This window comes from Borostomias antarcticus (assembly GCF_949987555.1).
Source record: "Borostomias antarcticus genome assembly, chromosome: 3".
NCBI classification, from domain to species: domain Eukaryota; kingdom Metazoa; phylum Chordata; class Actinopteri; order Stomiiformes; family Stomiidae; genus Borostomias; species Borostomias antarcticus.
Genome location: NC_140236.1, coordinates 35,580,061 through 35,651,909, shown reverse-complemented (window position 1 = coordinate 35,651,909; position 71,849 = coordinate 35,580,061). Strand labels below are relative to the sequence as shown.

At 43.7% G+C, this 71,849-nt stretch overlaps 5 protein-coding genes across 5 annotated transcripts in view; 4 read left to right on the top strand and 1 right to left on the bottom strand.

The window, feature by feature from the left end:
- LOC311329844 (angiopoietin-related protein 4-like) overlaps positions 1–37 on the bottom strand; it is a 3,659-nt gene extending 3,622 nt beyond the window's left edge. The window contains exon 1 of the mRNA XM_084461780.1: positions 1–37. This exon is cut by the window's left edge and continues 508 nt beyond it. The gene's annotated coding sequence lies outside the window, so the exon portion shown is untranslated.
- A 13,023-nt stretch (positions 38–13,060) lies between these two features.
- Positions 13,061–33,093, top strand: kank3 (KN motif and ankyrin repeat domains 3). The gene is made up of 12 exons (XM_084436473.1): positions 13,061–13,173; positions 24,480–24,574; positions 25,157–25,241; positions 25,543–27,411; positions 27,884–27,986; positions 28,085–28,315; positions 28,911–29,001; positions 29,576–29,801; positions 29,979–30,121; positions 30,459–30,659; positions 32,216–32,314; positions 32,613–33,093. Exons 3-12 carry the CDS (start codon positions 25,205–25,207, stop codon positions 32,673–32,675), a joined length of 3,063 nt encoding a protein of 1,020 aa, XP_084292599.1. The 5' UTR covers positions 13,061–13,173; positions 24,480–24,574; positions 25,157–25,204; the 3' UTR covers positions 32,676–33,093.
- A 1,083-nt stretch (positions 33,094–34,176) lies between these two features.
- On the top strand, positions 34,177–35,860 carry ndufa7 (NADH:ubiquinone oxidoreductase subunit A7). Its single transcript, XM_084462028.1, has 4 exons — positions 34,177–34,240; positions 34,636–34,685; positions 35,023–35,160; positions 35,616–35,860. The coding sequence occupies exons 1-4, from the start codon at positions 34,190–34,192 to the stop codon at positions 35,704–35,706; spliced, it is 330 nt and encodes a 109-aa protein (XP_084318154.1). The 5' UTR covers positions 34,177–34,189; the 3' UTR covers positions 35,707–35,860.
- A 1,074-nt stretch (positions 35,861–36,934) lies between these two features.
- LOC311307372 (low-density lipoprotein receptor-like) lies at positions 36,935–53,178 on the top strand (the record flags this gene model as incomplete). Its single annotated transcript, XM_084436167.1, has 14 exons — positions 36,935–36,995; positions 37,276–37,407; positions 40,532–40,900; positions 41,536–41,655; positions 42,957–43,082; positions 46,129–46,303; positions 47,653–47,868; positions 48,510–48,628; positions 48,882–49,021; positions 50,022–50,163; positions 50,241–50,354; positions 50,482–50,556; positions 50,751–50,908; positions 53,050–53,178. 14 exons carry the CDS (start codon positions 36,935–36,937, stop codon positions 53,176–53,178), a joined length of 2,076 nt encoding a protein of 691 aa, XP_084292293.1.
- A 5,169-nt stretch (positions 53,179–58,347) lies between these two features.
- LOC311330047 (N-acetyllactosaminide beta-1,3-N-acetylglucosaminyltransferase 3-like) lies at positions 58,348–65,928 on the top strand. Its single transcript, XM_084462004.1, has 2 exons — positions 58,348–58,434; positions 63,534–65,928. Exon 2 carries the CDS (start codon positions 63,544–63,546, stop codon positions 64,678–64,680), a length of 1,137 nt encoding a protein of 378 aa, XP_084318130.1. The 5' UTR covers positions 58,348–58,434; positions 63,534–63,543; the 3' UTR covers positions 64,681–65,928.
- The last annotated feature ends 5,921 nt before the right edge of the window (positions 65,929–71,849 follow it).

Sequence of the window (71,849 nt, the reverse complement as noted above, 5' to 3'; positions counted from 1 at the left end):
GGTTCTCCAGATGTGTGTGCACAAGTGCTGTCTTGGTTCAGGTTTGCTGGATCTGCTGCTGGACACAGGCAGAGGCTTATATACTACTGGCTCACTGCTGCTTGTGGGCTGCTGCTCCTATTGGCTCTAGGGCTGTGGTGGGAGTGGTCTTCTCAATTGGACTCTACTCTTCTATGAGAAACTGTTCATATAGCTGAAAATCTGTTCATATAGCTGAGAATCTGTTCATATAGCTGATAAACTGTTCATATAGCTGAGAATCTGTTCATATAGCTGAGAATCTGTTCAGGAGTTGGATGTTACTGTAAAAACACAGAAATCGGTGAACGGGAAACGTTCACCTGTACAATATATAGTTGATAGTTTGTGGTCGAGCGTATGCCTTTTTTTTCTTCTTTAAATTTTTTAGGGTCTCACAATGAAACGTACTTTATAAATAAAAATGAATTGTTATTATTATGATGATGACTACTTTTCAGTAGTCATGAAAGACTACTTTACAAATACTTTTCAGCTCTGTGAGTGATTAATAAAATATTATTGGATAGTAACAAGCCAAGGCATTTTGTATAATTTCATCAAACACTGAGGTTAGTTACTATAGTCCTATGTTTCAGCTTCATTGATAAATATTATACATCTCATTTGGGTTTAATACACAAAGACATGTTTTGTTCTTCCATAATAGGGTGGACAAGCGTGTGTCTGGCATGATGATTCAAAATAAACAGCATCATATAGTCTGGAATGCTGTAAAATGGCGTTTGAGGCAGAGGCACAGTGATAAGTAGGGGAAAGTTCAACCTCAAAATGTAACCATTGCATTCATTCTCCAAAACATGTGCAGGCAGACCTGACCTCACCTCAGGCATGCAGGATGTTGTTCTCAACCTACATCAAACATTGAACGACCTGCTTGAGTTAGATTGTATAGTGTTTATTAAAGAGGAGTTTATAGCCAACATTGCGTAGCAGTATATGACAGCATTTATGTTCATGTAAATAGACATCATTTTATGTAGGTGAATTACCAGTAAACAACATTGAAATACTTATTTCTGTTTTGTTATGTAGTCAGGGTTACACTGATCATTTTTCAAGCACCTTTTGTACAGAACAAAAAGACTATCTGATTCTGGGAGACAGGTAGGGCAGGTTATATTGTAAGAGCACACCGAGCAGAGCTCACATCACATCAGTTTTCTATGTCTCCCTCCTCATCTGTCCCGCGGGGACCTTATTTGCACCAACGGCTATCACAGACTGCTACCAGTCCCTTGGATCAGCTGGCGGGATGTATTCTTAATGTGTAGTAAGAGGTGTTCTGTGGCGCTGCCCTCTGTCTCTGTGTGTGAGTCTGGCTGGAGGCTCCGGGTTGGTTCTTCACTCGCTCCTGCTCTGGCTAGGGCTACACACCTGGGGTTCATAGCCCCGTCACCATGCAGTATATCTACCCTGGCTTTCCAAACACTCATCGCCAGGCTGTTTGTACACTCCCTTGTCCTCCGGCTCCTGCCTGCCAGCCTGCCTGGTCCCCTGCTGGTGCTGGCTCTCCCCGCCTGACTGCCCTGCCTGGCCCCCTGCCTGACCCCCTGCTGGTGCTGGCTCTCCCCGCCTGACTGCCTCCTGCGTCTACGCGTTTCACAACCCAGTTTAGCGATAACACCATTGAGTTCAGGGTTAACGAAGACCCTAACCCTAACCTTAACCCTAACCCTAACCTTAACCTTAACCCTAACCCTAACCCTAACCCTAACCCTAACCCTAACCCTAACCCTACACCTGACCCTCCCCCTAGCCCTAACCTTAAACCTAAACTCTATGGTGTTCTTGTTAAACTGCGAAAAGTAATCTCGCGCCGTGCCTGGACCCCTGCTGGACCCCGCTCTCCCCGTCTGACTGGCCCAGCTTCCCCGTACCATTCCACCTAGCTTCCCCGTCCCATTCCACCTAGCTTCCCCGTCCCATTCCACCTAGCTTCCCCTTCCCATTCCACCTAGCTTCCCCTTCCTATTCCTCCTGCCTTGCCTGCCTGGTCCTTGATCACTGGTCGTCCAATGATCGTAGGGTTCGACGGTTCGATTCCCGGCTCCTCCTGTCCACATGTCAAAGTGTCCATGGGAAAGACACTGAACCCCAAATTGCTCGCCACCTTGCATGGCAGCTGCCGCCATTGGTGTGTGAATGTGTGTGAATGGGTGAATGAGAGGCCATTGTAAAGCGCTTTGGATAAAAGCGCTAGGCTATATAAGTGCAGTCCCTGGCATTTACCATATCCCCCACCCTCAGCCCTGATTAAACCCCATTCGTTGTCATTCATGTCCTGTTTCCCGTGTTCTGCATTTGGGTTCTATAGTTTGACCGTAACACATTCAGCTTGGTAATACAGTTGGACAGGATAGGCCAGTGTATCTCCTGGCCCAGTTATAACAACAGCTGCTTCCTGTAAGTTTGAATAATGTATGATGATAATTCAAAACATTATATACTGTAACTCCAAAATTCTGTAACTGCTGATACAGACTTGGCATAGTTAGAAGTTGCTTCTGCCCTAAATTAGGTCTGATACAGAGATTAAGTTGGGTCTGATAGGGAGATATCCATACTGAAGGTGCATTGTGAAGCAAACATGATGCATTGTGTTAGGCTGTAATCAATCTGAACCAGAAATAGGAAAGGCTATCTTCAGGGTTAGCAACCTCATTCTGCAAAAACAGGCTGCTAGCGAAACGCAAGTCTCCTCCTGTGTATTTTCACAACACATATGCGTGGGATTCCACAACACACCAATCATCCTAACCCTGAAACGTAGCCTACGTCCCTAAACATGTACTCTTATGCACTGTGCGTCAGGGCACTGTTAATCATGGTGCATTGCATCATGGGACTGTGCGTTGTACGGTCAGAATCAAACTTTAGCAAGCGCAGATTGTATATACGGGCTATAAGGCAAGGCAAGGCATGTTTATTTATATAGCACATTTCAGCCACAGGGTAATTCAAGGTGCTTTACATGAGACATTAAAAGCATTAAAACAAAAAGCAAGACATTATAGACATTTACAACAAAAAGCAGGACAAATTAAAATAAGGGCCTTGTTTTTGACTGCTGATCTAGGGTCAGCTTTTACGGCCCCGTTGTTTTGGCCCATTCTCTTTAGGTAGTGGGTTAGTGTGTGAAAGGTGAGGATGACATCACGTGCCAGGTATCTTGCATCAGCCTCTCGGAGTCAGAAATACTCCATACATTTCTGGTTCTGATTAGACATGCACAGCTTGTCAACAGCTTGTCGGCTTCAATGTAAAATCCCACAATAACAGACCTTGATGTATAATGACTGTAATTGCTGACTTTGACCCACATGACAGCAAAAAATGGAAAATACAAGAATTTGTGACCATTTCTATACATACACTAGTAGCTTTCCTATTGACATTGTGAATCAGATGGACCTACTATTTCCACCCTCTGTGCTAGTGTACTGTATAGTCATCGATATTTGGCATAACAGGCCCAGGATTGGTTCTGGTACATGTTGAGTCTGTGAATGGTTGGAATTTGATCCATGAGCAGCTGCTATTTACAATGCAAAGGCTGCAATTCCATTGGGTTCCATCACGTTGACCCTTTACCCAGATTCCCAAAGCACGGCGTCTGTCTCTGCATGTATGCTTTTGGGATGACTGCTACCTTATATGAACCGTCTTCCTGTTGAGCTGCACTTTCACCTAAATACATTCATCACATTTAGACTTATTTCCTGATGTATGTAGCCAGATGTTATTGAGAGAGTAAGGGTTAGGTGCATGATCATGATCATGATCATGATCATTATTGCACTGTACTTTAGATTGCTATTCTTGCACTTTGCCTTCAGCACTAGATTATGCTCTTAGTCACTTGTTTTAGAAAGGAGATGCACTTGTGAGTTCAGGTAAGTAGTAGTACATTGGCTTTTCCTACATTAAATGCAATTATTGTTAGTCACTTTGGATAAAAGCGTCTGCTAAATGACTGTAATGTAATGTAATGATGCAGTTGCACTATTACCTTACATACTCTATGTGAACCTAAGTAGCTGTCCTACATGCTTAGTAGGGTATACTTGTCATAGGGTACTGGTACAATGCAATGAAATACGTACATTAGAGCTTCTCACATAGACAGTGTTTAGGCATCAATAGAGATATACTGCCAAGGCTCGGCTGTGGCTCAGGAGTTAGAGCGGGTTGTCAGTGATCGTAGGGTTGGAGGTTCGAATCCGGTTCCTCCTGTCCACATGTCGAAGAGTCCTTGGGCAAGACACTGAACCCCAAACTGCTGCCGCCATTGGTGTGTGAATGTGTGTGTGAATAGGTGAATGAGAGGCCTTGTAAAGCGCTTTGGATAAAAGCTCTATATGAGTCCATTTAGCATTTACGAAGCCCTCTGACTCATTCAGGATATTACACCATTTAGGTCTGACACCTAATCCCACCCCCACACACATGCATGCAGGCACACACACGCAACACACACACACACACACACACACACACACACACACACACACACACACACACACACACGCGCACACGCGCACACACACACACACACACACCCACGCACACACACAGGTTCTAGTAGAGCTGTTCCACTATATTACAACCACAATGCGGGAGTTTGCTTTTGGTACTTTATAATGATGGGATGGTATCAACACGCTAGAGCAGGGCTCAGCAACCTTTTCTATCAAAAGAGACATTTTTGGGCAAAAAATAAATACAAAATCTGTCTGGAGCCACAAAACATATTTGAGCCTTGTAATGAAGGCTATGTTCCCCTAGATTTGTTTCCAGGCTTGGTGGTACGTACCCGGGGATGGGGACACATTAAGGGTGGGGTCCTCCCCCAGGAAACCTTGAGTGTCAAACACGTTATTTTCGGCATTCTTGTGAATTTGTATGCACCAATCTGTGCTGGATTTCCCTGTCTGCTGCTATCTAGCTAGTTATCTTACTTGAATGCCAACATGACTATTTATTTTAGTAATAAATAAATGTTTAACCCTTTTAACCCTGAAAATACAGTGACAACATTTTGAATATTAATTGGATTTTCCCTATAATACTAGAAAGCGCAGTTTCTCAGCTTTCAGCAAGTGTTGGAGTGAGGAATTTTTTAGATTTGTTAGATATTTTTTTATTATTATTAAATATTTGTTAGATATTTTGTAAATGTTGCCGGTGACGTGGTCGTATCGAAAGGGTTAATAGTAAAACATTTATTTAGTCATTTCCATATAATTTTGTCAAAGCCAGGGAGCCACTAGAGAGGGGTAAAAGAGCCGCAGGTGTCACCTGCAGCAGAGCCCTGTACTAGAGCAGTAGGACACATTATTCTCTGAATTTGACACAATAGGATCTGTGCACCAGCTCCACTACTTCCTGAAAGTCACTTGGCTTCTTTATTTCTTGTCCTATATGATTGGATTAAGTGATTCATCAGGTGTGCGGCAGACCCAGCGCACACCTGATTAATCACTTAATCCAATCATATTGGACAGGAAATAAAGATGCCAAGTGACTTTCAGGAAGTAGTGGAGCTGGTGCACAGAGCCTATTGTAAGTAGATGTTACTGTAGGTTGATCACTTGTAATGCTCTCTTCCTCGCTTCACCTTGTGCATTGTGGTTGTACATTTTAGCAGTATGTTACCTTACCGCCATAGCCTGTTGTGCTTTTATTCTGAGATGAAGATGGTCAATCAGTTTATTGCTTCATTGATGTCATTACTCTGCTAGACCACGTCACGGTGCATTACACGGTCAGTGACCTTTTTACAGTTCACCTTTTACCTGAATAAAAGACATCTCCCTGAATAAAAGACATCTCCCTGAATAAAAGACATATCCCTGAATAAAAGACATCTCCCTGAATAAAAGACATCTCCCTGAATAAAAGACATATCCCTGAATAAAAGACATATCCCTGAATAAAAGACATGTCCCTGAATAAAAGACATCTCCCTGAATAAAAGACATATCCCTGAATAAAAGACATATCCCTGAATAAAAGACATATCCCTGAATAAAAGACATATCCCTGAATAAAAGACATCTCCCTGAATAAAAGACATCTCCCTGAATAAAAGACATGTCCCTGAATAAAAGACATGTCCCTGAATAAAAGACATGTCCCTGAATAAAAGACATCTCCCTGAATAAAAGACATCTCCCTGAATAAAAGACATGTCCCTGAATAAAAGACATGTCCCTGAATAAAAGACATCTCCTTGAATAAAAGACATCTCCTTGAATAAAAGACATCTCCTTGAATAAAAGACATCTCCCTGAATAAAAGACATCTCCCTGAATAAAAGACATCTCCTTGAATAAAAGACATCTCCTTGAATAAAAGACATCTCCCTGAATAAAAGACATCTCCCTGAATAAAAGACATGTCCCTGAATAAAAGCATATCCCTGAATAAAAGACATATCCCTGAATAAAAGACATCTCCCTGAATAAAAGACATGTCCCTGAATAAAAGACATCTCCCTGAATAAAAGACATGTCCCTGAATAGAAGACATCTCCCTGAATAGAAGACATGTCCCTGAATAAAAGACATATCCCTGAATATTTCCAGTTGTTTGAACTGTTAATCTGGTTAATTCTGACACGACTCTAAGACCTACAGCCAGTCAAACCCAAACAGCATCCATTAAAAATGTCACCCTGTGATAGTAAACATCCCTCAAGCCATGTAGTCTATGTTTACAGTGTTTCTTCGGACTTTGGCGTGCCCTGTGTAATGAGGGGTTATCTGGTCTGCTGCAGGAGGACTGACAAGCAAGTTCACCTCAGGCTTTTAACAGATTTATTGCTTATTGTTAGGACATGGAGTGAAGATTAACGGCAGGTAGTGACTTGTGAATCTTGTGTATATTGACCCAAATCATGTCAGCGTACTCGTTTTCATTGTGATGGCCTCACTGAATAATGTGTCCTATTTAAAAAGTTAGATTTGCGTTGTCCAGAGCAGTCTGTATACTGGCTCTGTGAATGCACGGGTCCAAGCTTGTTTGCTGTCTGGGCCAACAGAGTAGTGTTTGTATGGCGCGTGTCATGCTGAGGCCTACATGCAGTCGCTCATGATGGCTTCATTAATAGCGTCAGTATTTCGTGCTGAACAGCAACTAGCACACTTGTGGAAACTTTGAGTCACATTGTAAACAATTAAGTTCACTCCTCCCCCTGAACTCCGCTCTCTACTGGCTGATACAGTGGAATAATAGAACAGTAAGCAGTAAGTAGGACGGGGGTCCTATCAACATGTCCAAGCTGGAGAAATAGCAGACGAAGGACAAAATAATCCAAACAATGATGACCCGATTTACATTAAAAGGTGTTTTGGGTGATCTGATTACAGTCTGATGGTGCTTGACCAATCAATCAATCAATCAATCAATCAAAGCTTTATTTGTATAGCGCATTTCATACCCAGAGGCAACACAATGCGCTTTACAGAGAACAAGGGAGGTGGGCAGACGTCCCACTCTCTACATATTCCAGACCACACGAACGTACAGGTGTAAATGCACCCAAAACGTTTTCCCTGACCAAAGCAGAGAGAACAGTCCGATGCCTGGGTGGCCGGGGTCCTTCAGGATTCTGTAGTCCTTGGTCGTGCGTCTCCTGGTGTTCAGCTGACCGTACCGCTCTCTGTAGGGCCTTGCGATCCTGTAGCTGCTCTCCGGAAGATGCCGAGTAGCGAGGTAGGTTGCATCTGTTCTGGGGCCGTTCGCTTTGCTTTTTACATCCGGTCTAAGGTGAGGTTTCATCCGCCGATGCATGGATTTCCTCCTCGAGGAACAGGTACATGTGTGACACGTGACGTCACCACAATGCTTGTGGATTCTCGTGCGCGTCCTCATGCGCGTCCTCGTGCACGTGCTATAGGAACACGTAATATACAACAATACACAATTTTCATCTGACAGTTTTCTCCTGTGTCACATTCTAAACATTCAAAAACACTTTTACAAACACATTATCAGGTAGGAAATACATGTAGTTGCATGAATCATACACTGCTATAATATACATTAGGCCAAGGCTTGACTAGTTATAATGTGCTTACACTATGTTCTGCAAGCATACTATAGCATGACACGGCATCTATGAAACTATTCAGACATTATATGACTGTGAACAAAGGAGCCGAGGACAAAGGAGTCAATGGTATGTGGTAGTGTGTGTGTGTGTGTGTGTGTGTGTGTGTGTGTGTGTGTGTATGTGTGTGTGTGAGTATGTGTGTGTGTTAAAAAAGAAGATTCTAGACATCTCACAAATGAACAATTATAGGCCCATATTAAACCTCCCGTTTTTAAGTAAAATCATTGAAAAATAAGTTTTTCAACAGCTGAACAACTTCTTGGCACTAAATAATTGTTTTGATGTCTTCCAGTCAGGATTTCAACCACAGCACTGAGACTGCTCTTGTTAAGGTCTTCAATGACATCCATTTAAACACAGACAATGGCAGAATTTCAGTCTTAGTATTACTGGATCTCAGCGCTGCATTCGACATGGTTGACCACAACATATTACTAGGCCGACTGGAAAACTGGCTGGGAATTTCTGGCACAGTGCTAGACTGGTTTGAATCCTACTTGAAGGACAGGGACTACTTTGTGTCTATAGGCAATTACAAATATGAGCAGACAAAAATGACCTGTGGAGTTCCCCAAGGCTCCATTCTGGGGCCTCTTCTGTTCAACATTTGCATGCTCCCACTAGCTCAAACTATGGAAAACGACAAAATATGCTACCATAGCTATGCATACGACACACAAATGTATATCACCATATCACCAGGGGACTATAATCCCATACAAACACTGAGTAAGTGCATTGAACAAATCAACGATTGGATGTGCCAGAACTTTCTTCAACTGAACAAAAAGAAAACTGAAGTAATTGTCTTTGGAGCCAAAGAAGAATGATTAAAAGTCAGCACTCAGCTCCAATCAGTAATGCTAAAAACCACAAACTAAGCCAGAAATCTTGGTGTAGTCATGGACTCAGACCTGAATTTCAACAGTCACATTAAGACAATTACAAAATCAGCCTACTATCACCTGAAGAATATATCAAGGATTAAAGGATTTATGTCTCAGCAGGATCTGGAAAAACTTGTCCATGCGTTTATCTTCAGTAGACTTGTACCGGTGTGTTTACAGGTCTCTCTAAAAAATAGATCAGACAGCTGCAGCTGATTCAGAACGCTGCTGCTCGAGTCCTCACTAAGACCAAGAAAGTGGTCACATCACTCCAGTTCTGAGGTCCTTACACTGTCTTCCTGTCTGTCAAAGAATTGACTTTAAAATACTGCTGTTGGTTTATAAAGCACTGAATGGTCTAGGGCCCAAATATATTTCTGATCTGCTGCTACGTTATGAACCATCCAGACCTCTCAGCAGGGCCGGACTGGCCATGTGGCGTACCGGGCAAATGCCCGGTGGGCCGGACCTACTTGTGGGCCGATCTAAAAAAAAAAAGAGCTAACGAACGGCCCATAGAGCAGGGACAGCGGCCCATTGGTCCATTTTCTATACTGACACTGGGCTGGCCCAATCATATGTAGGCCCCACCCCTCCCTCTGTTAGTTTCAGGTGTCATTTGCACCCCCCCCCCCCCCCCCCCCGTCAACAAATCGCGAAGCACCCCCCCCCCCCCCCCCCCATTAATGTCTCATGTAAAGCACTTTGAATTGCCTTGTTGCGGAAATGTGCTATACATATAAACTTGCCTTGCCTTGCCTTGCCTTGCCTTGCCTTGCCTTGCCTTGCCTTGCCTTGCCTTGCCTTGCCTTGCCTTGCCTTGCCTTGCCTTGCCTTGCCTTGCCTTGTGTGTGTGTGTGTGTGTGTGTGTATGAAAATCCATCATGGCGGAATTTATGGGTCCTTGAGGCAAATTTATTCCCCATGAGGAAAGACACAAGTATACCCGGAGTACGGCTTAAAAATGTCCGACAGTAACCTCGATGGAGTCAGTCCTCTTTATTACCCTGCTGGGACCCTCTGCGCCAGAGGGTCAGAATGACCTGTGGAACGACGTTGACCTGGCCCCGCTCCCAGCATCCTCCTCTCCACAGCAGAGGTGAGAGGTTCCCCCTGAAGACTGCAAAGGATATAAAGCCGTGCAACACCAAATTATATACTCTCTAATTCCTGGCGTTTCTTGTTAATCTGTTCGTTAGCAGTCCTTTGTTTTTGTTTGTCTCTCTTTGTACCTGGGCTGCGCCCCGGGCTGATGTTACAGTTGGTTGGGGGGCGCATTATAAATAAAAATAACATAACATAACATATAGTGCTATAAAGCAGTTACTTAACTAGAGAGCCCTTATGAACAACAAAACATAATTTCCACTGCATAGGGAATTCTCGTTGCCCCATTGCTTGTGTGAAGCCAAATACTGATATTGCAAGTTGCTACTGTATGTCAGAGGTCAGAGGTCAGCACTATCACAAGACAGGAAATGACCCCCTGAAATTACTTGGATTGGACACTGTGGTTAGAGTTACCTTCTGACACCTGGGATTTATATTAACTGACCCAGATAACTTGTAACATTTAGCTGGGAGAAACGTCAGAAGGCAGGCTATGCAATGATTGTGTTCATCCCCTGGTCCCATAACTGATGTTATTGTTGTTGTTATTTTAGGGTTGTTGTGGTAATCTCATGATGTCTTCACAGAACTGTTCAAAGGCAGTTAGTGAAATCTAACAATGTCTACACGGGGTTAAGAAGCTCTGCTGAACAGTTGGGGATTTCTCCTCTACACATGTCGAGGGTCACGCTGACTGAAGAGACAGCAGTAATGTCCGCCCTTTTCCTGGGATTGTCAAGACGGCAGCGCAGAGATGCTGGCACTCTTAACAAGCCATCCACCCTTATCTCCGACTGAACAGTAGGGACCTCTGGCTCTGTAGCAGGAGTGACTTCTGACCAGGACAAACATCCCTCACACCTCTCTGCCAGTGACATGTGAGAATCCCCATGGTTACTGCCCAGACCCCATAGGGCCCAACCCAGGCACGGGATGTGCTTTCAGCCTATCTCCTCTAGGCTCTGTTTGTCTTAGAAGGAAGGTGCATACCCTGGTATAGCCTTCCTCACACTTTTAGCCCATGCCTCAGCCTTGCTAGTGACAAAACATATTTTGGGACATTTAGTCTATTTCCGAAGTAAGGGCCTTGGTTGAAAATAGAGTCTAGAGTCATGGATACACTCTGCTGAGTCATAGAAGTGTTACTATTTCCAATGGCCATGACATAGCAGGGATGCCAGCACAGAAAGTGGTCAGACAAGGGCAGGGCTGTCCAGATGTATCGTACTGCACGTATCTTTACCTCAACCAAAAGGGGGTTTACCTTAACTCTGGGGTAAAATGGCATTAATGGAACTATAGAGCAAAAGCGCCCCCATCTGTCAGTTCACAGAATTGCAGCGTAGTTGAGAATGTCCGCACAAGTCTTGTGTGAATTTACACCCTCTTATCATTTGACAATCTCAAGATAAAAACCTTGATCTGATCGATCAATCAACTCTGTCTGGGTAACAATCTGAAGCTGTTTCTGTTTATATATATATTTTTTAAGTGCTGGTCAGCACAGAGCATCGAGGAACAAGCTCTTAAAGAAGAGTGCTCATAAAAAACAAATTGTTGCATTTTACACATGTCCTGGACGTTACACACACACACGCACACACGCACGCACGCACGCACACACACGCACACACACACACACACACACACACACACACACACACACGCACACACACACAGACAAAACTGTTGCAAACCATAGGCCTACACATAGATACAGTGCATCAGGAAATGTAATGTAATCTCCTCCTGTAACAGCTCTGATCTAATATTCTTTGCATAGGCTACAACATTGGACACAGATCTTGATGTTGAGTTATGAATTAAAGCTTGGATCATTGGACAGGTGAGGTGTTATCTACTTTCGGCCTGACGTACCTCCTCTGGTGCCATTAAAGGATATTAGGGTAGGCTATTAAAGCAATACATAGGGAGGGAAAGTAATCTCATCGCCCCCTAGTGGTAGTGGAACATTGACAAGTGGACGGGTTTTAAGAACTTTAGACAGATTCGATAGAAGGATAGCGTTGATTGACGGGTGGATGTCGTGAGATTATTGGCCTAAAATCTAAGGTACCTGTTGTCCTCATTGCACGTGACCAGGAAGAAAGAAATTATATACTTTGATATAAGATAACAAACAAAAGTAGAATTTTGTAAATGTTTTTGGCATACATATATAGGCTAGTATAGAATAGGTGAACACTATGACCAATTATGTGAACCAAAATGGGACAGAATGCTTTTTTTCCTTTCAGTGCGACTTTAAAAGGTAATAAATGTCAATGTATTATCTTTCTGAGTAGACTGGATGATTCAGCTTACTTTTAGTAAATCTAATTGGAGAATTAGCACCAGACATGTTTGTAAATGTCCAAATATCGCGATGTATTGCTTTAAGATGATGATACCATGAAGTGATTATCTAAAGCTGGAGGTCCTTCCTTCAGTCACGGGGTTTAAGTCCATGGCTCTAGACTTAGGCTATGTACTTCTACCTGTAACTGTTTTAATTATTATTATTATTGTAGGCCTACATTGCATTTGTTTTGTTGATTTGTGTCTCTGTGTAAACTCGTCATCGTAAATGAGGGAAACCTCAGTGCTTCACGAGTTTTAAATGAAATGAAATGATTAATATGTAGCCTAATATGCAGCCTCGTGTCATACAATAGAACAAGATATCAAGGGAACATTCATAGTAGTAGACCTAGGCCTACATCAGATGACTTGAACTCTGCCAGCAGAGGTATTTACACTTTGGCGCCAATTGACAGACTCGAAACATAAGTCCCACCCACTCTTCTGTCTTCGTCATTGGCGTTAAACCTCCTCCTCTCATTGGACGGTTCTAACGTCTGTCACTGACGCCCAGAGCTCCGGAGAAGGAGCAGTGGAGTTGGAACTGCTCAAGCGCAGGGGTGGCATGTTTTACCTCCTCCACGTCAACTTTATTACCCTGTCCCAAGAATGTCCAGCGAAGTTGTGAAGATAACCTTTGAAGAGACAAACTGAGAGGTAAGACAACAAACTATTGCATTGATCAAAAACTGCATGTAGCCTAGTTTCATGTAGCCTTTTCACTGGACGATAAACTAGATCCCAGATGGTTCATTTCACGCGTAAATGACCGTAGCAGCAGCCAACAGGTAAATTGACCACATCAGGCGTAGCCTATAGAGTAGTTTCACAAATGTATTGTTTGTTTTCTGTTTTGTTTCGTAAAAAAATCACCCTGTGTTAGCCACTAGCCTACTTTGTGTGGGGCGAATATGGGTGTTTCCAGATCCTAAAAGTCTACGCAGCCTATGAAATAGGCTAATTTTGTTTTATTGGTAACAGTTAGCCTGTAACTTTTCTTTACCCATCTTGTGACTTGTGTGTTTATTATCCTATAAATTGGATACCATCTGTTTTTTTAACGACTTGTTTTATTCATTAATATTTAATTTCTCATTAATTAGTGTTATGTAAGCCTACACACTTACAGGCGCCTGTGATCTTGATCCAGGAGTGACTATAAATCACTTCCAGAACTGATGCAGCCTAACTGGCTTGTTTTTAAATGGTCTGTCTGGTACTTGCTGTATAGTGTGTTTGGTGTTCTACAGTGTAACAGAATTTAGGTGGTAAGAGATGGCAGACTTCAGTGAATTTCAAGATTGAAGATTCAAGATCTGTTTATTAGCCATGTGTATGGTTCACACATACTAGGGATTTGACTAGGGTGAAGGCATACACTGTTGCAGACAACAAAAGACAGGGAGAGAGAGAGAGAGAGAGAGAGAGAGATTCCATCTACAGTATACCTCAAAGAGATCTGGGCTGTTTTGAATAGTTTTATTCCAGTCGTCATAAAGCAACAGGACACAACATGGAGTGGAAATCCCCCTCCTGTCAGTGGAGTTCTCCCCCTCCCTCACACCCTCCCCCCCCCCGTGCTCGCCTGCTGCCAGATATCCGTCTCCCCCTGGTGTTTCTCCATTTCTCACAATGAGACCCATAATCATATCAGACCTACAGTAAGCGGAGCTCAGTTTGGTGATTGTCATGGTTTAGTTTCGTTGTTGGTCATCTCTGGTCTCTGTGCCCCCGCGCTCCCGGGCGGACACGGCCTGACCAGTCACCCACTTGATTAACCATCCCCATGTTGTCCGTCATGTGATTCTGTTTTCGCGGCTGGCTTGATGCCAACGTCATGATTCCCTGGTTCATCTGATTCGCCCTGACAGCTCAAATAACTCCCCATCATCTTTATGAGTGACTGATGAAACATTTTCGGAACCGTCTGATTTGAAGCGTTATCAGATTTGAACATTTTAGTTCAGTTTGTGCAGACAAGCCATGAAAAGAGTTTGCAACTGAATGTTTGTATTCCAACTCAAACCACCGCTAAGAACATACATAACAGTCTGGTAATGTATGGTAGGCTATATTTAGTTATATATTTCATAGACATATGAGAGCTGAGTGTTGGACAGGAATGGTCTATACTTAGATATAAATACATTACAGTATATTTAATCAACACATTTCCTAAACAGACCAATAGACTTCAGATGATATAAATTGATCTGCAGTTGCCGTACAAACTAACAGTTTTGTTTGTCCAAAGAGATCTTAGATCAACAACTTTGTCATGAAAGATGAATTAAATCAATGTAGAAAAAAGTACAGTAACTTCATCTCGCCCGCGGCTGCCTGTCTAAATACAGTATATCCCACTTCAACATCATGTCAGTAACCAAATAAACTGAAAGATTAACTGTTCTCTGATTTCTCCTTCCCTAGTCTATTGCTCAAGATGCCAAACTGCAGAATAAGATTAAAGATTAAGATTAAAGATTAATGTCTCAGTGTGGTATTATATGTATTATATTACTGGTATTATAGGGTGAAGCTCCCTGTCAACTCCCCTTACACTAGATTACACTAGGAATTACACTAGATTACACTAGATTACACTAGATTACACTAGGAATTACACTAGATTACACTAGGAACGACACTAGATTACACTAGGAATGACACTAGATTGACATCTTGTTATCCTTGATAAAGCCTGATTTTTGTTGTAGCCAATCAAAACTATTATGTCTGCTAGTTAGCCAATAATGTGTTAAGCTTTCAACAACATTGATGAGATCACTCAACGGAAGGGTGATGGTAGGTCTCTGCAACAGTATACTTGGGGGTATGACTTACAGTGTCCGTCTCCAAAATAGAACCACCGTAAATGTAGTGAGGGGAGTGCTGTGGGGGTAGTGTAATAGTCTGATACATGGGACATTCACCACGCCTGACAAGAAGAGAAAATAGAGTCCATATTAGGATTATTTATTTGCGGGAGGGTTTTGTTCACTGTGATTGATTTGAGTTAGCTGATTGGCTGACTCATTCACAGCCACTCCGAGCTGGACTGCTCCCTAAACCATCAACAGCGCCAAGATCTCATTTAGATCTCATTTGATCCTGGAGGTCTATGGCTTTGATTGTTTTAGTGCAGTACAGAACTGATCCGTACTCCACATAATGTTGATTGTCAGAATTGAACCAGCCATGAACACCAGCTCGGACAAACAGCACGTTGTTGCAGGATTTTGTTGAGTTGTTCTAGATGAGGATCCACTGTGTAAAAACTCTTTCACCCTTGACTGTAATAAACATTGCACAATGCTACTTCAGGTCAAACATGTATTTATATCCTTGCCTCAATGAACATATACCCATTCAAAGAGTAACACTGATTGTGCACATAGAAAGGTGCACGTACTCTATCTTCGAAAGTTCATTCATTTCCCAAGCAGCAATTAGTGTTACATGTAATTTAAAAGTTCTACCTAATAGTTGAAGCCTCGCGCCATAATTAGCAACATCTATCCTTTGAAAATGGAAATTGCCACTTTCTAAATTGTACCAGATCTCTTGATTGGAGTGGGTTTCTAAATTACACTTCTAAATGTAATTTGTGAAGAGTCTTGCTGGCCAGATTGTGACATCCCATCATCTTCATTGTCAGCCTGGGAATCAACCCTGAGTTTGATACTAAGAATATTTATTATGAACACAAGTAGATGACTCCGGTTAGGGTTCCCACACTATTAACAGCGTTCGGAGGAAAGATTACATCTAAAAATACCCTTGTATAGTCTGGTCAAGAACATGGACTGGGAGGCAGGCTTCTGAGATTCTGTGGATTCCCACCTAGAGGGTAACCAGCTGCTTCTCACAAGAAGGACCGCTTCACCAAGACCCCTTCTGGAAACACTCGGTGCATGTCGTTATTATGCATGTCGTTATTACTGTCACTACAGAATTCTTTAACTTTGTTTAAGTGAAATGTTTCTGAACCAAGTGGCAGGCTGTATATCGCATACTGTCTGTTAGCTGTCAACTGTGAGGACAAACACATTCTGTAGGTCACGTTGGAGCTCGGTGAAGAGTGACATCATCCAAGAGTGACATTTGTGTCATGCTTGAACAATTTGAAGTTGTTCAAATATAGAACATTTTAGATTTAATTATACATACTTTTATCAAGTCAAACTTTATTTATAAAGCACATTTAAAAACAACGATGGTTGACCAAAGTGCTGTACAGTGGGCTAAGAGGCACTAAAACAATAAAATACAATATAATTAACACAAATAACAGATATTTTCCATCGCTTCCTTTAAAACACAGTCGATCAGTTGTTGTTGTTGTTGTGTCATCCCCCATCTTCTACTACCAAAGAGATGGTGTTACATTTCCACCAGTCCAGGAAATAACTGACTCAGGAACAGATATTTCAGTTGTTTCTGTGTCGACCACAGTGCTAGCAGACATCTGGTCTTTTATTATGGGTATGAGAACCAAACATCTGGATGCTTCAATTGCTACTGTTGGTGAAGGAGGCAAGTGGGTCGGTCAAACTCATGAATCTGGAAACCAGAACATTTTAATGTTTGGATCTTGGGGAGTCTTTCAAAAATAGTGCTAACATCACACTGCCTCGTTGCCTCTGTTTGCGCGTGTGTGGGCAATTGAGGTTCCATTTACAGTTCGTCAAAACAAAAAACACAGCTCTGATTTAGACAGTTTTATGACCTTCATCAAGACTTCAAAACAGGCTAAATAATGTTTCACTATACGGTTCGGGATCTTCCAACTACAGTATCTGCTAATTACTAGTCCTGGCACTTTGACACAAGTATAGCATTTGAATGGTGTATTGCTTTCCTTTCTTTAAAGAGTAAATTCAGCATTTTATAGCACCAGGCCAAGATGTAGCTCTCAAACAAGGAGAACCCCTGTCCTGAAACCATTTAACCGTAATACTGTGTGACTGTTCTGTGTATCAGACTTGGAGTGCAGTGGCCATTGGAAACATTGCATAATTGGTTCAACTAGTTTTGTATGAACTGCTTTGTTTCAGGGAGGGGTACTGACTCCATCGGGCATAGGCGTTCCTCAATGGGCTATGACTAGGCCCTGCCTCTGGGAAATATCCTGCTGTTGGAATTTCAATGTACTGTACTGTTTGTTCAGGGACTAAGGGACTAAAATGGGTCAAGATCACTGTTTCCAGAGACACTGTAGTTTTACTTCATCAGGGCTGGACTTGATGTCTCGGTTGCCGGGGTAATGGATTAAAAACACATTAGAAATGACAGCTTCACAGGCCAATGTCATCCATCTAAAGTGGATTGATTTCACGCCATTGAAGTTTCACGTTCAGGAGAGATCACCAGTGCCTCTCACACACAGGTCTAGAACTAAGAGGAGCTGGTTTGTGATAGTTTTAGGCCACATCCACACGAACACAGGTATTTCTAACCCCCCCCCCCCCCCCCCCCCAAATAAATCACCGTCCACACGACAAGGAAAAGGACGGAGATAAAAAGGCTTTAAGCCTTGCAACTGCCGGGCCTGGTCCAGAAGCCACGTTTGCAGCATAGTCCTACTTTGGACCTGGGGGGGCGGCTGTAGCTCAGTTGGTAGAGTGGGTCGTTCAATGATCGAAGGGTCAGTGGTTCGAATCCCATCTCCGACTGTCCACATGTCGAAGTGTCCTTGAGCAAGACACCTAACCCCAAATTGCTCCCAATGAGCAGGTTAGCACCTTGCATGGCAGCTACCGCCATTGGTGTGTGAATGTGTGTGTGAATGGGTGAATGAGAGGCTGTTGTGAAGCGCTTTGAGTGCTGCTAAGGTGGAAAAGCGCTATATAAGTGCAGTCCATTTACCATTTACCTCGCAACATTACGGAGAGGTGGAAGAAAAACTATTTGCCGCAGAATATTTACTTTACTTCACTTTATTTATCCTCTCGGCAGTGTAGTGGTGGAGTAAATTTAGGTTGATTTCTAAAGCATTAATCAAGCCTAGCAACATGGACCAAATATAAAGAGTCCTGTATATAGCCGCCATTGTTCTGCTCAGGCTGTTCCTGGCTCATGCGCAAAAGAGAACGGTGCGCAAAGGAGACCAGAAAGCTAAGTTTTAACCTTCCCCACGAATCCACTTAAACCAGAGTTTTTACAGATCTCCACCTTGGAAGGCTTCCTCAAAAAGATGTTTTCAATGACCAAAAACTCAGTGTCTGCGTTGACGGGAGGCCAAAACGCAGAGAATATAATAAGAATAATAAGAATATGTTTTCATCAATATCCGTGTACGTGTGGACTTAGAAAGGCCGTGGGTATTAGTAGGACATTGAGACCTGCATGCAAATATAACTCCAAAAAGCTCAACTTCATTTGTCTGTTCTCCAAGACAAAACGCTGCCTTGGTAGACGTGTCTCTGAGAGCGTTTCATACTGTCTCTCAAACATCAGCCCAAGCCATGGACTCCCCCAGTTCCTGACTCAATTCACTTTGTGACATTTTGAACCTGGGCACAGTGGGGAGAGGGGGAAGAGAGAGGGGACCGGGGGAAACAAGGGGACCTCACAAATCTCTGCTCAACAGCATCACCAACGAAGTGGCATAATGCCTCATTGTGGTGCCTGAGTTGAATGTGCCCGATTGTCTGTGGTTGGGAATCAGAAATGGGGAGTTGAGACCCATTTCATGTTTGGAATCTAGTCATTGTTCATAGATACGGATTTCAATGCACTTTTCAGATTGATTAGAGGAGTAGAAAGTAGTTTTAGAAAGAAGATGCACTTGTGAGTTCTGGCAAGTAGTAGTACATTGGCTCTTCCTACGTTAAATGCAATTATTGTTAGTCGCTTTGGATAAAAGCGTCTGCTAAATGACTAATGTAATGTAATGTAATGTAGAATTTCTTTCAATTCAAACTCAGTTTGCCAGAAATGTGTGACTTATACAGCGAAGAGTTACAAATGATGATATGACGCCAAGTTGCTGGGGAAAAAACACAGCGTGCTCTGGTTTCTGTGTTCTTTCAACTTCCTGCGCCTGAGCTTTCCTAACATGTGCACACACACTCCTACACTGTGTGGACCTACCCTTACCCTAATTGCATGTTATCTAAGTTCGTCTGATGTATCATGTGATGTTAGCCCAGGCGCTAGCAGGCATTTGCGTGTGTGCGTGCGTGTGTGTGTGTGTGTGTAAGTTAGTGTACTGTGCCTATGTGTCCTTTGGTCTCTCCATTCAGTGTGTGTGTGTGTGTGCATGTGTGTGTGTGTGTGTGTGTGTGTGTGTGTGTGCGTGTGTGTGTGTGTGTGTGTGTGTGTGCGTGCGTGTGTGCGTGTGTCCGTGTGTGTGCTTGCGTGTGTGTGTGCGTGTGTGCGTGCGTGCGTCCGTGTGTGTGTGTGCGTGCGTGTGTGTGCGTGTGTGTGTGTGTGTGTGTGTGCATGCATGCTTTGTTATTGTGTTGCACCAGTGCTGTGTTTATTCAGTTCTTCGTTTTGCTTGTCTTCTACCAGGCGTTTTCCTGTAGCCTTCAGGAAGCAGCTTTTCTGACGTTGCCTGTGAGCTTCCTGGCAGGAGCAGCCCTGAGTTCCTACTGTGAGACAATAGGAGGGGGTCTCTAGGGGCCCCGGGAAGCTGGGGGCCCGATCAAACCAGCTTCCCTTCAGGAAACTGCAGATTTATCCCAGCAGCTGAACCACTCATACAGAGACAGGCAGTGAGGGAGTTGAGGCCCTGCTTGTGTGTGTGTGTGTGGGTGTGTGTGTGTATTTATATGTGTGTGTGTGTGTATGTATGTATGCATGTGTGTGTGTATGTGTATATGTGTGTGTGTGTGCGCGTGTGTGTGTGTGGAATGTTCATGCGTGTGCGTGCATGCATGTGTGTTTTCATGCATGTTAGTTAAGTATCTGTTTTTCTGAATAGGCTTTTGTCATGTAAAGTAGGCTGGTGGTAACAGTGAGCCATGGTTGGGGGGTGATGGTTGAATGAATGGGTTAAGTTTGCCTTCGCCCATGAGGACCAGAAGCTAGGTTGATATGTTTGGTGGACTACAGTCCTCTCAGGCTCTGCGTAGCTGGGTTGATGTGTGGTGGGCTGTAGTCCAGGTTAAGGTTAGGCTTCTGTGTAGCTGGAGGCCTTCCCTCCCCACCTCTCCTCTCCTCTCCTCCATTGTCTGCCGGGCTTCTTCGACCCCGCGCTTCCTTCCGAGGGAGACGTGTCGATGGTGGGATGAGGTCACTTCTCCAAACACGGGTCTCAGGAGATGAAGCCAGGGTCACACGGTCACAGCCCTGTGCCAGAACATTTCCTGTTCTCAAAACTGTGCTGAGAAAGTGGACCCCGGTGTTAGAGACATGGCTGCTAGTGCTTATGGGAAACAGTCATCATGAGCTTATGTACAATAGGTTGAGACCTTTACATAAACCTCCAATTGCCATAGAAATATCTGCAATTAAGTGCGATTGCCTTGAAAAGCCTTTACACTGAGTTTGCAGAGCAATGTGGTGTGTCCATTTACAATGGAACCCAATGAGGCTTTTACAAAGTTAAGCCCTCTGGCCTGCGATTAACTTATATTAACTTACAGCCTAAAGGCACATTGTCCCATGTCGGTAATGCTATCATATGACTTTTCCCCCTGTGGAACCAACATGTTTTAGGGGCAGAAAAACACCTTCTGTGTGTGTGCGTGTGTGTATGTGTGTGTGTGTGCATGTGTGTGAGTGTGAGAGACATGACTGTGGTGGCTCATGGCTGGGGTTGGTGGATGAGGGTGTAGAGGAATGTGGCTTCTCCCTCTGCTCTGTAATTTGCTGCTTGTCATCAAGACCTGGAAAAAAAACATCTGAACCGTCGTGTTTCCTGCTGAGTGAGGGAGTAAGTACCCAGAACTAAGGGACATACGGGCACGATCACTCCCAGTTGAAGTTAAGCAACTCTATATTTTCCAATTAACAAAGTTAGATAAACATAGTTTATTTGGTGGGGGGGTACTGTAAGTCACTTTGTACTTGGCTACAAAATATTGACAACCTCTCTGGAATTTGCCTTTGGTGTGAAAAAGACATGTTGCTCCTTAGAATCAAGTACAGTACAGATTGGGCTGTTTATCAAAGCTAAGGAGTGAATTAATTGGCCCTGCTGTGTGAAATTCCTCTGCACCTCCTCCACAAGGACGATCCTGGGCGAGCTGCCGTTTCTCGCTAATCCCTCCATCCTAAAGATCACTTAAAGCCCAGTTGTTTTGAAGCTTAGATGATTTATAGATCTGCTTAGCAGCGCGGCGCCTAGCACACTGTTGTGTTTGCTCCCACTGTACGGTGGAGGAGGAGTACTGTACGGTCTGAGGCTAGTGGAGGAGTACTGTACAGTCTGAGCCTAGTGGAGGAGTACTGTACGGTCTGAGCCCAGTGGAGGAGTACTGTAGGCCTACTGTACGGTCTGAGCCCAGTGGAGGAGTACTGTAGGCCTACTGTACGGTCTGAGCCTAGTGGAGGAGTACTGTAGGCCTACTGTACGGTCTGGGCCTAGTGGAGGAGTACTGTACGGTCTGAGCCTAGTGGAGGAGTACTGTACGGTCTGAGCCTAGTGGAGGAGTACTGTACGGTCTGAGCCCAGTGGAGGAGTACTGTAGGCCTGAGCCCAGTGGAGGAGTACTGTACGGTCTGGGCCTAGTGGAGGAGTCCTGTACGGTCAGCCTAGTGGAGGAGTACTGTACGGTCTGATCCCAGTGGAGGAGTACTGTACGGTCTGAGCCTAGTGGAGGAGTACTGTACGGTCTGAGCCCAGTGGAGGAGTACTGTACGGTCTGAGGCTAATGGAGGAGTACTGTACGGTCTGAGCCCAGTGGAGGAGTACTGTAGGTCTGAGCCCAGTGGAGGAGTACTGTACGGTCAGCCTAGTGGAGGAGTACTGTACGGTCTGAGCCTAGTGGAGGAGTACTGTACGGTCTGAGCCCAGTGGAGGAGTACTGTACGGTCTGAGCCTAGTGGAGGAGTACTGTACGGTCTGGGCCCAGTGGAGGAGTACTGTACGGTCTGAGCCCAGTGGAGGAGTACTGTACGGTCTGAGGCTAGTGGAGGAGTACTGTACGGTCTGAGCCCAGTGGAGGAGTACTGTACGGTCTGAGCCCAGTGGAGGAGTACTGTACGGTCTTAGCCTAGTGGAGGAGTACTGTACGGTCTGAGCCCAGTGGAGGAGTAGTACTGTACGGTCTGAGCCCAGTGGAGGAGTACTGTACGGTCTGAGGCTAGTGGAGGAGTACTGTATGGTCTGAGCCCAGTGGAGGAGTACTGTACGGTCTGGGCCTAGTGGAGGAGTACTGTACGGTCTGAGCCTAGTGGAGGAGTAGTACTGTACGGTCTGAGCCTAGTGGAGGAGTACTGTACGGTCTGGGCCTAGTGGAGGAGTACTGTACGGTCTGAGCCTAGTGGAGGAGTCCTGTACGGTCTGGGCCTAGTGGAGGAGTACTGTACGGTCTGAGCCTAGTGGAGGAGTACTGTACGGTCAGGCTAGTGGAGGAGTACTGTACGGTCTGAGCCTAGTGGAGGAGTACTGTACGGTCTGAGCCCAGTGGAGGAGTACTGTAGGTCTGAGCCCAGTGGAGGAGTACTGTAGGTCTGAGCCCAGTGGAGGAGTACTGTACGTCTGAGCCCAGTGGAGGAGTACTGTAGGTCTGAGCCCAGTGGAGGAGTACTGTACGTCTGAGCCCAGTGGAGGAGTACTGTACGGTCTGAGCCCAGTGGAGGAGTACTGTACGGTCTGAGCCTAGTGGAGGAGTACTGTACGGTCTGAGCCTAGTGGAGGAGTACTGTACGGTCTGAGCCTAGTGGAGGAGTACTGTAGGCCTTCCCTCAGGATAGGAAACCGTGACCTGAAGCTGACCAGCTGAAGATAAGCAGTCAGCCAATCTCCACCTCCGACCACTGCCACATGCTAGCTTGACATTAGAAAATAAGCGTTGTCAGTGCATACCATTCCTCCCTGATAAGCCCAGGACACAGGACAGACCTGCCACTGCAAATAGTGTATTTTGGTTTATTTTTAATTTACCGCCGTCATGGGACAGGTATTTGTGTATTATCAGGATATGCTATAGCTGTATATATTGATGCTGTCTGAAGAGATGGTGAGAAATCAGTGAAAATCCTTATAGCACATTATGCAGACTATATCTTTACACTTTGGTATCTATGTTGTCGTCTTTTGGTGTGTAAACTGACTTCTGGTGGCACCTGTTCTTATTGGGTTTACTGAAGCAGTGTGTGGGATATACAGTTCACTTACTCTAGACACACAGACTTATTCTAAGTTTCTTTTTGTATTCTAAATGACTAAAATGTAAATGTGAAATGTTGACCCACAGTACCTCTTTGATAACTGTGATAGGGAGGTCGCGAGAGATCCCAGACGGGTTGATTTGTTCTCTGGGTGCTCTGAGGACGTTCAGGTTCTGATGCATCAGGAAGGCTGCGTGTTCTAGCCTGGTCGCTCCGGCAGGATGTGAGGGGAAGTGTGTGTTGGAATGCGCCTGGGGGTGTTGGGAAACAGATCTGTGTTTGTGTGTGGCGGTGTAGACTACTCTGACCCTCTCTCTCTCTCTTTCTCTCTCTCTTTCTCTCTCCCCCACTCCTTCTTTTGCTCTCTCTCTCCCCCTCTCTCTCTCTCCCCCCCTCCCTCTCTCCCCCCTTCTCTCTCTCTCTCTCTCTCTCCCTCACCCTCTCTCTCTCTCTTTCTCCCCCCACTCCTTCTTTTGCTCTCTCTCTCTCCCCCTCTCTCTCACTCCCCCCTCTCTCTCTCTCTCCCCCCCACTCCTTCTTTTACTCTCTCTCTCTCCCCCTCTCTCTCACTCCCCCCCTATCTCTCTCCCCCCCTTCTCTCTCTCTCTCTCCCCCCCTTCTCTCTCTCTCTCTCCCCCCCCCCTCTCTCTCTCTCTCCCCCCCCCTCTCTCTCTCAGTGGACCCAGAGTTTGAGTGACAGCAGGGAGGAGGAACTGAGCTCCTTTGGCACCGTGGAGAGAACTGTATGATTCTCAGAAAGTGCATGTGAAAGGTAACTTAACAGGGTGAGCGTGTAAGCTCATAGGAACTAAACATGCAGCTATTATACAGACCTGCAAACTTGTCACCGTTTGGCTACAGTCACCTTTTTTATGTTAACCATGGTAGTTTCAGTGAATCTAGAGGGTTTTAGTTTTGTATGTCGTCACCTTTTTCACTCATCCAGAGTTTGCAGGTCTGATTATAGCCGACGGTAGTTTATAGTGATTTATTACGATACGATAAAAAATGTGAAGTACTTTGATCCTATTGAGATGTGATATCTGACTTGTGGCTGTTGGCTCATGTTCAATTTCTTGTTGCTCTTTGTTCTTGGACACTTAGCTCGACTTTTATCTGTGACGTGTTCATTCAGACACACCGCTTGGAGGTAGAAGTGATGTCATGGTTAACCCCCTCCGACAAGGAGAATACAAATTTCTTTTACTTCCAGCGCCTCTTTATACCCAGCTGTCCTCAACACAGGGAACTCACCTCACGCACCAGTCGCAAATATCCCAAAATGGGGATTCTTCCTATCTTGGTTTATATTTGCGATGTAGGACTGAGTGAGCGTTCGTTCTTTCTTCCCCAGATAGTGAGTTGACTGGCGGCTTTTGCTGAACGATCTCAGTCCAGGAACATGGCTCAGTCCGTGCAGGTCAACCCCAAGCTGCCTGGTAAGCCTTCTCGTTAACGTCAACATTAAAATCACAGCATGCTTCACGTCACCCAAGCTTAGGCTATCTAGACCATTATGTCACTGTTATGAAGGTCGATAAGTCAAGCGAGGTGATCTTCTAAAGTTTCACTCTTTAGAGGACCCACCGCACACCCAACAATGTTTTGTCTATAGGTGCTGAAGGTCATTTGAGGGTTCACATGACATAAGGAACTTTCTGTGGAAGCTCCTTTCTCCCTTTGAATCCTAATGTCTCTCAGCTGTTCCTCACGGCGGTGTTTTTTCTCGTTGCGCCGCAGATCTGGGCGCTCCGTTTCTATACTCCAGCCAGGAAGAGGCGGATCAGCAGGGACCCTACTCCGTCCAGACTCCGTACGGCTTCCAACTCGACCTGGACTTCCTCAAATACGTGGAGGAGATCGAGAGTGGCCACAATCTCCGCCGAGCGCCTCTTAACTCCCGCAGGTCGTCGCGGGGATCTAAAGTCTCCCAGCGGAGCATCAGTGTAGGGGGGCGTGCCAGCGGCTGGACCTCCACCGAGTCGCTCTCCTCCCCGGCCAGCGAGGACGGGAGAGTCCCTCCTCCGCCTCCGCCGAGGAGCCGCATTGGCTCTGCACCCTGCGAAGTCCAAACTCTGTCCCCCCTAGCCGTCCTCAGCGCCCCTCTTCTCTCCGCTGGCGCCAAAGTGCCGCCCCCTCCTCCTCTGCGCAACCCCAGAGTGGAGAGAACCCTGCTGGAAACCAGCAGGCGACTGCAGCAGGAGCAGAGCCACCAGCACCAAAATGGCGGACGTGTGCAGCTCTCAGACCCTCCCAAGCAAGGCTTCAGAGAGGGCTTAAGAATAAATGTTCCTCTTCAGGCTTCCCATGCCCACACAGCCACTGTGGACGGTCAGTCCCTGCTCCTGTCCTCAGTATCCCCTAGCCCGTCTCAGAGTAGCTGGACCAAACCTAGTCCTCACACCTCTGGTAGGAGCACCCCAGCCTCCAGCACCGGCGTGGCCTCCCTCCCACCCAGTCAGCTGCAGACCGTGAGAGAACAAATGGCCACTGCTCTGAGGCAGCTGAAGGAGATGGAGGAGAGAGTGAAGGGGGTCCCAGCCTTGGAGAGAGAAGTGGCCAAGCTACGCGCGGAGAAAGACATGCTCCTGTTGGCGTTGCAGGAGGAGAAGGCTTCAGCTGCCAGAGAGAAGGAGGTCCAGGAACAACAGACATCGGCGGCAGAGAGCAATTCCACCACAGTGACCACGGAGACCCAGGTTCAGGGAACCCCTCCTACGTCTCCTGGTCGCGAGGGTCCCAGCGAAGCAGTAGAGCTCAAAAGGCTGACCGAGAAGTTTGAGGGGAATAGTAAGAAAGTTCCGGAAGTTCCAGAAGAAGTTCCACCGGAGCCGGTGGACAGGAAGTCGGTAGCTGTGGGAGATGACGTGTCACTGCAAGAGGCAGTGTTCTACTACAGACAGGAAGTGAAGGACGCTTCTGAGGGCACCGAGGTGGCCGTCTGCGAGAAGGGCGTCGGGACTGAGCCGAAGACCGCTCGCGAGGAGGGCGTACAGGCGGGAGTTGACACGGAGGAGGCCTGTGTGTGGGTGATGGAATCTCTGCTCGGGGTGACCAGTGAGGCGCAGAGGGAGATCGACACCTTACAGGACACCATCAAATTCCAGCAGGAGTCCATCTTATCTCTGGAAGGGAGACTGGGCCAAGCCGACCAGGATCTGGGAGCACTTAAAGCCAGAGAAGAAGAGAGGAATTCAAAAGTCACATTTGAAAAGGGGGTTCTTGCCAAACCTGGCACGGCAAACGCCCAAGTAGAGACTGAACGCTCAACTTGCACCGTGCAACACGTGGCTGTGTCCTGTTGTCCTGAGGTTGTGGACGCGTGTGTAGGGGAGGATTTAAAAGCCGATCAACATGACAGGAGTACTCAAACTGACATTGCTGAGAGCCCGGCAGAACCAATCCTAGCAGCTCTGGTCAGCACCGGGAGCCAATGGGAGAATCCGTCTGAGGAGGTTCAGGAGCAGAGACCTCTGGCCACCGCACTGAAGAGGAGGCAGATGACCATCGCAGAGTACAAGGTCACCCCCGACGAGGAGCTGGTCAGCGTGACGACGGAGCGAAAAGATGAGGAGGCGACGGCTCCCAGCAATCCCAAAACAGTCGGAGGTGAGTGTCAGAAGGCCATCATAAACAAAAACCTTCACCATGATGACCATAAACTATTATTAAATCCACATTGTCCTGTAGCACTTACTTTCATGGGTGGGTCGAGAGTGATTGGTGAAGTATGTGGCGTTCTATCCTGTTCAAATGGGGCGGCTATAGCTCAGTTGGTGGAGTGGGTCGTTCAATGATCGAAGGGTCAGCGGTTCGAATCCCAGCTCTGACTGTCCACATGTCGAAGTGTCCTTGAGCAAGACACCTAACCCCAAATTTCTCCCAATGAGCAGGTTAGCACCTTGCATGGCAGCTGCCGCCATTGGTGTGTGAATGGGTGAATGAGAGGCCATTGTAAAGCGCTTTGAGTGCCGCTAAGGTGGAAAAGCGCTATATAAGTGCAGTCCATTTACCATTTACCATTCAAAATAATCCATTAAAAGTGTTTTGACATGCGTTGTCTCTGCCGCTGCGGCTACAGGCATGCTGAAATCCATCATGAAGAGGAAGGATGGGAGCAGCGCTGGCGAGACTCGCAGTGGCAGCAAGAAGAGCCTGCAGTTCGTGGGCATACTCAACGGAGGGTGAGTGAGCCTGCGCCAGCCGGGAAGACGCGCTGAGACGGGAACGTGCTTCCGCCACGAGTTCACGACCGTCGGCCCGTCTCTCCGATCTCTTTCAGGTATGAGTCCACGTCTAGTGAGGAAGAGGAGGAGGAGGAGGAGGAGGAGGATGAGGAAGGGAGTTCATCAGCGGGCAGCGGCGAAGGTGGATGCTCGGACAGCAGCGAGGAGGAGGAGGCGGCCCTGGAGGAGACATCGGACGAGGAGAGGAACGTCAACGTGGACGACAGCGACAGTGACGATGCGCCACGAGGGGAACCTTCCGAGACCTCCGACGCTGTGAAAGAGAAGTACGTTATGGAGAAAGGATAGTTCATTTACCCTTTTAATACGACCACGTCACCGGCAACATTTTAAAAATATCTAACAAATATTTAATAATATTAAAAAAATATCTAACAAATCTAAAAAAATCCTCACTCCAACACTTGCTGAAAGCTGAGAAACTGCGCTTTCTGGTATTATAGGGAAAATCCAATTAATATTTGAAATGTTGTCACTGTATTTTCAGGGTTAAAAGGGTTAAAGGTGAAAGATTGTTTAGCTTTCATCGTGTTCAAAACTGACAACATTGGCGTCCATGCAAAAGGGAGCATCTACGTATACCACACAACGTACAGTAGAATCTCCCTCCACTAGGCTCTGTGCACCAGCTCCACTACTTCCTGAAAGTCACTTGGCATCTTTATTTCCTGTCCAATATGATTGGATTAAGTGATTAATCAGGTGTGCGCTGGGTCTGCTGCACACCTGATTAATCACTTAATCCAATCATATAGGACAGGAAATAAAGATGCCAAGTTACTTTCAGGAAGTAGTGGAGCTGGCGCACAGAGCCTATTGTACAGCACTGCCAATTGTGAATACTTGACTTCTTTGTCATAGGTTTGAGCTGAGCGCAAAAATGCGAGAGGCTTGCCTCATTCTGAAGAACCACCTGAACGATGATGTCAAAACACAGAAGAGCAAAGAAGTGGTGGGTTCTAACATGCCTCTTCAGCTCCTCTGCTTCAGTATGCCTGTCGTGAAAATGACTAGCTTCTTGAAAACACACTCACATTGTAAACAGTTTGTTTTCTTTTGTGTGAAAATCTTCATCAAACCATCTATTTTGTTACAATCCAATTAAGAGTGTTTGGATTTTTTCATTTCTCTAATTATCAGTTACTTTAGTGAATGATTAGTTTTATGTTTTGTTTTTTTACAAATGCAATGATGAGTACAGTATGTGTATCTAGCATGGATAGTGCACAGCAGTGTACTGTACGCATAGTGCTTTCAAAGCTGTTTATTGTTTGTTATACAACGGTTAGTTCTGGTTATTGATTCTGATTGGCTGGAAGCCGTGTTAAAATACTTTAAAAACCACTCAAGGCCGTGTGTTATAGTGATTTTATAACAGCTAGGGGGGTTTTAGGCACTCCGCTTCGCGTCGTGTCTAACAACGCCCCCTAGCTGTTATAAAATCACTATAACACACGGCATCGTGTGGTTTATTGCTTAAATCAGTCATCTCCACAATCATGTCCCCTCATCTCCCTGTCCTCCAGCTCTCCAGCACCCACACGGTCCAGCTGGAGTGGTTCCGCGTCTCCAGCGCTAAGACGGCCCAGCCGCCCCGCGTCTCCGACTACCTGATGGCCTTCTCCGAGGTCTCCTCGGCCCTGCTGGCGCACATCGTCAACATGACCGACGGCAACGGCAACACGGCGCTCCACTACAGCGTGTCCCACTCCAACTTCACCGTGGTGGCTCTGCTGCTGGACACAGGCGAGTGTGACGCCTCTTCAACTGCCGTTGGGCTCAATTTCGTTTCAGTTCCATTTCGGAATTTTAAATTGAAAACGACACAAAATTTCTCTGATGTTTTTTTGCGTGGTGTAAAAAGCATCTTTTGGCGTCGGCTTTTTACACGTTTGCATTTTAATGTGAGGGTTTGTATGCTCCTCGTAGGCATGTGCTGCGTGGATAAGCAGAACAAGGCGGGCTACACGGCCATCATGCTAGCGGCGCTGTCCGCCGTGAAGGAGGAGCAGGACATGATGGTGGTCAGGAAGCTCTTCAGCCAGGGCAACGTCAACGCCAAGGCCAGCCAGGCAAGTCGCCCCCACGCAGCAACGCACCGCTCTGTCCACTAATCTGCTACAATAACTGCAAAACCTACAGTATGACTTGAGAGATTTCTCTCTTTGCCCTCTAGAGCCAATCAAGTTTTGTATGTGTTTTCATTTGACACCCATTTCTTCGATCCTGCCAAGCCATAGGGCTGTGATAAGATACGCTCACTTGTTCTAGGTCAGCATAATTCACTCATAAATCCAATTACTTGGTTATTATTGTCACTGTGGGAACTTTATTGCAACAACAACAGCGATATCTCAAATTCAGTCACACCATTATATCACATCACAACTCCACCTGCTCTTCCCTCAGGCTGGCCAGACAGCGCTGATGCTAGCCGTTAGCCACGGCCGGCAGGAGATGGTGCGGGCGCTGCTGGACTGCGGCGCCGACGTCAACGTGCAGGATGACGAGGGCTCCACAGCGCTCATGTGCGCCAGCGAACACGGCCGCGCCGAGATCGTCTCGCTGCTCCTGGACCAGCCGGGCTGCGACATTTCCATTGTGGACAACGTAAGCTGGCGCTGGTGACCTCCTGGTGACCTCTGCTGGTGACCTCCTGGCACATCGATTCAAGCAGAGGAAGCCAGCGCAGTCAAAGTGGATGGACTGTGAGAGGTGTATTAGTATACCTAGATAATGCAGAACCTTAAAGGAATAGTAAAGGGAAAATGCATGTTTAGTCCTGTGTTAGGGTTACTTGTGATCATATACAATGATTCAGATCAAAACATTGACAAAGCTAGCATTTTCGAGGAAGTTGATAATTGCTCTACCACCGTTTTGGTCATACAGCGTCAATACAAGTCAATGGATTTCATAAAATTATCAATAAAACCCTACAGGATTCATACTTTGCGGCGAATTTGATGTCAGAACACCAATGGACACCAATTACACCCTCAGTGAGCTTCTTGTCTTTGAAATCGAGAGTTTAACATGTTTTTGAATAATTTTTCAAGATGCCCATCCACATCCATTGTATGACCAAAACGGTGGTAGAGCAATTATCAACTTTCTCGAAAATGCTAGCTTTGTCAACGTGTTGATCTGAACCATTGTATATGATCATAAGTAACCTTAAAACAGGGCTAAACATGCATTTTCCCTTTACAACTCCTTTAAGACTAATTAATACAGTACGGAACCAAAGAATGCAAAATGGCATAGTGTACCTGAATCGTGTGTTCAAAGTAATTGCATTCAAGGGCCTGGCTTCATCACTGTCCAGGAAATACCTATCTAAACTGCCTGTGCTGGCTTTCTAACTTCACCACCCCAAGTCCTGCTCGTTCCTATTCTGCTCGGCAGTTCAAAGTCAGTCCTCTGGCAAGCTGGCATCTAATTGCCTTCATCTGTCCATCTGTCTTCGAATCAGTACAGTTACAGGAAACAAAGTCACTGGACTGTTTAGATTGCCCCCAAGGGGTGTCCTAACAAGCCACAGCAGCCTCTCTGTGTGCTGCCTTATCCTAGGCTGGTGATGAACAACGCGCTGCTGTACATACCAGTACAGCACGGCGTGCCTCCTGTGACTTGCTTATTTAGCTCTGGGAACAGTGGGTATTCATGACCATGGCTTTTAAGTTCTCGTTTATCAGTATTCTAATCTGCTTATCTGGTTTTTCAAAAAATAAATAATTTACCATGGATTTGTATTAATACTAGTTGGTCCCTCAGGCAGATATTCAAGCAAACACATCTGAGGCAGACGGAGAGCGTAAGCCACACAGCATATGGGTCGAGTTTCAGCAGGTCACAGCTGGACTGAGATGGGTGGGAAAGTATTTGGGAGATTTTTTCCCCCTCGACTTTGTGACATAGTGTAGGGCTTAGGAAGGGAGACGGACAGGCAAAGAAATCGGGTTTAACCCTGTGCCAATGTATCGCTTTTCACTGCATTAGACCAATTATAATGGCTTTTAGGCCTAAATGTTATGGGGGGGGGGGGGGGTCGGGGGTCGACCCCTAGTCTCTGCAAACACTTAAGGTTGTGATTTCGAAACGGAGTGTCTCTATGGGTTTATAAGATACCTCTCTCGTCTTTTTGTCCTTCTCTCCATCTGTAGGACGGCAGTAATGCCTTGTCCATAGCCCTGGAGGCATCGCACAACGACACAGCTGTGCTGCTCTACGCCCACATGAACTACGCCAAGACCCAGGCAGCTGTAAGTTGAGGTTCTCTGTGTAGCAGAACTCGCCTGAATAGTTCACAAACAAGGCAGTTTGATTCCAGCGCAGGTCATTCTCTCAACATATCTGGATCATGAGCAATGTCACGTCTATTTCAAGTGGGCAATGTTAGTGTCTCGGCTTGGTCCCAATGTTTAGTTTGGGTGTGGTATGTTTGCTGCTGGTTCCAAACTCCCATTTTGACTCGTGCAGCAGTAGTGACCCTTATTGTCCAGAAAGATTGCCTATGTGTGTCTGTTGTTACTGTAAACAGAATATCCTCATCTCTTTCAGGGGGGCACCAGGAACCACCCCAGAAGCCCCACCAGTCCCCATAAAACATGGCTTGCGGAGTGAAGCAGTTTGCTGTAATTGAAAGCCCTATGCCATCAAGATGGACAAACAGAAACAGGAACGGACAAGAGCATTGAAAAAGCTCCACTGGAATTACAACTGTCTACTTAAGTATACTGTATGTATTTATATATTGGTATATGTCATGCATTTATTTGTATTGTTAATATAAGATATTTTTCCATGAATGCTTTGAACAATTACTGCTATAGTATACTCAATGTATCTGCATTTGTAAGATTTCCGACCAATCAAAGGTCTGCCGCATCTATTTCTCTCAGATACAGTAAATGAGACCTTTAATAATTTGCACTTGTTTACCATGTTAGTTTAGTTTGTCCTCTTCTCAGTTAAACTGCCCTCTCGTGTCTGTAGAGTTCTGAGTGCACTAACAGGCTATGCATTGTATATTCATGTATGTATTTTCAGGACAAAAATAAACATATATTTACATACGTTTCTTTGTGACTTTTGAGGCTTGTATATATGTGGCTTTTTTAGGGAATCAACTTATCTGCAATAAAGTAAAGATTAAATAGTCTTGCCTGGTTATTGAGATTATTGTTAGACTAGTACTTCAGTCTAGTGAGCAACTCTGGGCTGTTCCCCACAAAATTTCCAATGATGATTGGGTCAGAGCTTTGGGATTGAGAAATGTAGCCTAGGCCTACTGTACTCCTCTTTGTCCAATATTCAAAATGGAGGGTCATGGTAACTGACTGGTCACTTGATTTCACATAGTGGCAAACTAGGGATGTCAAGATCAAGATTATTTTATTTGTCACATGTAATGTACGGTGTAGTCACAGTGAAATGTTGCTGCCGGATTATGCTTGATACAGATCGACTCTATATACTACATTTCCAAATTATAAATATACAAGTTACAAATGTACAGACTATGAAAGTTACACATTTTTCAAATTAACACAGAATACACAATAAGTACCCTTTCTTTACAGTATTAAGATAGAAGAAGAAGTATTAAGATCTCCCCAGGGTTGTCAGGTCCTCAGGTGTGCTAGCCTATCTCATGGGCCTTTCTGTGTGGAGTTTGCATGTTCTCCCTGTGTTCGCAAGGGTTTCCTCCCAAGAACCCAATATGAAAAACATCCTGTCCCTGACTTGAAGAGGAAAGTTTGGACTTGGACTTCCCCGGGCGCCACTGATGAGGCTGCCCACTGCTCCTGGCTGCCCCTGGAGGAGGACAGCTTGGATGGGGAAAAATGCAGAGAACAAATTCCACCGGCGACCCCTGAAGATGTGTGTGTGTGTGTGCGTGTTATGTGTGCTGCACTCACGTGTGTTTGTGTGTGTGTCACTTGCCCTGTGGCAAAATACCCCACGGACCCCCACGAGGTCCAGTAGCCTCACGATTAAAATCGTCTTGTGACTGGTAGATTGTCATCCTGCACATTGCTGCCAGGCCAGTAGATGGCAGTAGTAACGCGTCGACCACCCCGAGTCTACTTCTTAGTAGCTATAACAGAAGAAGCCGTCTGTCCTTCACAACAGCAATGGCGACCGCCACGAAATTCATCCAGAGGATTCGGAATATGCTGTCAGGGGTATGCAACTAGTTAAATAAACACGACCTTTATATAGATAGCTTTAATGCTAATAGGCCTACCATCGTGATATGTTTCTGTAGTGTCGAACCCGTAGGATGGGTCACGCTAAATAGCTACACAAATGCTATCTACGTTAGATAGTATGCTATCAATATATGTAATCAAATAGGCTCTGTGCACCAGCTCCACTACTTCCGGAAAGTCACTTGGCATCTTTATTTCCTGTCCTATATGATTGGATTAAGTGATTAATTAGGTATGCGCACACCTGATTAATCACTTCATCCAATCATATAGAACAGGAAATAAAGATGCAAAGTTACTTTCAGGAAGTAGTGGAGCTGGTGCACAGATCCTATTGACTCCTATTCACCTATTGGCATTTTTCACAGCACGATCTGCAAGCAAAGCTTCAGCTGCGTTATGGAGAGATAGCAAAGAGGTAAGTTAAGATGTAGTGGGACCATGAGTGGGACCCTGTCGAGAGAATCCACACTGTCAGAATCCAGCAGCACACATCTGATTTAACTTATCAGCTATCAACCAAAGAGATACCGAGGAATAGCCAATCCAAAAACACTATAATGTTACCCAATAAAAATAACAAATCTGTGTTTGGTAGTTGTTCTGCAATAGTGTGTTTATACATATACTGTATGTGTAATAATACTAGATGTCAATGTGTGATAATGTTAGATGTGTAAACTACAGTAACGTTAGATGTGAATTGTATATGAATTGAGTGAATAAAAGCAAGGAGTTTTCTGTTTTCTGTGTAGGACTCAGCCACCACCCAAACTGCCGGTTGGTCCCAGCCACAAGTATGCCAGTAACTACTACCATCACCGAGATGGGCGCAGAGAGTCTGTTCCGGCCACAGTCGTGATGTCCTCTCAGAAGGCTCTCACTGCTGGCAGGTAAGTCTTGGTTTACTGCACGGTTAAAATGGTTGAATAGGCATTTTCTATTACAGCTTTATTGGTGAATGGTTAAATGGACTGCACTTATTACACTTACACACATTCACACACCAACGGCGGCAATTTGGGGTTCAGTGTCCACTTCGACATGTGGACAGGAGGAGCTGGGATTCGAACCGCCGACCTACGATCGTTGGATGTCCCGCTCTACCTCTGGCAAGACACTGAACCCCAAATTGCTCCCAATGAGCAGGCTAGCACCTTGCAGGGCTGCTGCCGCTATTGGTGTGTGAATGTGTGTGAGAAGTGGTGAATTAGAGGCCATTGTAAACAGTGTATAACTATACAGTGTATACGTGCAGTCCATAAGTGCAGTTGTATTGTAGAGATTTTTATTTTATTGTTGAATATTTTGGACCAATGTCACAGGTAGGTGTGTTAATCTCTTCCAGCCAAGCTCCTGATGTGCCAGCTAAGCGTCCGATCACACCTGGACCGGTATATAAGGACCTTCCACTCTCCACAGACCAGCCATACCTCTGAACAACCATGTCTTCTATCAACTAGCTCACCTGTTAGTATGACATCAGAAGACTGTTTCTGCTCATTGGTTTAGGCTTAATCTTGTAAAAATGTTAGTGTTAATAAAGTATGGATATGTTCTGACTATCTGTTGCCTATTATTCACTCTACAGGTCTGTCATGTTACCAATTACATAGGCTGCTCTAAGTTGGGTCTTGAAATACAACTGTTTAGTGGTTGTTATGAATTGAATAAAGCATATTTGTCTTTTTATGATATTACTGTTACATTTACTGCATTTACATTTTGTATTCAGTTTGTTGATCAGTCCAAAAACAACAATAACACAACAACAACAGTAAGGTGTACACTGGGGGGGGTGGGTTCTCACTTCAGTTATAGGGGCTGCCATAGACTTCCATTGCAGAATAATACCAATTACAATAGGTTGCCTTCGTACTTGGCCCCCTAAAATGATAGTGCATGATATTACACATGCAGCAAATCTATCTGGACGTCAATTCCCAACAGCCTGAGCGTGCATCGTAGAATTTTAGAAAGGTTTGAAGCTTTTTTCATAGAAAGGTTTGAAACTTCCCCCCCTTTATTCAACAACTCCAACATCAATTAGATCAGACACAATATAGGCGGAGGATTAATAAATATAACAATCATGAGCAACATAAATATAGCCTAGCCTACAGCAGCAGGGGTTACAAACAATTATGAAATAAAACAGTGCAATAAAAAGGGGCAACTGTAGCTCAGGAGGTAGAACGAGTTGGCCAATATTCGTAGGGTCGGTGGTTTGAATCCCGTCTTCTCCTCACACCAAATTGCTCTAATGAGCAGGCAAGCACCTTGCATGGGCAGCTGTCGCCATTGGTGTGTACAGTATGTATGTGTGTGAATGGGCGAATGAGAGGCCTTCATTATAAAACGCTTTGGATAAAAGCGCTATATAGCCTACGTGAGTAATAAAAATAGTACAACACGTTAAATTTGTTTTAGGTTTTTTAGGCTGTCTTCACAGCTTTCCTATTGCATGAGGTAGATAATGTTCTAAAGTAGGACTCTGCTTACATTTTAAAGTTGCAAAAATAGGGTTTCGTTTTTATCACTTTACATTTATGGAGAAAAAATTTAGCCAACAATAAGATTACACATATTGGTTTGAGCCAATTACTGTCGTGGACATAGCCCGATGACATCATCTCTACGCGCCGCAGCCTGCTGAAGATAGCGACCATGGGGGACCTTGGCGGCATGTTGCTTCTCATTCAGTTATTAATCAGCTGTCATATTTGGGGTAAGATAAATTCCTATGCGAAACTTTCGCGTTTGTGTTGTTTTGTTATGTTGTTTTTTTGCACGCAGCAAGGGCAGTGAGCAGCAGGATGGTTTGCTCACATAAGTTTACTAACATGCGAGGTCCCCTTAAACTCCTCCACCAGAGCATCGACTAGTTGGAGCTAAAAAACACCAATTAATATCTCTTGTAATTGCTATTTATATTTCTCACCAGCTTGTTTGCTTGCTATATGATTTGACACCAGTGAGAGTTTGGAAATCCATGTTTGTCTTTGCAGACACGTTGGCGAGCACGCTTCCAGCCTGTGATGAGTCTCAGTTCAGGTGCAGGACCGGAAGGTGCATCCCCCTCATCAGGCTGTGTGATGGGGACAGAGACTGTGACGATGGCTCAGATGAACTCCCATGCAGTCAGTAGGCTTTTGCTTCATATCTGGGTTCCTGGACATGCCTTTGTCTTGCACATTCTTGTCATAGCCCCATGGCTGCCATAACATCTCATCAGCTAGTCAGTCATATATCTTTTGGTTTATTGATTGTGTAGGTGGTCTGTAGGCTACACTGTCTTTAAACGGGGTTAAAATCTGATTTCTAACTAAAAATTAACAGAATAGATTGAATGTGGTCGACAATGGAGAACTATTTTGGATTGCAGATGGCTGAAAGCAACTTAGTTTAGCGAAATTGAACACTACACAAACTCATGTTTAAATGTTTTGTTTAACTACAGTGCAGTTTAGCTGTATAAAAGCAATAACACACTCTAGGTGGTTAGTTGTGGTTATTAGCCCGGCTGTGTTGCATTCACGAGGCACGAGAGCGCAGCTCCCTCCTGTGTGTTATTCCTTAATTGTCGTACCCATATCCATCTTTAAATGAACTGCTTTTGTGAAATAATTCGACACACTGTACTTTGATTTTGGGGACATGCCAGAGTTGGGGAGATAAATGCAGTGGCGTGTTTTCCCTGATCAAAGGTCACTGGTGGTCAGAAGTTGGCTGTCACTACAACTGGGGCATATGGGCTTGACAACACTCTTTATTGTTACACAAAGATGCACTGGTCACCTCCACTGTCGTTACACTCGTTCACTGACTCTGAAATGACGCCCTGTTTAACTCAAAGCAAGATTCGAATTAGATGACACTTAAGTGCCTTTATTGTCCACAATTTGAACATTTGTTAGGCTCTGATTCGACACAAAACAGTGACACAAAACACATACAGCCAATCACATCATATTCACAATAAATAGATAGCAAGTTTGGATGGATCAATGTATTGTATTAAATTAAAGGAATGCAGTAAATTGCACTTATCAATTCATAACTTGATACAAATGGTACTTTTATTGAAGGGTGTATAGCGCTGTTTTCACATTGGTGCCTTGATAGTTGCGTTTCCATTTCTATCTTGTGTAAGCTAGAGGGCTCTCTGGATCAGACTTACTAAATCTTTGTTTGCGCAGTATGAATTCCAGAGAGATTACTGCATACAAGCTGCAGGAGAACTGTAGCCTTATAAACCACACTTTCAACCCGGCCTCTCAGATTGACCCTATAGGCTCAAACGGTGTCATTTTCAGTTGGCTTTGCTAAAACGAAATCACATATGGGTCAACCTGATCAATCACATCATCAACAAAGTATATGAGTATTTAGTCTTAACGGAGCACCCCACATGACTACCATTGGTGTTTTTTCATGTCAAAACGCTCCACAATAGTAGAGAGTGATCTGTAGGGCTGTCCCATATACCATTTTACAAGCTTCGAATACTATTTGTTCTCAACCACTAGGTGGCAGCATTTAATAACTACTGATGCAAGCTGAACAATGCACCAGCAGTCATTCCCTTGTGCAACTTTTACCTCCTGCTACTACTATACTTGTAGATTGTAAGCTTGCTAGATTGTTTAGCCATTTGTTTATGATTTAATCATGTGTGGGTTTATTTTATCATGGCTTGTGACTGTCAGTTTGCCCAAGTTTAGGTTTCACTTAAACGTTCTGACAAGGTTTCATTTTTGTGTTCTGTTTACATCCATAAACTCTTGAAAACCACTTCCAATTCGGTTTTATAAATGATCTATTTTGTACTACCACGATAAACTAGAGGCTGATAATAGCCTACCAAAACATCACCAATATGCTTGTGTCGCGTTTACAATAGGAAAATAATCTATTCTAATAATGTATTCTAAATAGCAAACTAATAGCTAGCTTAGGGCTAACAATTTCCTCCGCTTCGGGGCTGCCAAACATACACGCGCGCATGTGTGTGTGTCATTGTCATTTTATTTATATAGCACCACCATTCATACAAATCAATGTAGCACATAGTGCTTTACATACAATATGTAAAAGATGGATAAAAACATAAATCATGTAAACACAGTGAGAATAGATTTAAAAGAAACAATAAAAGTAAAATAATTCAAATTTTAAAAGATAATGTAAAATTGAATTAAAAAAAACAAACAAAAAAAACACATTCTCAGGTCCTCTGGCAGGGTGTTCCAGAGGCAGGGGGAATAAGAACTGAAGGCTGCCTCCCCAGGCCTCTTAGTCCTGGCTCTAGAACCCTCCAATGCCTCTTAGTCCTGGCTCTAGAACCTCCCCATGCCCTCCCCAGGCCTCTTAGTCCTGGCTCTAGAACCCTCCAATGCCTCTTAGTCCTGGCTCTAGAACCCTCCAATGCCTCTTAGTCCTGGCTCTAGAACCCTCCAATGCCTCTTAGTCCTGGCTCTAGAACCTCCCCATGCCTCTTAGTCCTGGCTCTAGAACCTCCCCATGCCTCTTAGTCCTGGCTCTAGAACCTCCCCATGCCTCTTAGTCCTGACTCTAGGACCTCCCCAGGCCTCTTAGTCCTGGCTCTAGGACCTCCCCATGCCTCTTAGTCCTGGCTCTAGGACCTCCCCATGCCTCTTAGTCCTGTCTCTAGGACCTCCCCAGGCCTCTTAGTCCTGGCTCTAGGACCTCCCCAGGCCTCTTAGTCCTGGCTCTAGGACCTCCCCATGCCTCTTAGTCCTGGCTCTAGGACCTCCCCATGCCTCTTAGTCCTGTCTCTAGGACCTCCCCATGCCTCTTAGTCCTGTCTCTAGGACCTCCCCATGCCTCTTAGTCCTGTCTCTAGGACCTCCCCCTGCCTCTTAGTCCTGTCTCTAGGACCTCCCCAGGCCTCTTAGTCCTGTCTCTAGGACCTCCCCATGCCTCTTAGTCCTGTCTCTAGGACCTCCCCATGCCTCTTAGTCCTGGCTCTAGGACCTCCCCATGCCTCTTAGTCCTGGCTCTAGGAACCATTAAAAGCTCAGTGCCAGAGGACTTGAGGGACCTACTAAGCGTACATTTTAGCATGTCTGAATGTATTTAGGTGCTTGATTGTGTATGGATTGATCTGTGGATTAACATGAAATGTGGGCCTGTGAGAGAGGCTGGTTTACCAGATAGATTTGTACAGTGTAAACATTGCATGCCACTTCTTTGACTATAGCCTGCGGATGAACACAAGTTATTATTATCTTTTAACCCCAGGCGTGCTTAAATGCAAGCGAGACGAGTTCGCCTGCAGCAGTAGGCGATGCATATCCCTCCGCCTCCTCTGCAACGGTGCTGATGACTGTGGCGACGGGAGTGACGAGGCCTCCTGTCAGAACTGTACCGGGGACTACTTCTTGTGTGGGACTGGGAGATGCATGCACAGAGCCAAGCTTTGTGATGGATGGCCCGACTGCCCCGACGGGCGCGACGAGGGTAGGGACGTGTGTCCTGTCGCCTTGTCCCTGACCCCTCCCGCGTGTTCGGACTCGGAGTTCCAGTGTGGCGACGGTCAGTGCGTGCCTCACTCCTGGCGCTGCGACCACAACGAAGACTGTGGGGATGGGAGTGACGAGCATCACTGTGGTGAGATGATGATGCTGTTTGAGGTTTTTGTTGGTCTCAAATGTTGCTGCAGTTCTTCTCATGAGCCACAAGATGGCGATGTCAGTTTTATTGCCGTGGCTAGTTCATTTGGATGAACATGACATGAATACCTAAAGTGATCATTGCTTAGTAGTCCATGAGAAAAAAGATTTTCCCTATTATATGTGAATATAGTGTTTGGTAATGGTCATTTGAGGTGTAGAGGGCTGTTTTTAGGTTCATTATTGCATTACAACCACAACTATGTTTGCAAATACAGTATGTGTCCTAATTCTCCATCTATGCATGTTCATATGTTTTAAAAGCAGATTGTTTAGGCTGCTTGAGTGTCGACTTGATAATATAGGAATTTATAAAGGATATCCTGGTTGCTTCACCAAGCCTAGAGGCATGCCCTTTACTGACCAAGCTAGGCGTCCTCTCAGGGGCCTTGTTCAAATAGATACGGTGCCTAATATGCCTGTGCCTTGTTTGTTCAGTTAATATCGTACATTGTGTGAACAAAAAAGTAGGCAAACATCGCCGTATGTAAAACGAACCCACCACATTCAAGCAAGCTTACTGAAGGATATTGACCCAACTTTGACCCGGACGCTACAACCTCTCCCCTGCAGATCAGAACGAGTGTCTGGTGAACAACGGAGGCTGCTCTCACCTGTGTGTGGACGCGGCAATGGGCTTCCACTGTGACTGTCCCCGTGGTCTGCGTCTGGTGGGAGACAGCCGCTGTGAGGGTGAGTGGTGATCGGCACCAGCGGTGCCACTGTGTGACAGCGTAGTCTGCAACTTCGTATATCCCTTTAATCTAGAGCATGGGCTCCCAAACTGTGAGGCGGGCCTCTCCTGGGGGGCCCCAAATAAATTCAGGGGAGGCGCGGAGGGATGGTTAGAAAAAAAAAGGAAAAATGTTTTTTATTTTAGGATTTTCTATGGTTTTTATGAATGAAACATGATTTTAAAGGTCTTTTTTTTATTAATGGACAAATTTGGGGGGTTGGGGGGGCGCGGGTGTGTCACTGTTTTCAGAGGGGAGGCCCACATTGATGGAGTTTGGGAACCCATGATCTAGAGTGTGAATGTTGGGAAGATAGCCCAAGCTTTTAGCTGAAATAGTGCAAGGCAACCATTGGTGTATTTAAATAAATGGGTATCTGACATCTTACCTCCAATAAATCACACGTTGGGCCCAGAGAAGGATGGCAGGCTGTTTAGATCACTGGGCTCTCTCTTTCTTTTCTTTTTTGGTGACCCTACTTTCAACTTTGTCCAAATTTGATAAATTAAATTGTAAATGGTAAATTGATTAAAAGCACAGTTTTTACATTCTTAGATCTGTAATCTGGACAACGATTATTTCCCCCTAGCAGTAGAAAGCTCAAGATTACTCCAAAAATGAAGTGGTGACGTGTGCACTTTAATTGTGTGTTACTTCCTTCCTTGAATGAATCTATCAAGCTGTTATCAGTTAAAAAAGCAGGAAGATGGAGAAAAAGAAGTACTAGTTGAAGGAAGCACTAGAATCTGTTCCCACAGTTAGCGCATAGTGCTAATTAAAATATGTTGGTTTTAAAGGACTAGTTTGGTATTGCAGTAAGCATTATAAATCCATTATTTATGTACAATGTCTATATGTACAATGGTCCATATATAAACATTTTGACAGACTGTGCCCTCTTGAGATATTAGTGCTCTTTGCTCATATCATAGCTACTCACTCTAAGTACACAATGGATCTCTAAGCCCATATACATCACACTACACTCTGCACACAAGCTCTATATATGCTCACCACACCCCATTCTGTATGTATGTGTATTTTATGTTTGAACTGTCCTGTCTTTGCACTGTCCTGTCCTGCACCTTGTCTAATGTCGTCCCCATCAGTGCATGCACTATCGACCTAATGGTAATTAACAAATCTTGAATCGTATAATGCCAAATAGCAAACAATTTCTTTTTTTTCCATATCAGGAAATCTATTGAGTGAGCCCGTTTTGAACTAACATACAATGAGAATGGCATCTCTTTTCTCTAGAGATTGATAAGTGCCTGGACATGGATGTTTGCAGCCAACTGTGTGTCCATATCAATGGCAGCTTCGTCTGCGACTGTCGTGAAGGCTACCAGATGAGCCCAGGATCCGGAGAGTGCCGAGCTGAAGGTGAGGTCTTAAAGAAGAATGCTCGTTTTTGACAACCTGGACCTTATTTACGGCATATTATAAGACGTTTGACTCAGCGAGATAACTTTGGTGTAATTCAGAGGCCTGTAGAAGAAATTTAAAATCCAGCGCGAGCCAAGTATCTTGCATAACACAAAATGACCATTTTTCCTTTGTTCGTCTTTTCAAATCATTCCACCTCCGTTTGCAGTCTTCCGCGTTTACACACACCAATGGCACTGACTGATTGGGAAATTAAACCCCAAATGGGCTCTGTGCACCAGCTCCACGACTTCCTGAAAGTCACTTGGCTTCTTTATTTCTTGTCCAATATGATTGGATTAAGTGATTAATCAGGTGTGCGCTGGGTCTGCCGTACACCTGATTAATCACTTAATCCAATCATATTGGACAAGAAATAAAGATGCCAAGTGACTTTCAGGAAGTAGTGGAGCTGGTGCACAGAGCCTATATGATTTTTTGCTGCAGCCGTGATATTTTTTGCGGGAAGCTGTGAGACATATTTTTGAACCTTGTCCGTGAGGACTTCAAGTTCGCCGTCTGATAAACGTATCTTTCTTTTTCTGTCTGCCATCGTCCAATAATATGCATACGAGTTGTATGCTCTGTATGCGCAGTATTTATAGTCATTTCCTATATCAGCAGCAAATTGCACTCGGCTGCAAACACCGAACGGGCTTGTTTGCGCTGGGATCTTATTAGCGCAATGTCTTTAGTGAATAGGTTTTTACAACGGAGCACATAGCTGGAGCAACTGACGGGGCGGCTGTAGCTCAGTTGGTAGAGCGGGTCGTTCAATGATCGAAGGGTCAGCGGTTCGAATCCCAGCTCCGACTGTACACATGTCGAAGTGTCCTTGAGCAAGACACCTAACCCCAAATTGCTCCCAATGAGCAGGTTAGCACCTTGCATGGCCGCTGCCGCCATTGGTGTGTGAATGTGTGTGTGAATGGGTGAATGAGAGGCTGTTGTAAAGCGCTTTGAGTGCCGCTAAGGTGGAAAAGTGCTATATAAGTGCAGTCTATTTACCATTTACCATAACTGACGCGCAATGTAATGGTGCAATTAACGGCCGCAATTCCACTTTAGTGAATTCGCCCCTCAGAATGACATCACACAGTACTGTGCAAAACTCTTAGGCCGCTCAAGAAAATTGTTGAAGGCTATTTATCTGGGCAGTCGGTGTTTATTTGCTCGTAAAAACACTATATGACAATAGAATAAATACAAATAAGCATGAACATGATACAATGTAATTAAATAGAGTGTCTGAGATGCTTGAGCATGCAGGTAGGGTGTGGAAACTGTCCAAGCAAGATTCCTGATACGGAACTACAAGGAATCCTTTTATCACGTCTTAAGTTATCTTTCAATTGCAAATCCATGCCTGACAAGCACACAATAGGAACAGAAGGTTGTTAATGCAAAGTCGTATGCCTTGTTGAGGTAGGTACCACACATAACAGAGCACCATTCCAGTCCCAGCCTGTCTTCACTTATATTCCACTTTCCCATGACAAAGGCCCGGTGAGATCGAAAGGTGAGTGCCGGTCAGGAAGTTTCATCACAACATAAAATACAAAAGGGCTCTGGCTGCTTGTCCAATTCAGGTTGTACTGCATTCTTCAGCTACAGCTCAAAAACAGCCCATCCCATTACACCATTAGTGTACGTAGGTCTCTAGATCTGGATACATGCTGTCGTTCTGTACTCACTGTTGCAATTACGGAAGGGAATTAAGTCATTAATATCTGACTCCAACTTTGTATGCATAAATATAACCTGTGTCCTTTTGTGATAGACAAACTAGGACCTGAGCTTCTAGTTAACAAAGGGTCAACTTATGTTGATGTTACTCTTCCTTAAATACCCAGACCAACCTGAAAACATAACAAAGACGTGTCAGATATAGACACCACGCTCACAAGACAGAAGTAGAACAACATAAGAATCAGGGCTGCACAATTCATCGTGTATTATCGTTATTGCAATTAAGCCTCTATGATATACTAATAAGGCTGGCAATTAATGTATTCCCTTCAGTCACTCGCTGATTTCAAAATCACAAATGCCTGGTTTTAAACATCTCTATTCAACACGTGAGCGCTACAAATCACTGGAAAATCACGAAAAAGCATTGGGGTGCGTGAAGCCTGAAGCCTGAAATTTGTGTGAAGACAAGCCTGAAATTCTTGCTAGGCAATGAGGATGCCATTGCCTCAGGAGGAAGCTCGTCAATATCTAGTCAAGTCGTCTCCAGCAGGTAGCTGACACCCCCCACCCCCCCCCCCCTCCCCAAATGCCTACGGAAAGAAGCAGTTTGTCACAAAACAACACCGCAGCTAAACGTCCTGTCAAAACAACACTATACAGCAGCTAAATGTCCCGTCAACGCAACGTTGGCGGTGACACTTGTAATCAAATTAAATTAAACTTTATTTATATAGCACGTTTCATACACAAAGGCGACTCGATGCACATTTACAGAAAGAAGAGGGCTGCACATATACTGATCCTACCCCTAATTTTCCAGAGAAGCAAAAAAACAGTTCAACCATTTGAGCCAATATAGGACAACTGTAAAAATTCTTCCCCGACCTCTCTCAACGAGACGATCGAGTAAGCTCCTGGGAAATGTGTAACTGTATTAGCTATTACATGGGGCACACATTACACAGCACATAGAAGTAGTGCGAGCTGGGGTGCCCCGGTAGCTTTAGCTCACCGGGTAAGGCGCGCTCCATATGAAGGCTAGTCCTTCGCGCGGCGGCCCCGGGTTCGATTCCCGGTTCGGGTCCTGTGCCGCATGTCCTCCCCTCTCTCTCTCCCACGTTTCCTGTCTCTCTCAAACTGTCCTGTCCCATTAAAGCTGAAAAGCCCTAAAAAATATCTTTAAAAAAAAAAAAGTAGTAGTGCGAGCTGTTCTAGCGACGCCCAGAAATGTGAAGATACTGGTTCAAATTCAGTTGACTCCTGCAAAAGATTTGAGCGATGAAGTGACTCTTGGGTTTTTGTGTGCCTGCAGGACATGTGGCCCAGCTGGCGTTCAGCAGTTCTGGGGGGGTTGGGCTGGTCAGCGCCGTTGGGACCGTGGAGCAGCGGGAACTGGCTCCAGGTTTACTAGGACGTGGAGTAATGGCTGCCCTCACTGCTAACCGAACACTGTACTGGGCCAGTGTGGAACAAGGCACCATCTATAGGTATCACACACAGACACGCAGACAATCTTCTGTATTTGTTTGGCAAACAGCAACCTTACGTGCGGGGTCATTATGTACTTGTGACCTGCTGTGCAAACACTCAGTAGCGGATGGGAGAGTTTATGGGAGAGTTAAGTTTATTTATTACAATATTTTAATTTTTAAGTCGGGTGTTCCATCCTGAAACTTAAAACCGGGCGTTATGTCTTTATCTTCCTTTGTTTGCATACTTCCCTCTTGAGAACATCACAGGCCTCCTGTTCTCTGTGTATGCCAGGGGTCTCAAACTCGCGGCCCGCGGGCCATTTGCGGCCCGCCACAACACTCCAACCGGCCCGCGACATGATGTCAGAAATATAATATAATCTGGCCCGCAAAATAATTTATTGTAAACGGCGCCGGCAGGCAGGCCTACAATGTAAATTCAAGTCGCTCAAACGTGGGGCGGAATGCTGTTATTGTGCGCAGCGCGTGAGGTGAACGCTGCATAGTCACAGGTGCAATCAATCCACACACGACTATGAACTATGAACGGAATGCAGCTCGCCACCGAGAGGCTGTTTTCATGGTTAACTAACGTTAAGAACACAGACAGTTTCAAGAAATATGGACATTGCAGTATTTTTTGTGGTGTCCAATGGAAATGCTACCTGCTTGATATGCAAGAACAAAGTCGCCGTTCTAAAGGAATATAATGTCAAGAGCTATCCATTACTAAACATGGAGTGTCATAAGGAGACCAGAGGAAAAAACGAGCCACACAGCTGAGAGGGCTAATGTCTCAGCAGTCTTTCAAGATAAGTGTCTGGCAAGAAATAGAGCAGTAGCCTACAAATGTATTCAAGTGTCTGGTAAGAAATGGAAACAAACTTGAACTTTAATAAATGCAAGTACAGGTCCAGGGCAGGCTTACAGTAGTGATGCATCTTGCAGCTAAAACAGAATAAAGTACAAATGTAGGCTATTCAAGATAAAATAAAAGTCAGGAAAAATGATTTGCAGCACTAACTTATATGTTAAAATATATTAAAATGAATGGAAACCGGTTTGAATTTGTATGATGAAAATGTTAGTTATGGAATAGTCTTGCAACATTTAGAGACTGAGTTGTGAGTCTAGTTATGGAAATGAAAAATGACATTTTCAGAAATATTGCACTTTCTTATAGTTAGTAGTAGTTGAAGTTGACATTGAAGTGGCCCTCCTATGAGTTGACGATACCAGCAGTGGCCCCAAGCCAATTTGAGTTTGAGACCCCTGGTGTATGCTGAAGGCTTGAAGCTAACTGAAACACCGACTACTTCAAACCGTTGTGAGTTTCCACGTGTCTGACCTTGTTGGGCCTGCAGGATCGGCATGGATGGGAAATCCCAGGAGCCTTTGCTGCTACTGGAAGGCCAAGGCGCTGTGCTGGGATTGGCTGTCGACTGGATCCACATGCTGCTGTATTTCACCAACGCCAACACTCAGTCAGTGAATGTAGCCCGCCTGGATGGCTCTGCACAAAGGCCTCTGATAGCAGGCCTGGACAAGCCCACGGGGGTGGCTGTGGAACCATTACTTGGGTAATTACTGTACATCCGATAATAGAATAGAATATAATAGAATAGAATATACTTTATTGTCCCCTCAGGGAAATTTGTCTTGGACTCGTTTGCTGCACAAATCAACTCTATACATAGAAACAGAGGAGGACAACACATCACGTCTCACATACATATACTACACACAACACATCACATGTCTCACATACATATACTACACACAACACATCACATGTCTCACATACATATACTACACACAACACATCACATGTCTCACATACATATACTACACACAACACATCACATGTCTCACATACATATACTACACACAACACATCACATGTCTCACATACATATACTACACACAACACATCACATGTCTCACATACATATACTACACACAACACATCACATGTCTCACATACATATACTACACACAACACGTAAGGGTTCCAGTCAGGTTTACTCACTGGTATTATTCCATTACAAGTCCGACAACTTATTCCCTTCAAATGGTACTCTGTCGTTCCAGTATAGTAGTATAGTAGTATAGTATAGTAACAGAGTTGAATCACTAGGCCTATACTGTATATAAGTCTATACAACAAACTGAAGAAAACGTGTTCCATGTCCTCCCCACATTCAGCTCTGTGTTTCTCCAGGTTTCTCTTCTGGGCCGACAGTGGACGTTCCCCCAGGATCGAGCGTGTGAGCTTGGACGGGCGCGACAGGGTGGCACTAGTCACCTCCGTCATCTGGAAACCAGTCGCCATTTCTCTGGGTAGAGTCGGGTATTCCATACACATTTTATGTGAAGCAGTAGACTGTCAAATGGAAAGAGCTACCATTAACTCAAACCTTCCTCGCTCAAATATGAAATCCCAGAGGAGAGAAGTTGATTTATCTTTCTTTTTGGCACAGGGCAGATGGCGCCGAATGATTTTCTTGAAACCTATTGCTTGATAGTTGTTAAGAGCTCTGTTAAATATATTTTCATTTCATTTTTCAGATTTTTTCTTTTTGTCGTCATACAGACATGCCCCGACGGCTTCTCTATTGGTCTGACGCAGGGATGCGCACCGTCTCCAGAGTCGACTTCAAGGGCCAGCATCGGAAGACCGTGGTTGAATCCAACGGATACCTAGACAAGCCCTTCGGCCTGGCGGTGTTTGAGGTGAAAATGCTACCAATACCCATTCCAGAGCAGTATATTAGAGGGGCTGTGTCAATCCCACAGACTTCAAGGACCATGATATTCTCAAAGTAACCAAGGATATGACAATCATGGATGTTCACATAGTTCCTAATCGTGGCGGGCTATAACCTGCTATAACCTGGGTTTGCATTGTGGGGGATTTTGTCGACAAACTGCTAGCATACGTACATAGTGTGGGCATGTGAGTAGCGCTCTGAGCATCAGGGAAGGCGTTATATACAGTAAGTAAAGTATGGATCATTGGGCCATGAATGGGCCCAAGTCCTAAACCAACAAGCAAAGTGAACCCCCTTTATTCACTCAAATTAATAGCGGAGGGCCTAAAACCCCCGTAGCTGTGGTAAAATCCCCTGTAACCCACTGCCTCGAGTGGTCAATTGCTTTTCTACAACGGTTACTACATATATATATTCCCAAAAACACTCAGTAGTAACATTCAATCATTTATTTACTGATCATTCTTATCATTTTAGTATTTACAAAATCTTCCGCGATAGGCTGTAGTTCTGAATTAAATGGTTGCCAGGCAACATAGGCTATCTCGCCTATTTGGGTTGGCCTTGTTCGCATAAACCATAAGGCATAATTCGGGTGATTCACGTTTATTTTAATATTTCCAGCCATGGTGCAGTTATTAAAACAGCTCTCCAGAGCACTCGTTTTTGCTGGTAGAGGAAGTGTTGGAGTCGAACTGATGAGTGCGTTTTTGTAACAGGATACGAAAAAGGCGAAGTTGCTGCGAGTGGTTGCTACGCAAAGCATAGCCTACCGCTTGATTTTATCAATGGCCTCGTCAATGAGATTGACGGTGCATTAATACTAATTGTTATGTGGTCGCAGCAGTGGGTTACAGAGTATTTTACCACGGCTGCTAGCCAATCAGAATCAAGTATCCAAACTCTCCGTTGTAGAACTAAACTTCTAGCACCCTGACAACTGTCTCTCAACTCTGCCACAGACACGTGTGTACTGGAGCGATGAAACGACACATTCCATCTGTAGTGCAGACAAGCACAATGGCAGCGTCTTTCAAGTTCTCCTTTCAGGAATTCCACACCCTGCTGGTCTGGTATTTGCACATCCTGTTCTCCAACCAAAAGGTACTTGTCTGTACTGCTAATTTGTAATTTATCAAACAATACGTGTTTTTATAACAAGTTTGTTTTATGGTTATCAGGCTCTCCAGTTTGTGGGAACCCCAAGACGGTTTGTCAACAACAGTGTGTCCCAGACCTGTTCTCCGACACCCGTCTTCCCAGGTTCAAATGCATGTCCTTTGAGAATAAGAATGGTGAGCGCTGTTGAGTGAGACTACTCAATCAGGATCTTTATTTTTTTATAAACGTATTAAAATATGTTTTTAGAAAACCTGACATTAGCTCTGATTGAAAACAGATTTTTCTCCTCTTCAATTCCAGGCACAGTAATGTCTCACGCAGTTCCAGTACCTTATCTCTCTGATATGACCTTCGCTGGAATCATTTTGCTTATTGGTAGGCTTAATATTACTTCTATATTTAGAATTTATATTCAGACTTTAGACTAATGTAAATATACTTTTTAAATGTAATTACCAAAATAAATCCAAAATGTGCCAAATGTAAAGTCGTGTGTGTGATGAAGATGGAGATAAAATATGGAACTGAATGAAGGAGATGTTTTCTAAGTTGTGACGTGTTGTGCCCAGTGCTCCTGAGCGTGGTGCTGGTGGGGACAGTGCGGAGGTGGTGGAGGGAGGAGTTCAGGACTTCCGGGACGCTCCTGCTCCGCGACGTCTCTCTGAAGGAGTCCCAGGACCCTCTCATCCACAGCCTGGTGACAGGCCCACAGGCGTGTCCTTTTAAGGTAGGAACTGTAAAGGAGACACCTACATATCTGTCACAGGAGGCCAGGCAGCCTCAGAATCGCCTCGAGGTTTATTCCAGGATGCTTGTGTCACATGTGGCCTCCTATGTTTAAGGTGCTTACAGATGTTTATCAGTTAATGTTTCGCCACTCTTGTGGCAGCAACAGGTTAGGTGAGCATTTAATGAGTTGCTAATTTTTATTAAAGCTGCATTAATTGATTTTATTTTACCACTAGACGGCAGTAAGGGACTCGCACAAACTTGTTTACGGCTAAAACGAAAGGGCAGAACATTTTCAGGCATGGGGGGCGAAGCAAAGGCATGGGCCGGCTATTGTCAACACAGCCATAAATGAGGGAATAACAACAGCCATGGCTCAATGAAACAATCTGATATCAGGTCATTTTAATTAGTTTTTTTGACAATATGCTTAAAATTAATGAATGTAGCTTTGTGTTGCACACTAACTGCCAGGAGGCATCTATCTATCCATCTATCTATCCATCTATCTATCCATCCATCCATCCATCAGGATTTCAACTCCAGTATAGTAAAAAATGCAGCTATGCAATCCAGTTTGCATAGCACCCAAAAATAGATTATGTCTGTTTCTGACATCTGGACAAGAGGAAAGTAGGGAATGTATTTGCATAATGCATTTGCATTCTACCAGACACTTCAATCCAAAGCGAAACGATATGAGCTGGTGTTCCTGGGCCAGTCTCCAGTGTTGACTTTCGTTGTCTTTTTATTATTGTCCTTATTCAGCTCTGCATTTTGATCAAAGCATTTGTCTCGTTGCAACGTTCTTATGTTGTTTGAGTGTCCCCCCCCCCCTCGTCTCTTCTCCGATAAGACTGTCTGGACTGGTCTGGTCTCTCTTGCAGCCCACGGCCTTGTGGTCAAGATATCCTACGCCGCCTCGGCGCCCAGGCCTCTATCTTACCACAACCATTGGTGTCTGTCACAGAGTGTACCAACCATAAGAATGTCATCTCTATCTCATATGGGATGTTTGTCTATGCGAAGGGAGACAGTTTCTTACAGAATCTCCAGCCGCCAGCCACATTCAGGGGCTAATCATCATAATTAGAAACGGCTAACGGGATCAGGATAAACCAAGACATTTCTCTAAAAAGGCCATTTTCATCACCAGAAACCTGTTGGTTTCTAGTCAGACACTAACCACTGGCCTGTCTACTACCCCTGTCTTCTTGCCCACCTCTCATGGGTTGACACATATCACTATTTTTGTTTGGTGTTCGATATGGATATATATATAGATGGATGGATGCATGGATGGATGCATGGTTCCTGATTTATCCTCGAGTGGAAATTGTTGACTGTGTATTAAATGTAGGCTAGCAAACTGTTGTGGACACATTTGAAATATTCACGTTTGAATTTACTCTTTTAAATTCAAGTCTTCATAATCATATGCCACCAATGTGACATTTTGGTGGATAAACATCAGTCTGAATAATGTTATACGGTTATTTACAATCATATACAATGGTCCATATAAAAACTTCGACAGACTTTGCACTCTTGAGATATTAGTGATATGAGCAATGAGCACTAATATCTCAAGAGTGCAAAGCCTGCCGAATCTTTTATATCCATTGTTGTATATGATCGTAAATAATCATATAACGGGTAGGGCTGGGTTTAAAAAAAACAACGATGAATCGATTCTGAATCAAATTATTCAGAATCGATTCATGAATCCCCAAATCGATCTTTTATTTAATGAATGAATGAATAAATGAAGGAATGAATAGTTAATTCATTCATTCAATGATTCATTCAATGATTCATTCATTCATTTTTGGAAATCAGTATCAATACCCAGCCCTAGTATTGATGTGTTGCATAACTTGGCAGTCATGTAATTAAGGTTACAGCAAAAAAAAAAAAAAAAAAAAAACCTTTTTTAGTTAGGATTTAGTAACACTAACCGAACCGATATTGAATCGAATCGAATATAATTGAATCGTGATTCTGAACCTTGTGAATCGGAATCGAATTGATTCTTGAAATTCAAATCGATACCCAGCCCTAATAACAGGGCTTATAATGCTAAATACCAACCTACTCCTTTAAGTGGTGAACGTGATGTTGTTCTATTTCCTTGCTCAGGACTCGCCGCATAAACTGGACTTTGGCCATGACGGAGGCAAGGTCTTGCATAAGAGAGACTTTGACCAGCATGTCATGCCTCCCCAGTACCAGCCACTCCCAATGTCACTGGAGGACTTGTCTTCATAGCACCTCAGTGCCAGCCTGTACCCAAGTTCCTGGAGGACTGTCTTCACGCTGTGTACAAGTTAGGGGTAAGAAGAGGAAGTTCTCCTCGTGACCAGTTGTTGTTCTCATAACATTGTCCTTCAAAATGTTATTAGAAGAATCTATTTAACATCTGCAGACACTTGAATTATGACATGATCTTTGTATTTTCTTCAATGTACTCAACCACTCATTAAGTGTGGTTTGAACTAGTGGATAACTCCACTGTCCTAGGGTACGAAGCCCTTCTGTTGTACACGCACTTAGGAAACCTTCAAACGTACATGTGAACCGCTACACGCACATAGGAAACCTTCAAAAGTACATGTGAACCGCTACACGCACATAGGAAACCTTCCTGCTGTAATGCTCTTCGCCAGCAGTGTTATATTTATTTTAATATGGGTGTGAGGCAGGGGATGTGTATTCCCCACTGCTTTAAATGCACACTTTGTTCTTATCAAGTGGCCTGGGAACAACAGGTGGTGAAGTTCCTTTTCTTGTGTAATGGCCACCAGGAGTAGAGCACTTAGTCGGTACTACTGTATTATATACCATATATGTGTGGTATGTTTCATTGAAAATCAATGACCGGCCTGAATCGCCTTTGTGTGTACACTGTAAGTGATTTGTTTAACTTTCAAATTGTTTTATGTATTATTTTTGGTTTGGTTTGGCAAATATTTTCAGTTTCATGGTGAAACATGTATACAATCATTTGCTGATAGAATGAATATCAATCGAATATTCTAATTTATTGAATCTAGAGACGACTGATTAAATGAGTTATTTATTTTTGAAGTGACTTGTTAGCTTTAGAGTTTTGCGGATTGTTTGTGTTAATGAATCTGTACTCGTTGAAAGAGTACCTCTTGAAATAAATACAATAAAATATTTTGTTCTCAGTACTAAGAAGTTATCTTTTCTAATATTCAGATCTTAATCATTTTCTCTAATTAGCTGTGTTGGCGGGGGGGTGGGGGTGTGTGTGGGTGTGTGGGTGGGTGGGGGTGCAGGTGTGGAGGATTCTGTGTCAGCTACAGTGGACTCTTCATTGTGAGTGCTTCAAAGTATGAATGGAGTCTCTAGCTTAAAAAAAAATTGTTCTTCAAAGTATTCCTCAGTGTCGGAGTGAAAACAGATACGGTGCATCTGGAAAGTACTCACACCACTAAACTTTTTAGATATGTTGTTGTTACAGCCTTATTCCAAAATTGATTAAATTAATCTACACACAATACCCCATAATGACAAAGAGAAATGTTTTTTTAGAAGATTTTGCTTGTGTATATGTGTATAAATATATATATATATATATATATATATAAAGAAATATCACATGTACATATGTATTCCGACCCTTTAATCAGTACTTTGTTGAGGCACCTTTGGCAGTGATTAAAGCCTCAAGTATTCTTGGGTATGACGCTACAAGCCTGGCACACCTGGATTTCTCCCATTCTTCTCTGCAGATCCTCTCAAGCTCAAGCATAAGCAGGCTATTGGTAGGCTATTGTTGTAATTGTATTAGATCATGGTTAAAATGCTACAGCAATTATAATAGGCTAGACATTATTATTATTATTATTATTAGCCTACGTGAGACAGTGACACTGCACACTATGCAGTACATGTTTGCCTCTGATCCACCGCTGTAGTTGGTCAATGCCTCTGATCCACCGCTGTAGCAGGGCTTAAATTAACCGCTGCTTCTTCTTCTTTGAATCTGCACGCATAACTTAAAAACAACAACAAAAAAAATATAAAAATATGCCCACTTATCTAAGAAGAAAATAATATATTTCACACAATATATCGAATGTTTATTAATTGTTTTAGGCTACTAATGGACAATGGCTAAATTTCCATACCCAAAAAACAACCTCATGCCTTGGTTTTGGCTCTCACACGCACTGTCAACTGTGGGTTATTACTACTTTACATACAGTACACAGGTGTGTGCCTTTCCAAATAATGTCCAATCAGTTTCATTTACCACCGGTGGACTCCCAACTAATCACTGCCAAAGGTGCCTCAACAAAGTACTGAGTAAAGGGTCTGAATATTTATGTAGGCCTACATGTGATATTTTTTATTTTTAATACATTTGAAAATATTTCTATAAAACCCTTTTCACTTTATCATTATGGGGTATTGTGTGTAGATTGATGAAGAATGATTTCAATTAAATTAATTTAATCAATTTTGAAATAAGGCTACAACATGTGTAAAAAGTGAAGGGGTGTGAGTACTTTCCTTATGCACTGTATCTATTTCCCCTCTGACACTCTCAGGAATACTTTGAAGCACAATTTTTTTAAGATAGAGACTCCATTCATACTCTGAAACATTCACAATGATGAGTGGGGTGTGCTAATTTCATATTAAATCCACATCCATGCGAGGCGTTCTTTCAAACAGTAATACGAGCCTCAAAATGGTCCTGTATGACCAAGCTGCTCTAGTCTGCCCTGAATGAAACCCTTCAATTCAACACAGAGAGGAGGGTTAATGCAGTTCAACACTGGGGGGAGGGGCTGACATAACAGGATGTGCATGCAGGAAGTGGTGTGAGAAAGGGACAATGAAACTGGTGAACGTCCTGTTAATGAAGAGCAGGGGAGTTCAACGTCTGAGACAGTGGGCCTCACTTCACAGAACATGAAGACAACTTCCCCCATCCCCAATATATTTTGTAAGGTATTACATTTAGCTGTAAAATAAAGAGTTGCTGCTGTTTAAATTGTTGCTTCAAACTATTATTAATTGCAAATGCTGCCAATGCAACTGTTAATTGCTAATGCTAAAACTGCTAATAGCTCTGTTAGCTAACCGTATAGGCAAAACTAGCTATGTTAGCTAACACCTCTAGAGGCCTGGTTCTGTCAGAGAGGTGCCACGCCCCCTCCAGGCCTCAACATCACCACCAGTGAGGGAGCTTCACTGGATCAAGTACCTGATAAAGGCCAAACTTGCATCATTCCAGTCTGCCGCTCCCTCCACCTGGAATGCTGTGCAAAACCCTCAAACAGGATAAACTTTCCATTTCCTCCTTTAAGGATGCCATCTCAGACATTCTCACTGATTCCTGCAACTGTTTTTCCTCCAGCCAACATCCTTATTATTTGCTTGTTTGTGTCTTCATGTGCTTTTGTTTGGTTATTATTTTTGTATTTGTGTTGATGTTTGGATGCTATTGTTGATGTATTTTGCGTCTATGATTAGTTGTTATTGTTGATGTATTTTAACCTGTTTTTATCCTCTAGCCCACCTCCCCTGTCCCCTCAAGTGGCTGCTGTCACTACTCAGGCCGCCATTGTAAATAGGAATCTGTTCTTAATTGACTTTCCTGTTGAAATAAAGGTTAAATAAAGCTAACGTTATTGGCAAAACTAGCTAATAGCTCTGTTAGCTAACGTTATAGGCGAAACTACTGGCATTCACTGGCACAGAGCTGCATTTAGTCCCAAGAACTGTGGCGAAATAAAAACGTGTCGGCCTATAGTATTAATGTTGTTGGTAAGTAGCCATGTAATAAATGGGATAAGGTATGGCCAGATGGTCATTATCGAAAAATAAGAGCCCTTCAATGCTTTACAAATCCAAATGTACTGTTGGGCTCTTATTTTTTGATAATGACCAGCTGGCCGTACGCTATCTCTTATTTAACTAGGTGTTCCAAAATGTCCAGAAAACTACAGTATTGGTGCGTTCCAGTTCCCTCCGAAACTGGGACTTTTCTAGTTCCCGAGCAGAAATGTAACGTGGAACCTGTGGCAGTTAAAAGAAAGTAGTTTTCATTTTGCTATTGCTGCTAGCCACATTAAAGCGTGCTCGCAGTCCATACCGCCCATGGTGCTTTCCGCAGGGCTCAAATCAGGTTTTCATTGATGCAATTGGGACTTTCCGTTTCCGTGGGGATTATTGAAGTTCTACTACCACCGCCTCTGCAGGAAAAGCTCACTCCAGTTTCGACGCCTCTGGCTCTGAAACAACTCTGCAGAAAGTGCAAGATCTTGATTGTAGATGGAGTTACAGTATACAGCCACTGATACTCCAACAACATGTGAAATGTATACATTACTAAATGCATGAGATATTGATTCCTATCAAATCAATTTAATGTTAATTTTACTTTTATCCACTTGAGTTTGTCAGGTGCCCCGCTACCAAAGTCCAAAAAATGAATGGAGGTGAATAGGCGGCCATGGAGGAGGCCAATAGGCTCTTCCCCCACACACCCCAGTCCAAACCCTGTGTCTTTAGTGCCCCCACACTGGGAACTGGCTCTGTTTAAAATGTTGTTTCAGTTTGTGTATCCACCCTGTGCTTTGGATCCGCTCCAAATATGGTGGGTTCATCCTTGGCCCATGCTACACACCTCCACTGAGTTTCATGAAAATTGGTCTGATAGTTTTTGCGTAATCCTGCTTACTAACTAACAGAAAGACAGAAAGAATCACACACACCACCGAAAACATTACTCTTCGCTCAGAGCCTTTCGCTCTGGGTGGAGGTAATATCAAGCAACATCCGACTTAAAAAGTTCAGAAGTTGTTTTTTGGAATTTCCTTCAGGCCTACCCACAAACCGTATAGGCTACTGCACCTAAATATAGCCTAGCCAACTCAACCTTGCACAACTGCGAAAGCGGGAAGTAACACGTGATTATTTCAACAATGAAACGACATATTTTGGATTCCGTTTTTAACTGTAAAAAGAATTATACAGAAATGAGAGCTGATTTGCATGCAAAATGCTGATTTGCATTCCCACAGAAAAGCCATTGTGCGACATCAAATACCGGAGCTCTATTAGACATGAGAAATAGGCTAATATTTGTGGGCTCATAGTCCACAAGACCAAATCTCTCAGCCTGACTTCCTTGACAGAGGTTGTCAGATGACTTGACTTGACTTGAGATGACTTTGGCCAGCAACAGGTGCACGAAACATCATTGACGATTAATATAATATGATTTAATACGATAACTGTGTTCTTAATGATAGAAAGTGTTTCCCCCCCCCAATTCGTCTATTTTAGTATGAGTGTGGCTTAATTATTGACTAGAGAGTTGAGTAGCCTATACGCATTGCTGAGTGACGCGCCCAGCAGGCTGGGAACTAACTTCCTTGTAACAGACTACACCCACATGGACGAGCCTATTGTAGGTGCTTGTCTACTTCTCCTTAATGCTCACAGATCTCCACTAACAAGACATGCAGCAGCCGTTTAAAGGTATGTCCAACGCCACTATTTGTATAGGCCTATGTAGCAGGCTACTTTATTGTTACAGCGTGAACTCTAGCCTAGGTAGGCCTACTACTATTCACTGATATGGAATCAAACGGTTAATTTACTAAATAAAGCTTACTACACATATGCCTATAATATATGGAGTCACGAGTTTGATAAATCTATACCGCCCTATAGGAAACGTTTCTATCGCGCATCGACTGCCCAGTTATTTAATTAGTCCAGAACTACGTCTTAAACCAATACACCGTGGAAGTATTATTCCATTTAAGAAATATTGAGGGAAATCGTTCTTATAGCTCTAGTTAAAAAAACACACAACCTCAAGTGATTTTGTGTTTGAACAGCATTCGTAGCCTGTTAAACATGTAGTTTCGATAGGGGACATTTTATAGACTACGCACAGGCTAAAGGTAGCCTACGCATTGACCTACGCTATATGATATAAAATGAAAGTTACTTTACCTATTATGGTGAAATTTAAATCGGAATTTATTATTCAAATAAATTGTCACCCATATCCCCCATACCGCGCTTACGAAAAAGGGACATCAAGTTATTGACTATCAAGGCGTTTGTTTACATGAAAGCTCACAAGCAAGCCATAGAATATGCATATCAGCTCATCTTTCTTCTAAATTAATTTTATTCAATAGACACACTTGCCATAACCCTGATATTCCTAGGTTGTATAGGCCCAACAGACATAGCCTATGAAAAAAATTAGACTTAGTTTGTTCTACAAGTAGCCTGCTGTATTTTACTGTGGGACTTCCAACAGCACCGTCAGAGCGCAGCTGCCTGGCCATGACATAATTCATTGCATGACATCAGCAAGTAATTGCAGAATCTGTCCCAATTTCATCCACTATTTCCCAGGGATCACTTACCCCAATGTAGCCTCCTATTACACCTACATGCTATAGCAAGTATGCTGCCTCACCCAGTCTTTCATTGACTCGTGGTTTATGTTATACCTCAAAAGCTTGATATAGCCTACAGTAAATATATCATGTTGTGCCTGAACCTTCCCCAATGTTTTGGGGTGTGACACACTAGTTTTTTCCACCCATTTTTGCCAGACATGACACCATTTGATTAGTTTCCACCATTTCCACATACATTTACCTCACAGCTACTCTGTGGTGCACTTTAGCTAAACACAGAGACAAGACATTTTTATTAGCTAAACACAGACAAGACAAAGGAAATGCGAGGATCAGCTTAAAACATTACACCTACAGGGCTCTCAAACTGACAGGATAACAGAACAAAGTAAATCTGGGTGCTAAACATAAACTACTTAGGCTACCAAAACTGAAATACATAGAGGGTCTACTTACTAACTGGTTTTTGCTGGAAAATTAGGGGTAGGATCTCTGTGCACCCCCCCCCCCCCATTTCTCTCTGTATAGGGTAGATAGGGAGAGGGGTAGGGTAGATATGGAGAGGGTAGGGTAGATATGGAGAGGGTTAGGGGTAGATATGGAGAGGGGTAGGGTAGATATGGAGAGGGGTAGGGGTAGATATGGAGAGGGTTAGGGGTAGATAGGGAGAGGGTTAGGGGTAGATATGGAGAGGGGTAGGGGTAGATATGGAGAGGGGTGGGGGTAGATATGGAGAGGGGTAGGGTAGATATGGAGAGGGGTAGGGTAGATATGGAGAGGGATAGGCACATTGTGTTGCCTCTGTGTATGAAATGCACTATATAAATAAAGTTTTATTTGAGGGTTTACTTTTATAATGGCACAACAGAGTAATAAGGTGTAATAACTTGCAGCACCACGAGGCACGCAAGTAGGGTGTCACTGCTGTCTGTATGTGGGGTATGTACAGTATGTGGGTGGATGGAAATGTATAATGGAACCATGACTCGAAAAAAAAAAACAACCTTATGGCGTTCATATTCCACCCAAGGTATTTTTGTGCGTGGCTTGCCAGCCGCGCAGCTAGAATAGCAAATGTCCAGTAAATATCAATTTTTCCCCATTGTTGACCGGCAGTTCTATGTTGCTACAAGAGCCTTTACCGTTTTCGGCCACAGGAGGGCAGCAACAGGCTTAGATAGACAGTGGTTCCAGAACCTGCAGTTCTATGCTGCTACCACAAGAGCCTTTACCGTTTTCGGCCACAGGAGGGCAGCAACAGGCTTAGATAGACAGTAGTTCCAGAACCTGCAGTTCTATGCTGCTACCACAAGAGCATTTACCGTTTTCGGCCACAGGAAGACAGCAACAGGCTTAGATAGACTGTGGCCTTGTCCGAAATGACTGCTACCTGCTATATAGCAGGCGAGAAGTAGCATGCTACTTAGTACCTACTTCTCCACGAAAACGATATAGCAGGCGAGAAAATGTAGAATGCTACTCAAGTCAGGTGACGGGAATGCGTGGGTTACGTTGTTACGTACACGACCGCTCCACCGGCTGGCTAACTTAGCTGGTAACGTTGCATTTCCATGGCTACAGGGCTACTAGTTAGCTACGACATCGTGAGTTCTCAATCTAATTTCTACCCCACATATATACACAAAACTGCATTTGTAGCTCCGTGTTGTTATAACTAAGATATCTGACGTAAAAAAAATTTTTTTTTCATTGACAAATTAAGTCAATACTTACATTTAAAAACTCCTTCGCTCTGCCTCGCCTGACAGTCACCAGCGTCGGCCATGACAGCTGTCCTGAAAATTTCATGAACAGTGACATTGCATTCAGAATAGCATGCTCTGAACTATGCTACGTTTTTCGCCGTTTTTTTCCGCCAATATAGCAGGCGAGAATAGCAGGCGAGAGGTAGCAGGCACAGTTTTGAAGTAGCATGCTACTTCCCACCTACTATATAGCAGGTAGCAGGCATTTCGGAGTCTTGCCACCACGCCACGGACCCCACAAATCAGCCCCTGAGAGGGCTAGAGAAACTCGGTCTTCACCGGTGGGGGCAGGTCGGTGGCCCGGAGAGAGGTACACTGTCCACGACCAGCTTTGACCCGAGGGGGTGGATTCTCGCCATCACACCACGTGGGTAGCCCGGAGAGGGCTCCACTGCCCCCGACCCAATATGATGCGAGGGGGCAGAGTCTTGCCACCACGCCACAGACCCCACAACTCAGCCCTCGAGTGGGCTAGAGACACAGGTTCTTCACTGGTGGGGGCAGGTGGGTGGCCCGGAGAGAGGTACATTGTCCATGACCAGCTCTGACCAGAGGGGGCGGAGTCTTGCCATCACGCCACTATCCACGCCAAGGATCCCACAACTCAGCCCCTGAGTGGGCTAGAGACCCATGGTCTTTGCCAGTGGGTGCAAGGAGATTGCCCAGAGGTCACTGTACTGCGCTCAGTCAGCTCTGACCCAAGCGGGCGGAGTCACACCACCACGCCACTATCCATGCCATGAACTCCACAACTCAGCCCCTGAGCGGGCTAGAGACACATGGTTTTCACCAGTGGGTGTATGGAGATTGCCCGGAAGTAACTGCACTACACTCGAACCGCTCTGATGCGAGGGGCGGAGTCTCGCCAACACGCCACGGACCCCACAGCCAATGGGCCTAGGATATAGACAATTAACTACCGGTGGAATGGTGGTGGAGCATCCATCGGGGACCCACTGTAGGTCCGCTAGCCTTGTGTTATATTCTGCCGGAGGTCTGCCAAGTCATCCATCGCGGACCCGCTGTAGGTCCGCTAGCCTTGTGTTATCTGAGTTTATCCCTGACCTTTGTCCAGAAACATAAGTTGAACCAATTGCAGCAAAATAGCTAACGTTACAGTAATCATCAGTGTAACCGCTTTAGCAACTGACCGCTACCATTAATGTTATGGAAGCTGCTGCTAGTTGTTGTGAGCTCATGAGCTAACTGGCTATCTCGCTCTTATTGTGCATGATTAGCATTGGAAGCATTGGAACTGATGTGTCCAGGTGACAAGACCTATCTTGATTTATCAGACATCATTTCATGTCATTTCAATTCAGTTATTCCAGAGGCATGACTAGCTTCCATCCTACCAGTCCTGAACAGAAACAAGCCAGCCACGCACATAAGCCAGGCTGGACCTGGCCTGGTTTCTCTTTCGTTATGAATGTATAGGAGTTATTTATACTTCTGATCGACCACCAGAGGGCAGCAATGACTAAGTCTCTCCACTGCATGATTTCACATTGAGATTGCCTCACAAAAAGTCGGTTTTTGACTGCAGTATCATCCTCAGAAGCATGCACTTGACAAAGACATTCCACAGATTTCACACCCATACAGTCCAGCCATATACTAGGTTTCTACGTGACCTACACCCGAGACGATACCTTGAACACCAAATGTTTGTTTTCTCAAACTAAGGCGCAAGCTGGCACCTCGCCCAAATGCAGTGTTGTTCTTGAATGTCTTGAATAACTTGTCTGGTGTGTCATGTCTGATGTCTGATGTGTTATCTTTTCCAAAATTCTAAGAAATGTATGTGAATGCTGGCAACAAATGCTGACCAACAGTGATGGTAGATAAGAGTCTGGAATGGCAAAGAAAGACAAGAGGTTGTCATCAATATGGTTAGAAATAAAGGAAATACAGTATGTCATAAACTTTCCAAAATATCAGCCGAAAACCCACCAAACATTTGCCTTTCTGACTTTGAACACACGATAACTGAAAGTGTCTCACACCTAATAATAATCAAATCTCAGCGTCAGGTGCGTAAGTGGAGTACTGTAGATACTATGAGGAAACAGAAATACCAGCACACTGTCTTCATTTACTCAACAAAGGAAGGAGGAAGGTTATGGACTGAAAAAGCTTGTATTATTACTGTAAACTAGATTTTGTTGAGCAAATGAAGACAGTGTGCGGGTCTTCCTATTTCCCCATCACTTTGAGCACAACACAGAACCCATCACAATTACATATTCCATTATGATGAAAACTTGGCTTGGAAGAGACATCTGACCTTTCATCACCTATTCTCTTTATTCAACATGCTAATTGCTTTAAAATATCACGTTTAACCAAAATTGGTACTGCAGCTCATCTGTGTTTTTTTCCCCTCACAGCTCTCAATTAAATGTGTTGTCTTGTTTTGTCTTTACAGAGAAGCCACAATGAGGAGGCCATCCCGTTACCTTAAACTGACAGCTTTGCTTTTGATTGGAAGTCTGTGCTTGATCATCATTTTCTACAAAGACAACGATCCTCCAGATCAGCTGTCCGACCTCACACAAGAGAGGCAATCGACCTATCACAACAGACCTCAGAGACCAGCCAGTAACCTTTCAGAGGTTCCCACATGGCCACGCTGTCGACGTAATGAGTCTGCCTCCAATGTGTCCGGGTTTGCCTCACTTCCTGGTCACATCCAAGACTTCCTCTTTCATCGTCACTGCCGCCATTTCCCCATGCTGCTAGATGTTCCTGACAAATGTGGGGGGCCTGAAAAATCATCGGATGTCTTTCTACTGCTGGTCATTAAAAGCTCACCTTGGAACTATGATCGCCGGGAGGTCCTACGTAAAACTTGGGCTGAGGAGAGACTGCAGAACGGTGTGTGGGTCCGTAGAATCTTCATATCAGGAACTACAAGCTCAGGATTTGAGAAGTTAAAGCTGAACAAGTTACTGGAGTTGGAGAACCGTGAGAATAATGACATCTTGCAATGGGACTTCACTGACACTTTCTTCAATCTTACGCTGAAGCAGATACTCTTCCTCGAGTGGATGGACAGGAACTGCCCCGGTGCTCGCTTCCTGCTTAATGGTGATGACGATATCTTCGCCAACACAGACAACATGGTGGAATACCTTCAAAGCCTCAGTGACAATGATGGAAGCAAACACCTGTTTGTGGGTCATCTCATACGTTATGTCGGTCCCATCAGAGACGCCTGGAACAAGTACTATGTACCAGTCCAGGTACAAGAGTCAGAGTCCTACCCCCCTTACTGTGGTGGAGGTGGCTTCCTCCTGTCAGGCTACACAGCTATGGTCATATACAACATGTCCCACTCCATTCGCCTGTTGCCAATTGATGACGTTTACATGGGGATGTGCCTGGAAAAGGCTGGTCTTGGTCCTGTGTCCCATTTTGGAGTTCGGACTGCAGGACTCCATATTCCCTCTCAAAAGCTGGACCCCTATAATCCATGCTTTTATAAAGAAGTCCTTTTAGTGCATAGATTCTTAGCACATCAGATTTATACCATGTGGCGGGAAATACATGATCCTAATCTGAAATGTAGTTAAAATAATTCACACCTTTAAAATGAACATGATTACTCAGGTTTCTTTCCAAAAGATTACTCATCTCGTTCATAAATTAAATGTTGATTTATTGTTCTGTAAGCAGATAGTGGGTGAATAAATAGTATTTTTCTATTTTTGATAGCTGTTTATGATTTAATATTCTTTGATAATTTTACAGTGACCTTTTATACGTGGATTGATTTTACAGTGAAATGTCAGATTTGCGGTTGATCAAAACTCTTATTGCACCCTGACAATGCCAAGTCTATATACTATATATAGACTTGAAAATCTAGTTGGCCTGAGTGGACAAGCATTGATTTAGAACTTATCTAACATATTGTTACCAATTTGTACATGTAAATGATACGTCCTATTACTCAGGGTGAAATTTGGTCCTCAATGTACTTTTTTTTTTTTTTAAGATATTTTTTAGGGCTTTTCAGCTTTAATGGGATAGGACAGTTGAGAGAGACAGGGAGGGGAGGACATGCGGCACAGGACCCGAGCCGGAAATCAAACCCGGGTCCGCCGCGCAAAGGACTAGCCTTCATATGGGGCGCGCCTTACCCGGTGAGCTACCGGGGCGCCCCTCCTCAATGTACTTTGACCATTGCTCTTTTCTCTTAATATGCTACCCCTTGGAGGTAAGTTGTCTGATTTTGCCTTAAACCTGGACGGCTATCACTTCAAACACAGTTATTAAGAACCTAGGAGTTGTCATCAACTAGGATCTCTCTTTCGATTCGCATATATATAAAAAAAAAATATATAGAGGCATTTCTCCATCTACGGAATATTGCCAAACTCAGAAATATAATGTCAGTTGAGGATGTTGAAAAGCCAGTCCAGGCTTTTATAACCTCTCCACTAGGGGTGTAACAGTATGCAAAAATCATGGTTCGGCATATACCTTGGTTTTGAAGTCACGGTTTGGTTCATTTTCGGTACAGTAAGGGAAAAATGCACAAAAACATAAAACTTCTAGTCGCTTGTGAACTTTTGTAAACATCAACACAGTCACTAGCCTCTTGCGCCCCCCCTCTCTCATGTTGGGAACAAGATGTCTACTCATTGTTCAGTAGTGATGTTTCTGGCAACACATCAAACGTGATAACTCATTTGACATTTGAACCGGCATCCAACGTGTATATCACTACTGCAAGGGAACAAAAACTATATGGAACAGGTTGTCCCTCCTCCGAGATTGATTTGGGCATAAAAGCCCAAAGTTGGTGGCTGTTTGTCCCCCACAGACAGGCATTGTTGTCAGCGAATGTCCTAACATTGACTAAGTTTCTAACGTTGACTATTCTAAATAGCTATGCTAGTTAGCGAGTAATATTGGTCAACTATGCCCGCTGGGCTAACTTAGCTGGCAAGCTAATATAACGTTAGCTAGCTAGAATGCTAGCTAATAACTTATTTGAAGATTTGTGTCACGAGTTTTGAGTACACTGAGAGGGTACAATGAAAAATAGTGTGAGGCGCAGACTAAACAAATTTCCAATCCACTGTGTGGGAACTCGGATATTAGAAGTAGGTACTATGGTATAGTACTATGGTCCACAGAATCCACACACAAAATAAGCCTGGTAGGCTACGCATCTGCACAGTCGGTACATGTCTTCACCATACCGAAGGTGCTGTACCGAAACGGTTCAGTCCGGATATGTGTACTAAACCCCTACTCTCCACTAGACTATTGTAGGCTAATGCACTGCTCTCTGGTTATCCCGCGACACCTGCAAAGAGCCGATCTGAAACACAGCAGCCAGGATGCTGACGAGAACCAGAAAATATGACCATGTCACACCTGTGCTGGTCTCTCTCCACTGGTTGCCAGTTGAGAGTTGATTACCTCCGCCCCAGTGACAGCGCAGGACGAGAGGTAAAGTTTTTGGCGGTGTGTGTTTGTTTATTTATTGGTTTATTAGCAGCATTATACAAAAAATATCAGACCGATTTTCATGAAAGTCAGTGGAGGTGCTTCGCATAACCATCTGGGAACTCTCCGTTGGAAGCTGTTTGGAAATGTTGGGCATGCGCTTTCAAAATACTTGGCAAGTGATTGGATGAACCATCTATCACCGTTTATCATAAGCTAACTTCAACCACTCCTAGCTGTCATCACACATACTGTAAACCTGCCCAGTGTAGCTGTTAGTATTTCAAATTCCTCAGAACCGATGTTAATTGGCGAGATCGTTTCCTGATCTGGCACAAATGGATCTCTATGGAGAGTATCCAGACTGATTTGCAAGAGAAACAGAATGTGAGTTTGCGAAATCAGGATGGTCTCATGACGCTAGTGGAGAGGTGTAGCTTGGACAAACGAACCCATTCAACTGTGGATCCACAAATTCCAAACAAAACTTTGAGTGAATTGAATCCAAATTCAAATCCAAATAAAAAATGTGTGTTTTTCAGAAAGCTTTAAGAGTACTCTAAATTCTGTCTTGAATTGAATTGTTCCTTCATAGAATTACTATTTTTTGAAGTCCATGTGCCATGGCTATTTTTGTTGTCTCTTGTGTTGTGTATCTGTTTCATGTTGTGTGTGTAGTGTGTTATGTCTCATATACTGTACTGTTTCATATATTGTTGCAACTGCTTTGTGGCTGTATTAGTAAAAAATACCTGAATTGAATTGAATACTGCAATTTTACCACAAATGTAACACTACTAAATTCTTAATCTATGGACACTGTTAAATTATGGATTGTATTTCGGGTGGTGTCATAATGTAGGTACATCTCAATGAACTCATCCCCATGGTCAGTCAGAAAGGTCTACCTGTTGTTAGCCTCACGAGTCAGTCTCTAAACGCTGCGCTCAATTAGAGATTGAGGACATTCCTCCAGATTTCATTGCTAAAAGTGCGTGGAAACAATTTCAGAGATTTTACAAAAAAAACTATATTGCAGAACCAATTCAAAGTATTTAAGGAAGTCCTTCCTAATGGGGCCGTGATGCACAGAGCGCATTTGGATTTCAATGTTTGACTCTCCACTTGTTTGTGGTAAAGCGGTCGGTCCTTCACTCTATTGGAGATGTAGGCAGTGGCTCTGATTGGTAGCATCGGTTTTCGGCGCTGTTCTAACAATTTTCAATGGAGATGTCTCAAGACTTTCAGAGGCAGAAATCTCCATAGTCTGGTATCCTGAGACTAACCTATAGTAAATGTCCCCAGTTGCATCATACCATTTCTTGTTTCAACCCACACCTCAACCGATCTCACACACATAAGTCACATGTGCACATACCCACATAAGTTATGCTTCTGTATACATAAGATATCCTACTAGCAATATTGTTTTTTGTTGAATTTGCTTTTTATGATGTAGTTAATCAATAATCAGTAATCTTGTACTGTAATGTACTGTATGTGCCAAAACCAAGGACCACAACAGAAATAGGTCTGACCTTTTGTGCCTCCTTGACATTTTTATGATGCATGACTTGCACTATCATGTATTTAACTACTGTCGAATAAACTAAATTAAACTCCAAGTTCCATTTTCAGTCAGGTATATAAAATATGTAGCTAGGTTACAATCTATCAATACAATACAATGTCCCTCTAGGGTTCAATAAAGTATCTATGGAGCTAGTTAATTAAAGTCCTAATCTTTGTAAGCTCACCATAACCCACCTGTTATGAGACAGTATCTGTCCTCAAAACAGCTTGTTGGCCAGATATACTATATAAAGACAAACCAATGTCTGTGTGTCTCTGTATCATGATTATCTCGAGAACCGGACACTGTATGAAGATGGCGTCTGTCAGACCATATTGCTCAGGACCCAAGGCAGTGCAGTGTTGAGTGTGTGATTGGTATTTGCCTCATGGCACAGTAATTATCTTATACTGAGCAGCTTCACATGTTACAAGTGTGAAGTTGTTTGGATGAGTGGTTCTTACATAGAGACAAATTCCTGCCTTCATAGTTAGATTAGCTAGATTACATAGGATTTAGATTGATAACCTAAGGCCATGACTACTACCGTTAGCTAGCGTTAGAGAACAATAGAGTTAGTTAATCTAATCTGATTGTGATGTGACGTTTGCAAATGATTCCATTATTTTGAACAGCTCTTTGGTATGAACAAAGGGAACCGAGTCGTACTTGAGAGCCGCTCTTTTAATTGTTGTGCCCAAACTTCATTGCCTGCTGCATATAGCCTATGGAACTAGATGGTTTGTTTGAGAAACAGAATGTGAGCAAGTGAGATAAAATTCATAGTAAATTCACTGATAAAGCAGAGGGATATAACATCACCTTGTGTAATGTTTACACTGCAGATCGTTGAAGCCTGACATTTCTCCAGTGCTGGAACAATGCTAAAACAAAGTGTGGAAATGAATTGCAAAATATATTTAGATTTTAAAATTCATATGATTTGTTTCATTGTTTAACAAGTTATCAATTTTCTTTTCTAATATATTCTGATCTTAATTTGAGCATTTTCTCAAATGAGCTTGCTTGAAAAGAAACTCTGACCCTCTCAGGAATGTCCTCTGAGGTTATAGTTTAACAGGTTGAAGTAGCTGCCAGTGAGGCAGAAACAGTTAATTGTTCACTGCTTGGCCTAGGAATGGACTAGAGACCCCTGGGTGGCAAATCTATGATCAGAATTGCTTGGCCTATCTACCTGTGAATGTTCATGAAGATTGTAGATAAAAATAAATTTGGTCTGAAAAAACCCCCGCCATACATACCCCTTATGTTTTTTTTCAGGTGGAAATAATAAAATTGTTCACTGCTTGGCCTAGTAATGGACTAGACACCCCAGGGTGGCAGATCTAGGATCAGAATTGCTTGTACTACATACCTGTGAATGTTCATGAAGATTGTACACAAAAAATAAATTTGGTATGAAAAAAAACCCGCCATACATACCCCTTATGTTTTTGTTCAGGTGGAAATAATAAAATAGTTCACTGCTTGGCCTAGGAATGGACTAGAGACCCCTGAGTGGCAAATCTATGATCAGAATTGCTTGGCCTATATACCTGTGAATGTTCATGAAGATTGTAGATAAAAATAAATTTGGTCTGAAAAAAAAAAAGCCATACATACCCCTTATGTTTTTTTTCAGGTGGACACAATTAAATTGCTCACTGCTCGGCCTAGTAATGGACTAGACAGCCCTGGGTGGCAGATCTATGATCAGAATTGCTTGTACTACATACCTGTGAATGTTTATGAAGATTGTAGATAAAAATAAATTTGGTATGAAAAAAAACCCGCCATACATACCCCTTATGTTTTTTTTCAGGTGGAAATAATTAAATTGTTCACTGCTTGGCCTAGGAATGGACTAGAGACCCATGGGTGGCAGATCTATGATCAGAATCGCTTGGCCTATATACCTGTGAATGTTCATGAAGATTGTAGATAAAAATACATTTGGTCTGAAAAAAAAAAGCCATACATACCCCTTATGTTTTTTTTCAGGTGGAACTAATTCAATTGTTCACTGCTTGGCCTAGGAATGGACTAGAGACCCCTGGGTGGCAGATCTATGATCAGAATCTCTTCGCCTATATACCTGTGAATGTTCATGAAGATTGTAGATAAAAAATAAATTTGGTCTGAAAAAAAACCGCCATACATACCCCTTATGTTTTTTTCCAGGTGGAAATAATTAAATTTGTCACTGCATGGCCTAGTAATGGACTAGACATCCCTGGGTGGCAGATCTATGATCAGAATCGCTTGTACTACATACCTGTGAATGTTCATGAAGATTGTAGATAAAAATAAATTTGGTCTGAAAAAAAAAAGCCATACATACCCCTTATGTTTTTTTTCAGGTGGAAATAATTAAATTTGTCACTGCTTGGCCTAGGAATGGACTAGAGACCCCTGAGTGGCAAATCTATGATCAGAATTGCTTGGCCTATATACCTGTGAATGTTCATGAAGATTGTAGATAAAAATAAATTTGGTCTGAAAAAAAAAAAAGCCATACATACCCCTTATGTTTTTTTTCAGGTGGACACAATTAAATTGCTCACTGCTCGGCCTAGTAATGGACTAGACACCCCTGGGTGGCAGATCTATGATCAGAATTGCTTGTACTACATACCTGTGAATTTTTATGAAGATTGTAGATAAAAAATAAATTTGGTATGAAAAAAAACCCGCCATACATACCCCTTATGTTTTTTTTCAGGTGGAAATAATTAAATTGTTCACTGCTTGGCCTAGGAATGGACTAGAGACCCCTGGGTGGCAGATCTATGATCAGAATTGCTTGTACTACATACCTGTGAATGTTTATGAAGATTGTAGATAAAAAATAAATTTGGTATGAAAAAAAACCCGCCATACATACCCCTTATGTTTTTGTTCAGGTGGAAATAATTAAATAGTTCACTGCTTGGCCTAGGAATGGACTAGAGACCCCTGAGTGGCAAATCTATGATCAGAATTGCTTGGCCTATATACCTGTGAATGTTCATGAAGATTGTAGATAAAAATAAATTTGGTCTGAAAAAAAAAAAGCCATACATACCCCTTATGTTTTTTTTCAGGTGGACACAATTAAATTGCTCACTGCTCGGCCTAGTAATGGACTAGACAGCCCTGGGTGGCAGATCTATGATCAGAATTGCTTGTACTACATACCTGTGAATGTTTATGAAGATTGTAGATAAAAATAAATTTGGTATGAAAAAAAACCCGCCATACATACCCCTTATGTTTTTTTTCAGGTGGAAATAATTAAATTGTTCACTGCTTGGCCTAGGAATGGACTAGAGACCCATGGGTGGCAGATCTATGATCAGAATCGCTTGGCCTATATACCTGTGAATGTTCATGAAGATTGTAGATAAAAATACATTTGGTCTGAAAAAAAAAAGCCATACATACCCCTTATGTTTTTTTTCAGGTGGAACTAATTCAATTGTTCACTGCTTGGCCTAGGAATGGACTAGAGACCCCTGGGTGGCAGATCTATGATCAGAATCTCTTCGCCTATATACCTGTGAATGTTCATGAAGATTGTAGATAAAAAATAAATTTGGTCTGAAAAAAAACCGCCATACATACCCCTTATGTTTTTTTCCAGGTGGAAATAATTAAATTTGTCACTGCATGGCCTAGTAATGGACTAGACATCCCTGGGTGGCAGATCTATGATCAGAATCGCTTGTA

Coding starts and splice junctions, on each gene's coding strand:
- ndufa7 (XM_084462028.1), top strand. CDS start 34,190: ATGGCGACCGCCACGAAATTCATCCAGAGGATTCGGAATATGCTGTCA. Junction 34,686..35,022: donor TATGGAGAGATAGCAAAGAG/GTAAGTTAAGAT, acceptor TTTTCTGTGTAG/GACTCAGCCACCACCCAAAC. Junction 35,161..35,615: donor AAGGCTCTCACTGCTGGCAG/GTAAGTCTTGGT, acceptor AATCTCTTCCAG/CCAAGCTCCTGATGTGCCAG.
- LOC311330047 (XM_084462004.1), top strand. CDS start 63,544: ATGAGGAGGCCATCCCGTTACCTTAAACTGACAGCTTTGCTTTTGATT.
- kank3 (XM_084436473.1), top strand. CDS start 25,205: ATGGCTCAGTCCGTGCAGGTCAACCCCAAGCTGCCTG. Junction 25,242..25,542: donor GGTCAACCCCAAGCTGCCTG/GTAAGCCTTCTC, acceptor GTTGCGCCGCAG/ATCTGGGCGCTCCGTTTCTA. Junction 30,660..32,215: donor ACATTTCCATTGTGGACAAC/GTAAGCTGGCGC, acceptor CTCCATCTGTAG/GACGGCAGTAATGCCTTGTC.